Source organism: Oenanthe melanoleuca, chromosome 14 (assembly GCF_029582105.1).
Source record: "Oenanthe melanoleuca isolate GR-GAL-2019-014 chromosome 14, OMel1.0, whole genome shotgun sequence".
In the NCBI taxonomy this organism is placed as follows: Eukaryota; Metazoa; Chordata; class Aves; order Passeriformes; family Muscicapidae; genus Oenanthe; species Oenanthe melanoleuca.
In genome coordinates, this window is record NC_079348.1 from 16,376,580 (window position 1) to 16,447,032 (window position 70,453).

Consider the following 70,453-nt stretch of genomic DNA (forward strand, 5'->3'; position numbering starts at 1 on the left):
CATCTCCTTCCCCAGCTCCGGGACCCCCTGCACCCCCTTATCCTGCTCCAACAACTCCCGGACCCCCATTCCCGGCAGGCCCAGGGCATCTCACCCCCAGGCCTCCCTTTCCTGGGAAACCCGACCTGGGCACGGGGCTCTCCGGCCGCTCTGGGATTGATGATCACCCACAGGAAAGGGAAAGAACAGGAGAAAGAGAGAGAAGGAGACTGGGAATCAGGGCTCGCAGTTGCAGCACCCAGTCCTGCTCCGCCGGGGCTGGGAGCCGCAGCCGCAGGAAAAAATGGATCCGCGGATGGCGGTGCTTGCCCCGCTTTGAGCCGAAGCCGGCGGGTTGCAGGGAGAGTTGGAGCGCAGGCCCCGGGAGCTGAGCACAGCCCGGCCCAGGGGTCCCGCAGTGCGCGGCAGAGGGTCCTGGGGGATCCCGGGAGGGGATCCAGGGGAATTCCCTGGAATTGCCCCGTGCCCTCCTCCCGCGCTCCCCCGGGCACTTTGGCTTTTGCCTTCCTCAGCCTGCTGCAATGCCGAGATCTGCCCGGCGACCGACGACGCCTCTGCAGACTCGGGCTGCCATTGGCTGGGAGGAAAGAGCGGCGCCAATGGCGGGGCCGGAGGCTGCTCAGGGGCGGGCCCGGAGCTGGGGGCGGGGCCGTAGAGGAGCAGCGCCATGGCTCCAGCGGCCGAACTGGGGCGCTCCTGGGGCCCCGGGGGGCGGCCAGAGCTGAGGAGGACCCCTGGCACCTGGACTCTTTCATCGCCCATTCCAGAGCACGGAGGAGCCCCTACACCCCCATTTCCGGGCGCCTTGATCCCCCCGAACCCCCATTCCCGGGCATGCGTTCCACCCTGCACCCCCTTATCCGGCGCCAGTAACTCCGGCACCCCTGTCTCGGCCATCCCGCCTCTCCGAGCCCGCAGAGTCCCCTTCTGCTTGACTCAGAGACCCCCTGCACCCCTATTCCTGCCTTTCCCAGCACTCAGCCCCTCCTTTCCTCAACACTGAGGACACCCTTGACCCCTATTCCCAGCCATCCTGGCTTTCCCCGCCCTGTGCTGGAGGTGGGGACACCGGGGACCCTTGGAGCTCCCTATGCTGGATACAGGGAACCCCTGCTGCAGGAGGTTTCCGCCTGTGACCTCCTGTCCGACGGGAGTCGTCCGCGGATCCCATGGGCTCGGCAAGGACGGCCGGGAATTCCTCTCCTTCCAGCTGCGATCCGGGACATTCGTGGTGGCCGCCGGCGCTGCCCAGGTCACTAAGAGGTGCTGGGAAACTGAGGAGATCGAGGCTGAGAAATTCACAGATGACCTGGGGAACACCTGCCACGAATGTCTCTGGAAATATGACAGAGATGAAACCAGAAGGGGAAGAAACCCATGGAAGTTCCCTCCTGGAGTGCTCTGCCTGGGGTGTTCTGTGCAGTGTGGTACACAGTGAGAAACACTCCTAGGCTGTCACTCATCACAGTTCTCAGGGTTTTGGGTGAGATGCTTGCAGCAGATCCAGCGGTGAGGGGAGTTCAAGGGGGTCCCTTGGCACGTGGGATCCCCTGGGGAACCGCAAACCCCCCGGGATCCGCTGCCGGAATCAACCGGAATGGTGTTGCACTTTCAAGTGGAGTTTCAGTAGGGCCTTCTAATTGACGGCTCTTTAAAGTGGCGATGGTAGAGACAATAGGTAACAAAGGGATGGATCTTAAAAGGTATTTAAAGGGGTGTTCCCGAAGCAGCAGCGGTGTGCTCTTGGCAGCATGCCAAGCCCCCAGCCATTTTAACCCTTTGCTTTATGTATGTCTCCTATTGTCTTTTTATTAAACCTTTTCATTCTCCCAAAACAGTGAATCATGTTTTTCACACCATGGGTCTCCCTTGTCCATGGTCCCAACATCTCCAGGCTGCCGGGGTTCCCCCAATCCGGGCTCCACGTTCCAGGGTGCCGGGGATCCCCCTTATGGGGCCGTTGGCCCCAGCAGGCCGCAGAGGGTTCCCCAGCTCCGGTGCCGCCCTTCTCCGCTGTGCAAAGCCCCAGCCCCGCCGGGTCCCGGGCGATCGCCACGCGGCTCCGGGCTGACAATGCAGCGCCTGAGCCGGGCAGCCCAGCCCCCAGCGAGGGAGGGTCCCACGCATCCAACGGCCCAGCGCCGGGGCTGTGCCACCCCAACAGCGGCGGCCCCAAAACTCTGCCGGCTCGGAGCCGCCGAGCGGGCGCCCAGCCCTTGGCCCCAGGCAGAGAGCTCTGCCCGGGGGCTCCCGGGGAAAGGCGGCGGCGCTCAGCAGCGGCCCTAGCCCGCCCAGCCCGCGGCAATTGCCCCGCACCGGGACAAAATCCTGCCCCAAAGGAGCCGCTTGCAACACCCGCCTGCGGCTCCTCTGAGCCCCAAAGATCCCGGCAGCTGCCCCGCGCTCGCCGGCCACTGCCGGTTCCGAAACCAGCCACAGTATTCACTTCATGCAATCTCTGCTATCTCTGCTTACATGTGCAAAAACAGCTGCTGCTGCTCAGACAATCCTAGCTCAGACTGAACGGTTCCCACCCAAAATGCCGCATTCAGTTCTCACACACCATTAAGTAATCCAAGAGCAAAACAGACAGCTGATTACAGAATCTTGCAAAACCACATCCAAGAACATTTTGGGATAAAACCACAAATACGAACAGAAGGTGAGAAATCCAACAACATTAGAAAACAAGCTTTGAGCACTGAGATTAGAAGAGCTCAGGCAATGCACTGGATTGGAATGAGCCCTCTCTTTCTGACATGTGAGCAATGCCATCCAATTTCCCAAACCAAGGAAATGGGGAGCACTGGCAGCACTGGCTTCACACACAGCAATGACACACAACAGGGCAGGGCAAGCAGCTGCCAAAATTCTAAGTTCCACTTACAATTAAGAAGTTTTGTTTTGAGTTCTACTATAACCACAATTAATATAGAGTCCAAAAGACTAAAAATACCTGCAATAATTATAATAATAACACTAATAACTGTAATATTATTAGTCATAATAGATATAATAGAAATAATAAGAGTTAATAACGTTAATAAAAACCCTTGCAAATGTATACTAGGTTTGCATGGCCAGGCTTTGGTACAAGGGAGGCTCTAGGAGCACCTTCTGTGAGAGGCTGCTGGAAGCAGCTGCTCCTCCATGTCCTGCAGAGTCAGCCCCAGCCAGCTCCAGGATGGACCAGAGCTGGCCAAGGCTGGGCCAGTTGGAAATGGTGGTAACACCTTTGGGATAACAGATTGAAGAAAATTGGTAATCGTGTAGTTGTAACTGTGGCCAGGGAAGGGCACGGTAAGAACATGAGAGAGGAACAAGTGTGCACACAGCCAGGGCAGGGCAGGAGGAGGGGCAGGAGCTGCTTCAGGGGCTGGAGCTGATTGCCCTGACATTCCATGGTCCAGTCCGTGCTGAGGCAGCTGGGCCCCTGCAGCCCATGGAGGGCACGGAGTGCAGAGATGCACCTGCAGCGCCTGGAGGAGCCCGTGCTGGAGCAGGGGGATGCCTAAACAGAGGCTGGGACCCCATGAGAAACCTGTGCTGGATCAGGGACCTGGCAGGGACCTGCAAACCCGTGGAGAGAGGAGCCCACGCTGGAGCAGGACCCTGGCAGGACTTGTGAGCCCATGCAAGTGTGACCCACGCTGCAGCAGTTTGTGAAGAACTGCTGTCTGTGAGATGAACTCACCTTGGAGAAATTCATGGAGAAGCCTCTGTGGGAGGGACCCCTTGGGGCAGCAGGGGAATGACTCCTCCCCCCGAGCAGCAGGAGAAACAACACATGAACTGAGCAGAACCCCCATTCACTGCATTCACTGGGGCAGGAGGTAGGGCTGGGAAGGAGAGAGGGATGGGCAGAAGATGTTTTTAAATCTATCTTTTACATCTCACTACCCTGCTCTGATTTGGAGAGGAAGAAATTAAATTAATTTCTCCAATTATGAACCTGTTTTTTCCATGATGGCATTTACTGAGTGATTTGTCCCAGTCCTTATCACAACTCATGAAACCTTCATTCTGTTTTCTCTGTCTCCTGTCCATCTCTGGAGAGAAGTGAGAGAGCATCTTTGCTGGGTGTCTGGAATCCAGCCAGGGTCAACTGACAACACTTCCTTTCTCTCATCCTTTCTTTCTTTGCAGAGGTCACAGTGAAGAGGTTGAGTGGGGCTTTGATGGAGGAACTGAAGGTGTTGTGGAGCAGCGGGGACAGGAGCCCCAGGGATGTGGGACAGGCATGAGAGGGGCCCAGGCAACTAGCAGGGGGCAAAGCCTGTCCCCCTGGCCCAGCAGCAGCCCCGTGCCCTGCCCAAGGCACTCCCACCAGGGGCTGGGCCCAGAGACCCCAGTCCCGGGGGTGGCGTTTCTGCCCCGACCCCCGTCCAGCGCAGCCTGCCCCAAGTGCGCAGTGACCACTGGCACGGCTGCACTGACAGCGTGACCTGCTGGGGACATTGAGAACTGCCCCACTGTGACACTGCCCTTGGGATGTCACAGGCACCAAACAAATCACAGCCAGCCCCGCTCCTTGTGATGTCACAGGCACCAGAGCACATCACAGCCCCGCTCCTTGTGATGTCTCAGCCCCTATGAGTGTCCCAAGTGTGGGAAGAGCTTCTCACAGAGCTGTTGCCTGGCGACCTGGTTCAAGTCCAGCATGGTGGCCTGTTGGAGAAGATGAAACTGAGGAATCTTGCAAATATGAATGCTCAGATTCTGGGAATTGTTGGGGAAGGTAAAACAGGAAAGCCCTAGTTACTGAATTACCATAAACACAATAGGATGGCTCACCGAAGCTAATCCACTCTTAATTAAACAATGCTTTTGGCCAGAGGGCAAGGCCAAAAGACACAAAAGACTGACCCGCACCCAAAGATTAGATCTTAGAGTTTAGAATGTCACATGCTATGCTAATGTAACAATTCCTAAAGGCTGGATGTAAATGCTATAGAATTAGTATTTTGTATTAGATTGGTTCTTAGGGATTAGAATATTCATGATGGAAGTGGATTTATTGTGTTACAAACGGGAAGTCACTCCTCTTCTCTTCTCTTCTCTTCTCTTCTCTTCTCTTCTCTTCTCTTCTCTTCTCTTCTCTTCTCTTCTCTTCTCTTCTCTTCTCTTCTCTTCTCTTCTCTTCTCTTCTCTTCTCTTCTCTTCTCTTCTCTTCTCTTCTCTTCTCTTCTCTTCTCTTCTCTTCTCTTCTCTTCTCTTCTCTTCTCTCTTTCTCTTCCTATCTTTACTCCTTGCTCTTCTTCTCCCACTCCTCCTCTCCTCTCCCTCTCCCTTTACCCCAATACCCTTTTATCCCATTACTCTTCTCCTCTTCTTCCTCTCTTTTCTCTTTTCTTTTCCTCTTCTCTTCCCCTCTTTACCTTCTTTACTCTCTCTCTATACCCTCCTTCTTCTCTCTTTCTCTCCCCCTTTTTATCTCTTTAATCTGCACGTGGCTGTGCCGAGCAGCTCCTAGCAGACTCCCTTATAATAAACTGCAACTGTAGCTTTTAGCATTTACAGAGCGTCTGAGTCTTGTCCCTCGCGTCCACCCTGATACAAAGAGTCCAGGAGTCTCCCGCAGAGTGGCTCCCAACGTCATTTAAAGAGCCAGCTCACCTGTTGTTGATTGCGGGACGTTTTTTCCTGGACGGTAATTATTAAACCTACTTTTACCTACTTTCCTCGCTTGCCGTGAGCACAGCTTTGCGTTGGTTCAGCAACGTAGTGGGCTGGAGCTCTTAAAATATTCTTACTGTCGAGAAAGCCGTGGAGTAAGGGGAGCCAAGCTTTGCACGGACTTTCTGACAGCCCTCGAGCACACAGTTACTGCCGGTCAGTACTGCCTGGAGCTCTCTGAGGGAGCCGCCGCGGCACTCCCCGCCGTGGCATCGAGTACAGCCACACGCTGTGTGGCGGTGTGTGAGTTGTAACTCAGTGGAGGGAGGTCCCGAGTCCGCTACGCCGTTGCACAGCGACACATACAGCGGTGCTCTGAAAGGGGACCGGAAATACAGTGTCTTCCACCCAGCAAGGACGCCTGGCCAGTGCTTTTGTGGGACCCCGGAAATTACGCACTGTATCAGCGGCAAACCGAGGTTAGTAGTTAAAAGTTAATATAAAAGTTAGTAGTTAAAAGTTAATATAAAAGTTAATAATGGGACAGACTCATTCCGCTCACTAGAGAGACCTGTATAAGCAGTTGAAACATTTATTAAGTTCTCATCACCATGACCTGCCTAAGCACGAGTTAAAAAATCTTTTGGAGTGGACTTTACTTAATTTTCCTCATGCAGACCGTTCCGTAGTTTTTACCGCAGATTTTTGGGAGAAAGTAGGGGTTAAACTTTTTAACCGCATTTCCCGCCGAGATATGGCTGTAGCAGAACTAGTCCCGGCATGTCGCGCGTTGCTTGAGTTGTTTGTGGACAAGTCCTCAGCAGCCACCTCCCCTCATGCCCCCGCGGTTCCCCCCTCCGTTTCTACAACCCTGGTCCCCGCGGCACCGGTTCCCCTACTACCCCGAGTCCCGGCCGCAGCGCCTCCAACCCATGTGGTCCCGGGACCCGCTCCCCCAGTCCATCCAGCTTCCCCGGACCTCGCAGCCTCTCCTGCTGCTCCCGCCGCCCCAGTGGGCACCATCCCCCACGCCCCCGGGGCCCCTCCCCCCGCGGTTTCCGTAACCCCGGGCCCCGCAGCGCCGGTCTCCCTGCTTCCCCAAACTCCTGCCGCCAGGCTTCCGACCCACGTGGCCCCCGCCCCTCCTCCCCCTCCCTCCGCTCCCGTATCCCCAAACTCCGTCCCCGTAAACCCACCGGCCGCGTCCGCACCCAATCTTGCTAATCTCCCTCCCGTCCCCGTAACTACGACCGTTCCTGTCTCTCATGCTTCCTCAGTAACCCCAAATCCCGCTCCTCCTCTCGCAATCTGCACTTTCTCCACCCCCGGTCCTGGCCCGTCCCCGTCCCTTACCCCTGCTCTCCCCGCCCCCGCTCCTGTCACGGCTTTGGCCCCGCCCGTTGGCTCCGCCCCTGCACGCCCACCCACCAACGTCATCGCCTCCTCCCCGCCCCTCGCTGTTGGCGTCACGCCAACCCCGCCCCCCTCCCTCGCTCCCGCGAGTCCCTCAGCCCCTCCCCCAATACCCGGCGCCGCCGCCATGACGCACGTGGCCGCGGCTCCCTTTGTTCCCACCCCGTTGCAGACACAGCAGTCTGCAAAATCCATAGTCCCTGCAGTTACGGCATCGGTGCAGTCCAGCGTCCTGACGGACCGGGCTGCGCCGCTCGGCTCCACACCGGCGCTGCCGGCAGCAGCACAGATGCTCCCCGTTCCCAACCCGGAAGCCGCCTGGTGCGGAGTGAGCCCGCCGTCGGAGCTGGCCAGCGCCGATGCACCGCTGCCTGCGCGCAGCTCCACGGATGCGCGGAGCACAATGTCAGCGCTGACCGCGGTCCCGGAGTGCCGAGATGTGCCTGTCGGTCCCACGCCAGCGCTGCAGGCTCCAGCCAGCCCAGTCCCCGGGCAGGCGGTGGGAGACGCTCAGCCTGGAGCTCCCCCACCTCCTGTGCCGCCTCAAGCCACTGCGTTCCTGCCTCACTTCTGCCCGGCGACCATCGCAGCTCACCCCCTGAACTCCCGGTGCTCGGCAGCGCCCCACCCCCAGTCGGCAGCGTTCACCGACAAGCCGCCGCCCACCCAACCCTCCGTCCGACATATGGCCGCAGCCGCGCCGCCGTTCAGCTGCTCTTCTGTGTCAGCAGTGCAAACTACGTTCCCTATGCACCTCCCCGCCTGCGCCCCGCCTCCGCCTCCTGCCCTGGTCCCGTCGCACACGGCTCCGCCGCCTGCGACCTGCATGGCACTGCCGGCCGCCACCATGCAGCCAAGTCCGCCGGTGGAAGCCCTGATGCAGCATCCTGCCCCAGTTCAACTGCTGCCACCCGTTGCAGCCCCAATCCTGCCTCCCGTTTTAGTCCCATTGAATGCAACTCCGCAGCCCGTGCCCACCAGTGCAACTCAGTCCTTCCCAGCCCCTCCTAATCCACAGCACCCCACCAGAGCCGTCAGCAAGCAGCCCGCCACAATCACAGACGCCATGCCTGTCCACATAACACTGGACACGAACACCACCCATGCCCACAACTTGCCAGCGCCTCCTGCATCTGCGCTGTCCCCGTCTCTCCTATGTCCCAAAGCGTCCCTTCAGCAGTACCCCTCCGCAGCCCGCTGTCCAGTACTCTATATGCCTACCGCACCAAAGCCAGATCCACCGCCGGACTTATCCAGTTCAGCCCTGTTATCGCAACCTGGCACACATATTATGCAAAACAGAGGGGGAATTGATGGCATTGCACCCCCCAGTTTTGGTTAAAAACTCAAAAACACCTCAAGAAAAAATTTGAATTTTATCATTTTCGCAAATGCATGCTAATTTTCTTCCTTTGTTTTAGTTTTTATTGAAACCTTATCTGTAAATCAACCTAAGATAAATGCCTGAGTTGCTTTAGCCAAATCCGCAAGCTATGATATCATCTGTCTATTTAACACATATAAAAATTTTCACAAATTTGCTGCATAAATTTATAAAAACATTTTGCAGAATTTAAAAAATTTAGCTGACCAAATTATAAAAAGTTACTACCTAGCTAAACAGTTTGTTCAAAGTTAAGGCTTTGCCTCTTGGCTAAAGAAACTCTGTTTAACTCTAAAATAAGTTTGTGTATTCTAGTAGTATTAATTTTAGTTTTAATATTTGTACCCTGCAAATACTAATCAAAGCAATATCCAATGCATTAATTGTTGAACAAAACAGGGGAGATGTTGGAGAAGATGAAACTGAGGAATCTTGCAAATATGAATGCTCAAATATGAATGATTGTTGGGGAAGGTAAAACAGGAAAGCCCTAGTTACTGAATTACCATAAACACAATAGGATGGCTCACCGAAGCTAATCCACTCTTAATTAAACAATGCTTTTGGCCAGAGGGCAAGGCCAAAAGACACAAAAGACTGACCCGCACCCAAAGATTAGATCTTAGAGTTTAGAATGTCACATGCTATGCTAATGTAACATTTCCTATAGGCTGGATGTAAATGCTATAGAATTAGTATTTTGTATTAGATTGGTTCTTAGGGATTAGAATATTCATGATGGAAGTGGATTTATTGTGTTACAAACGGGAAGTCACTCCTCTTCTCTTCTCTTCTCTTCTCTTCTCTTCTCTTCTCTTCTCTTCTCTTCTCTTCTCTTCTCTTCTCTTCTCTTCTCTTCTCTTCTCTTCTCTTCTCTTCTCTTCTCTTCTCTCTTTCTCTTCCTATCTTTACTCCTTGCTCTTCTTCTCCCACTCCTCCTCTCCTCTCCCTCTCCCTTTACCCCAATACCCTTTTATCCCATTACTCTTCTCCTCTTCTTCCTCTCTTTTCTCTTTTCTTTTCCTCTTCTCTTCCCCTCTTTACCTTCTTTACTCTCTCTCTATACCCTCCTTCTTCTCTCTTTCTCTCCCCCTTTTTATCTCTTTAATCTGCACGTGGCTGTGCCGAGCAGCTCCTAGCAGACTCCCTTATAATAAACCGCAACTGTAGCTTTTAGCATTTACAGAGCGTCTGAGTCTTGTCCCTCGCGTCCACCCTGATACAAAGAGTCCAGGAGTCTCCTGCCGTGGCCCTAACTCTGGGTCACTCGGTCCATCAGCTCCGGGACACCAATGTGGTGGACAGCAAATGGCGTTTATTGAGGGGTTACAGGGGTTACCCCTGCCCCATTAGCACTAGTCTCCAACCTTGTTCCCACTCCCCTAGTTCATTTCTGATTACAACCTGTGGGCCTTTCTCTAGTGCTTCAGTGGCCCAGTGTCTCTGGGCAGGACTGTTTGTTTCATCCTCCCTAGGGAACTGGTTTAACGCTAGCAGCGCGGTTGCCAGCATGCGCGCCTGGTCACTTGAGGGAATGGCATTGGTGAAGCCCTCTGTCTTTGCCAGGACTTCCAGTTTAGTTTTTAGAGTCTGATTTGCTCTTTCAACGATGGCTTGTCCGGTGCTGTTGTACAGGATGCCGTGTACTAAGGTGATGTTCCATTTCGAGACGAATGCTTGGACTGTCTTCGAGGTGAAATTTGTGCCATTGTCTGTTTTGATCTGTTTTGGGACTCCAAGCCATGCCATGGCTGTCAGCCAATGTTGGATGGTGGCTTTGGAATCTGTCTTGGAATGCTGTGTGGCCACGATTATATCACTGTATGTATCCACGGTAACTGCGAGCCACACTCGGGGTTTTAATAGCTGGCATTGGGTAAAGTCTGTTTGCCATACTTCCGAGGCTTTGAGGCCTCTGGGGTTGACGCCACTTGACCACAGTGGTGATTTCTGACAGTGAGGGCACGTGGCAACGACGTGCTTTGCGTCTGCAGTAGAAATCCCGCACTTCTTTGCAAGTGCTTTAGCTCCAATGTGAAGGGATTCATGCAACTGACGAGCTTCTTGCAGAGTCCATATGCCTTTTGCGGCTGCGTCAGCCTTGTCATTGCCAATCTGGTAGAACCCTTTGACCGGGTCGTGGCTGTTGACGTGGTTAACTGATACGGTGCCTTTCCGTGAATAGAGTGCTTCTTCTAGCATCACTGCCACCGTGGACACTGACACACCTGGTCCAGACATTGCTAGGCAGAGCTTGGCCACAAATATGGAGTCAGTCACAATGCTGAGGTGTTCTTCTGGGAACAGTCCACATGCTAGCACTACGGCTGCTGCTTCTAATTGCTGGACTGAAAGCGAGGGGTCAGTTGCCTTGACACACTGCCATTGCTCTCCTGACTGCCATACTGCTGCTGCAGTGGAGGTCAGCGATGATGCGTCAGTGAAGATGGTTGGTCCTGCCTGCGATTATCTTTGGAGGGAGGTCGATGTCAACGATGGTGAGCAGCCGAGTCCAAGGGGGTTTTGCAGCATAGCGAATCTCTCCTCCGAAGCCTGCAAGGGCCATGGCCAGGTATTCGGATATTGTTGTTGACTGTGCGGAGAGTTGCTTGCGGAAGGGCAAGTAAATCTTTGCCGGTTCCATGCTCAGATACCTTAGGGCGAGTTTCCTGCCTTTCATGATGAGGCTGCCGAGGCACTCAACTCCCGGGGAGAAGGCTCGTGATGGTTTCCCCAAGACCACCCATTGTATTGGCTGGGCTTTGTCGGGGGGTCCTTGGGCTAGGGCCCCCACTCCCCCCTGTTTTGTGAAGTGGACGTACAGATCGACCGGTGCACTAGCGTCCCATCTGGCGAGGGTGCTCACAGACATCTGATGCTCGATAAAGTCGAGCGATCTTATTGCTTCTGGTGTTAGGGTCTTCTGCTCCCATGAGTTTTTCCCTTTCAAGAGGTCGTGTAGAGGGTCCATGACCTCCGGAGGAATTAGGACAATGTTGCGGAGCCACTGCAATGACCCTACTAGCTGCTGCACATTGTGGAGCGTCTTGATATCTCGGCGGATTTTTATTTGGGGAGGGGTTACGTAGGAGCTTGTGATTCCCACTCCGAGGAAAGTTACACACGGTCCCTTTTTTATTTTTGCACTGGCTATTTCGAAACCGCTCGTCTTTAAGGTTTCGGAGATGGTCGATATCAGCTGGTCTACTTGGCTTGGTGATGGTGCAGCGATCAGGATATCGTCCATATACTGCAGGATAGTTACAGTTGGATGGCTCTGCCGGACTGGTGCTAGCACTCGGTCGACTGTGATCTGGCAGATGGTAGGGGAGTTGATCATCCCTTGAGGTAGCATTTTCCAGTGGAAGCGTAGGTTAGGTCGTTGGCTGTTTGGAAAGACAATGGAAAAGGCGAACCGCTCCTTGTCGTCCTTGTGCAGGGGAATAGAAAAGAAGCAGTCTTTGATGTCGAGCACTGCACAGGGCTGCCCTCTTGGTATCATCGAGTTCATGGGCAGCAGTGTTTGTACCGGGCCCATCGTCTGGATTTTCTTGTTTACCTCTCGCAGGTCATGCAGGAGACGAAAGCCTTCACCGGACCGTTTAGGTATTACAAAGATCGGGGTGTTCCATGGGCTCGTGGAGGGTTCTATATGATTCTTGTGCAGTTCACGGCCAACTAGCTCAAGGAGACCAGTCATTCGAGGCTTGGATAAGGGCCACTGTTCAATATACACCGGATTGATTGATTTCCAAGTTAGTTTGATGGGCAGTGACGGGTACACGACAGTGGCCCTTAGAATAAATTTGTCATCCTGAAGTCCAGCAGGGCTAAGGCATCTCTCCCCAACAAGGGTGGGCAATCCGACATGACGTATACCATGAGGGTGATAGTCCTTCCTGGTCCTCTCTCGGTGCAGAGTGTTATTGCTATTGGCTGGGTGCTTTTGCGGGCTCGGGACTGCCCTCCAACTCCGCTCACCATGGGGGCTTCTTCTAGCTTCCATGGTAGAGGCCAGTGTATATCTGGGATGACGGTGACGTCTGATCCTGTGTCTACCCAAAAGGGGAGGCAGATGGCCGTGCCGTCAGAGCTGTTGTGGAGACGACACTCTGCCCACACGATCAGCGGGTGCCTACCCACCTTCACTGCAAAGACCACCCACAGGTCTCGCTCATATGCTTTCATGGCCAAGGCCACCCAGGGGCCTCGTCCTCAGGGTGCAGTCCTTGATATTCCTGAGGTGCAGGTGGGTTTGACTGAGCTGTTTGCTGGGCGACAAAGTTGGCCATTTCTTGAGGGGGTAATGGGCGTGGAAGCCCCATTCCCCATTGAGGGTTGCTGTAACTGGGCCGCTTGGCGTTCCAGGAGGGAGAGGGCTGGGTGCGGCCCGGCTGCCCCCTCCCCTTCCCGTTTCCCTGGGGCTTGGATCTGCATTCTTTAGCAAGATGCCCCTTCTTTCCACAAGCCCAGCATGGTCCTCTGATTTTCCCCTGGCGTGGTGAAGCAGCTGTTGGTGGGTGTCCTGACTGGGGACAGTTTACTGCCACGTGACCTGCCTGGCCACACTTGAAGCATGCCATCACGCTGGTTATTGCAGTGCGAACAGCTGCTTGAATGGGAGCGAGGTGTTCTTCCTTTGCTACATGTCTGATCATGGTTGCGATATTAGACCCAGGTGGCAGTGATCTTAAAATGTCTCTGGTGGCTGAATTGCACTGCTGGCGCAGGCAGTCTGCTAGCACAGGTCCTTTTGCTTCTGAGGGCAATGCTGAGCAGTCTAATGCTGCCTGGAGACGGTCCACAAACTGAGTGAAGCTTTCACTCTCGCTCTGCTTGATAGTGGACCATGGTGATGGTCTGGCTATTGCTTTAGAGGTAGTATGGATGGCTTCTCGGGCAGCACGGGTGGTAGTCATAACCTCATGGGCTCGCAGGCCCTCTGCCTGTGCTTGTGGGGTGATCATAGCTGGATCTCTGCCCATCAGCCTCTGTATGCTGGAGCCATGCAAAGGATGGTCTTCCCCAGTTACTAAGGCTAGCTGCTTGGCACAATTATCCTCCCATTCTTGTTTAAAAACGATCATCCCCGCCCCGTCAAAGATTAATCTGCAAGTCTGTTTAATATCAAAAGGGAGCATATCATCGTCTCCAAAAATGCTATCAATAAGTGTAGAAACCATGGCAGAATTGATTCCTTTGTCAGCAACCGCTTTCACGATAGCCTGCACATCCTTCGGGTTTACCAGGGAATACATTCTCTGGTTTCCACCAGCACCGCCCACTCTGACCGGGAATACCAACTTGGCAGACGGAGCCCACTCTGCGCATGCTATTTTTATCTTACACCAGTCTGTATGGGGGGTTTGATTTGTGTCTGATGTCCCCCTAACCCATGCCGGAGGGTTGTGGTTAGTTGCCCTGTAAGCCGCGGCACCCTTTTTGTAAACTTCCCAGTCGGTATCCGATTCAGTGTCTGACCACCCCTCTGTCCAGCTATCCGAGCTGGAGTCACAGTCGCTGCCGGAAGCCGACTGACTGGACGTTTCTGGGCTGCTGAGCCTTTTTCTTGGGCTCCGCCCCTGTCCCGTTCCCTGGGGGCCGGGCTGTTCCCTCCCCCAGTGCTTCCCCCACCTCCTGCTGGGGGAGGTCCTTGCCTTATAAGGATCTAATTTACAAAGAGCTCTGTGATTGGTCTGACGCTCGTTCCCGGGGGCCGCCCCTCTGCCCCGCTCCTCCGTGCTTGCGCCGTTCAGAATGCCCGTGGCTTCCCCGCCTCCCGCATCATTGTGCAATGCTCGACCACGCAGCTCAGCGCCATTTTCAAAACCGTATGGAGGCGGCTCGCTCTTTTCCGCCGCCTGCATCTCCGATATAATGGCAGCATTTCACGCCTCGTCCGCTAATCCTTGCCACAACTCCCGCGCACTCTGTCCCCCCTCTCCCGGTGAAGGTGGGTCCCAATCCGGGGACTGCAAGTGGGGGGTCTGGGGTTCCCGCGTCCACTCGCTCGCCCGATTCAAACCCCTCCGCGGTTTGTGTCGCCGCCCCAATCCCCAATTGTGGCGTGGCAAACAGACATGCTCGGGCAGCTTGCCAGGCTTGCTGTTCCTGCCGGGTGGTTTGCAGCGCCCGCATTACCTTTCCCCACGCTTTAGGCGCTTTTCCTGACCCTGAGGTCATGGTGTCTTCTGCCAAAGCTTTTGTGCATTTATCCCATATCTCCGGATGGAGAATGTCTACCGGGCCGTCTATAGCCCCAAGCTTAATAAGTCTCGGCACTGCAAGACAGAAATCCTTAAGCTTACAATCCAAACCCCACTGCGCGTGGATCTCACTTATGACCTTCGCGACTTGTTCCATATTCCTTGCGGGTCCGGGGACGTCTCCCCTCACTGCACTCGCCAGCGGTGCAGTTGCTGGGTCTTGGTCAGGCGAACCCCGAAATCCGGGCAATTGGTTCCCGATGTTATCCCGAGGTTTCGGCACCAGATGTTGCCTGGCGACCTGGTTCAAGTCCAGCATGGTGGCCCTAACTCTGGGTCACTCGGTCCATCAGCTCCGGGACACCAATGTGGTGGACAGCAAATGGCGTTTATTGAGGGGTTACAGAGGGTTTTAAGGACAGGTGTGCTTGGGTCATTTCCTCTAGTTCACATCTGGCAAGGGGCGGCCAGGTACAGAGCTGAGGTCAGACCACAAGGTGGAGGGGAAGGGGGCCCCTGGCTGCCCGTACATCCCGAGAATCTTCTGTTCGCAATATCCCTATCTCTCTACACAGAGCTCTCATTGCCCAGATACCAACAGAGGCACCACTGAGGGAGGGAGTTTATATCTTAATTTTCAAGAGATGCTGCTCCCTTCCTCAGCAGACACCTGTCTTTCAAACCAAGACACTGCACTGCTCCAGCTCCATCCCCCATGGCAGGATCCATCCTGGATGATCCTCAGTGACCCCTGGTGGGCAGAGTCCCGCTGAACCCTGGTGCCGCTGATCCGTTTTGGGAAGACACCTGGCTGGGGCCTCCACATCCTCCTGGCTCCCCGTGGCCTGGATTTTCTTTGCATTTCTCCTTCTTAAACACTCAAAACTGGGGCAGAAATAAAGATGTTGAACTAAGGCGTGCTTGGAAAAGTGGGGGGATCTTTCAGGGGATGTCAGGGACACTGGGTTTGAGGGAATTGAGGGCTCCTGGGAGGGACTTGAGGATTGCTCAGGGCTTTGGGCAGCCCAGGCTCAGCGGCTCCAGCTGCACTGGGAGACCCTGGCAGAGGTTCTGGGGCAGCTGATCAAGGACCCCCTGCCCTGACACTGTCCCAGTTTTGCCCAATCCCATTCCCTGCTGTCCCCTCTCCAGGATCCCCCTGTCCCCATGGTCACCCCCCTTGCCCCCAGCCCTTTCCCTTTTCACCCCTCTCCTGCTTCTGTCCTGTTCACATCCTAATCCAGATCCCATTCCTGATCTCATTCCCTGTCCCGTATCCTCTGCCCATATATATTGCTGTTCCCATATTCCCAGTCCCATACTCCCTGTCCTGTTCCTCGTCTTGTATTCCCAGTCCCACTCCAATTCCCATATTTCCATTTCTATATTTCCAGTCCTGTTTCCATATTCCCATTCCAAATCCTGTTCCCGTATTCCCATTTCTGATCTCAATCCTATCTTCTTAATCTCCATCCCATATTCTCTCTCCAATTGCTATTTCCATATTCCCTGTCCTGTTTCCATATTCCCTTTCCCTGTTCCTTTTTTCACTCCCGTTCCCGTGTATTTGTCCCTGTCTCCCTTCCCAGTCCCTGTCCCCATTCCTGGTTTTTGGAGTGGTGAACACAGAAGCCTCTCTGAATCCCTCCAAGAGAGAAGAGAATGCAAGAAATAAATTTCAAACCTTTCAAGAAATTTAAATACATTAAGCCACACCAACATCAAATAGAGGTCTAACCTTGACTTTAAGAAGAAGAATTATTAAGTGGCATAGATATGAAGTTTAAAACTTAGTTTGAAGTAAGTAAAAATCTGTTTTAAGTGCCTTAAAAGTAAAAGCCTTACAAGTCAGTATGAAAAACAAGCTGCAATGAGAGCTCAAAAGCACAAATCTACACAGAATAAAAATATAGTAAGATTTCTTATTCTCTTCAGATAGAAGAGATAGGCCATATGCACAAGTTAGACGCAATCTTTTGTTTTACAGAGCCAGAATTCTAATAAGTTTAGGAGAAATGCTTCAGGGTAGTGATTTTAGCTCATTGGAAAATTTGTAAATAAAAATCCGTGTATTGGAGCGAGACCTCTCTCTCGCTCCTCTCTCATCGCTATCTCTTCCTCCACCACCATCATCATCACCACTACCACCATGTGAAGGAAGAAGAAGAGGAAGATGAAGAAGAAAAGAACAGAGGAAGAAAGGCCAGGGAGCATCTGCCTCTGGAGACTCTGCACCAGGCAACAGCTTCGACCTCTTGCACCAGAGAGCTACTCCCGCTTCCATCGGGACTTTATGGCAGAAAGATTTAACAGGGACTTTAGAGCCTTGGGCTCTTTGCCTTTGGAGCATGATGTGCCTTCACAAAAAACAACTTTACAGCAACCAGCAACTGCTCTGCTCTTTGAAGATCTAAAGCCATAACCAATCCCCACAGCTGGTCCCATTACCGGTGCTATTCCTGGGGGCCGCCTCTGCCCCGGGGGCCTGAGGACTCCACAGCTCGGGCTGCCTGTGCCACACGAACCCTTCAGCCCTGCTGCTGCCCTTGGCCAGCTGAAGAGAGCACAAGGCTTTGGGCATTGCTCACAGCCCCCAGCTGGCCACAGCAGCCCATCCTGCCAGCAGCCCTGTGCCTCAGAGCCCTCCCTCATGCTGGGGCCATGCAGGGGCCATGGGCCTGCACCAGGCACCTGTTCTTGCCACAGGAGCAAGGCTGCAGCTCCAGCCTTTGGGCCCTGGGCCGCAGCAGCCCAGGGGAGGCCCAGCTGCAGAGCTCCCAGCCCCGATGTGATTCACTGCAGCACTGCTGAACACTGATCCCCATCCCAGATTCTCTCTCCACTTGCTGCTTCCACATTCCCTGTCCTGCTCCCATATTCCCATCCCTGGTCCCATTCCTTGTCCCTGTCCACATTCCCGTTCCCATTCCCCGTCCCCGTCCCCATTCCCAGTTCTCCTCGTCCCTGTCATGTATTCTGACTCTGGGCCCCGTAGTCCCGGTCCCTGCTCCCACTCCAGGTCTGGAATTCCTGCACTCAGTCCTCATTCCCTCCCCACTCACAATCCCGGTCCCTTTCCCCATTCCCGTTACCTGTCCAGTATTCCCGGTCCCATTCTCGGTATTGGTGCCAATCCCAAAATCCCGGTCCCTTTCCCAATTCTCTGTCCCATAGTCACAGTCTCTGTCCCCATTATCGCTCCCATTCCCGGTCTCTGTCCCCATTCCAGTTTCTAGTGCTGATTCCCGGTGCCGGTTCTCCGTTCCTCTCATGAATTCCTGCTCCCAGTAAAGGTCTCGGTCCCATAATATCGATCTCTGTCCCTATTCCAGTTCCCACAGTTTCGCTCCCTGCTCCCATTCCGGATCCCTGTCCCCATTCCCATTCCCTGTCCCCATTCCAGGTCCCCATTCCCGGTCCCTGTCCCCTCTCACCGGACGTCGCCGCTATCGCTCCATTCCCCCTCATGGCGCTCACGTGACCACAGAAAGCCCGCGCTACTCCCACCCACCAATCCAAGCGCGCGATCGCTTCTGGATTTGCATAACCGCGCCTTCGGGTCTGGCCCCACCCATCGCCAACGCCCCGAGGCGCTTTTTGCTCCCAGTTGCCTCCCAGTGCTCCCACTAAGAGCAGCACTGGCAGGGAAAGTGCTCCCAGTTTGTTCCTGGGGCTGTCAATGTGGCTCCCACTGTCTCTACCTGTCATTCCCAGGACTCCCAGTATCATTCTCAGAGCCGCGCGGACTGCACCGCCTCTGCAATCCCCCAGGTCAGAGTGCAGCTCGTTTTGGGTGTTGGCACCTGCCTGGGCCGGGCTGGGAGCGGAGGAGGAGAGGGAGGAAGAGAAGGAGCAGGAGGAAGAGGAGTGACAAAGGAGGAGCAGAAGGAGGAGCAGGAGAAGGAAAAGAAAGAGGAGGAGCGTTTTTGGAACCACACGCTTCCTCCACCCACCCGCTCAGGCCAGTTTCCCCAGCTATGGCAGCATCGCCCCCACAAAAACACACAGGTGAGGTGGGAGGGGGAGCTCGCCCTAAATCTTTCACGGGGAACAGTATTTTTTTCGGCGGGGCAGGGGTTGTTTGGATCTTGCAGGAGCCCAAAGCCGAGCCGGAAATGCCCCTGCAGGGATCTTGGCGACTCCCACGTGGCTATCGCCCGGTACCGGCGGGGAGGGGGCGATATCGGCTCTGGGGATCCCCGGCATAGCCGGGGAGGGGAACACCAGAACCCCGGAGCAGGGAGAGCCACAGAGGGGTGATCCTGGACCCGGGGAACCCCCGGCAGCCTGGAGGGGTGCGGGAGGTTGGTGATGAGCGGGCTCCGGACCCCCGAAGCTGAAAGGGGCGCTGACTTCTCCAGCTGCCCTTCTCTCTGCCCCTTGGGCAGAGGGACCATCAAAGCCAACGCGCTCAGCCCTTGTTTTCCCCGCCAAACCAGGATTTCCCAAACCTCGGCACCAAAGGGGAGGAGGAGGACGCCGTGAAGAAGAGGAAGATGGCCCGGGAGCCCCAGGCAGGTGAGGAAGAAGTCAGTGCCCCTTTCCCCCTGTGTCCTGCTCCATCTTCCAGCACAGCACGGCCCCGGCTGCAGCACAGCCCCGCTGCCGACGCCCTCCTGCTGGGGGCGCGCTGGGGAGGTCTCCTTGCCCTTCCCTTTGGCATGGAGGCAAATCCCATCCTCTCCTTGTCCTTCCTCCCCCAGACAAGGAGCTGAGCACGGACACAAGGGAGGACAAATCCCTGCAGTAGAACCTCGGGCAAGAGGCCGTTTGCAGTGGCTCCACAGCGCAGGAATCCAAGGGGGAGGAAAAGCCCCGCAGATCCCGCACCAGGAGGGGCTGCAAACGCACAGCCCGGGGATCCCAGCAGGAAAGACCCAGCCTGAGAGGGGGGTGCTCAGAGCTCAGGGTCCATGAGCAGCATCGTCATGGGGAGAAACTCCACAAGTGCTTGGAATGTGGGAAGAGATACAGCAAGAGATCCTCCCTGAACGGCCTTATGAGCGCAGGGAGTGTGGTAAGAGATTCAACCAGAGCTCAACCCTGAATGTCCACCAGAGGTTCCACACAGGGGGAGAGGCCCTACGAATGTGATAAATGCAGGATGAGGTTTCACACCAGCTCCAGTCTTCTCCTGCACGATCACATTCACACAGAACAGAGACCTTACAATTGTGAGGAGTTTGGGAAAGCTTCAGCCAGAGCTCACACCTTACTGTCCCCTAGAGGAGCCACACTTGGGAGAGGCCCTATGAGTGTGATAAATGCTGGAAGAGATTTCAGAGCAGCTCTGAGCTTCTCAAGCACTATCACATCCACATGGATGAGTGGCTCTTCTCCTGCAATGACTGTGGGAAGGGCTTCAACCACAAGTCCACCCTCATCATCCACCAGCGCATCCACACTGGAGAGAGGCCCCATGAGTGTCCTGAGTGTGGGAAGAGCTTCTCAATTAGCTCTAACTTGATCCAGCACCATGGAGGCACGACTGAGGGAAGCCCTGTAAGTGCCCCAAATGTGAGAAGACCTTCATGCACTGCTCCAGCTCCATCCCCCATGGCAGGATCCATCCTGGATGATCCCCAGTGACCCCCAGTGGGCAGAGCCCCGCTGATCCCTGGTGCTGCTGATCCGTGTTGGGAAGACACATGGCTGGGGGCTCCACATCCTCCTGGCTCCCAGTGGCCTGGATTTTCTTTGCATTTCTCTTTGTCCTTCCCAAACACCCAACACCAGGGTAAAAATAAAGATGTTGAACTAAGACGTAGTTGGGGACATGGGGTTATCTTCCAGGGAATGTGGGGGACGCTGGGTTTGAGGGAATCGAGGGTCCCTGGGTGGGACTTGGGGGTTGCTCAGGGCTTTGGGCAGCCCAGGCTCAGTGACTCCAGCTCGACTGGGATACCCTGGTGGAGGTTCTGATCAAGGACCCCCTACCCTACCACTGTCCCCATGTCACCCCTCCTGGCTCCCGCTGTCCCCTGTCCAGGATCCCCCTCTCCCCGCTGTCAGTCCCTTTACTCCCAGCCCATTCCCGTGTCACCCCACTCCTGCTTGGATCCCATTCCCGCTCTCATTCCCTGTCCCGTATTCTCTGCCTGGTTGCCGTTCCCATATTCCCAACCCCATATTCACTGTCCTAATCCTGTTCCTGTATTCCTGTTCTCATATTCCCATTCCATATCCTGTTCCCATATTCCCATTTCTGTTCCCTGTCGCACTTTCTTAATCTCCATCCCATGTTCTCTCTCCAATTGCTATGTCCATATTCCCTGTCCTCATCCCATTATTCCCATTTTGGTTCCTGTTCTCATTCCTGTTCCCACGTCCCTATCCCTGTTCTCCTTCCCAGTCCCTATTCCCTGTCCCTGTCCCCATTGCCCATCCCATTCATGGTCCCTGGCCCCTTTTCCAGTCCCTGTCCCCATTCCCAGCTGTTTGGAGTGTGTAACACAGAAGCTTCTCTGAGTCCCTCAATACTTCATAGAGCTTCTAATAAATGTGCATTCTCATTTAAAAGATGTATTTTATTCAATTTCTCTTTAGAGCAGAGGTGATTGCAGCATTCTGTGATTGATATTGATCCATGGTCTCTCCTCAGAAGGCCTGGCCTGCTCAGAGAAGCTGTGCCTTGAGGTCTGACCCAATGTCAACAACCTTGCTTCACATTCCCCAGCCCCATCCTGTCTCTCCTCACTCACCTGAGACCTGCTTTGCTTGGAGAATTGCCTGCACACAGGCAAAGAAGGGATTATTTTTTTATTTTTTTTTTTTTTAAGCGGTCTAAACCAGTTTTGATTGCACCAAAGTTTCCCCATTGAAGACAGGCACCCTCAAGTGTGTGCCAAGCCCAAGGCACCACTGAGACCCCTGCAGAGCTGCCCTGGGCCAGCTGGGAGGGCGGATCATCGTCCCAACCTGCACTGGGCCATTGCAAGGGACTGTGGCCATGGACACTGCACTGACCCCACTGCTGGGTTTGGGTGCCAAGGCAATGCTCATCAGTCCAAGTTTCCTTGGAAACCACTCTAAGGACCCATTTCTGCAGTCAGGCTCCATGGCCACTTGCATGCAGAGCTGTTGTGTCCTCGGCTGCCCCGGCACCCTCAGGACAAAGCAGTGCCAGGGCTGTTCCAGGTACAATTGCACTGACGCTCCTTGATGCAGTCAGGGGCCATGGCAACAGCCACAGAGGACCTTCCTTCGTTTGGTGCCAGGCAACCAAGGCCTGGAGCCATTGTGATGGCTGCTTGGCATGGAAACCTGCCCTGGGCCCCTTGCTCAGGGCTGGTGTCACTGCCCAGAGCCACAGGGGATCCCTTGCTGGGGGCTTGTGCCGTGGCCACCTGCCCTGTGCCGCGCTGGCTGCTCAGGTGCAGTGGGAGCAGCAGCAAAGCCCAGGGCCAGGGCCAAAGGCCAGGTCAGCCAGACAGAAAGGTCAGCTGGGCACTGTTTCCATGGCAGCCATCCCTGGGACAGCACACCTGGTCACCTGTGGTGGCACTTGCCATGGAAACCCCTTGCAGGGGCTGATGCCACAGCCGCTGGCACTGAGACACTGCTGGGCTCGGTGCTGAGCACAGGGCTGAGCACACAGAGATGGTTTTGTTCTTGCTGAGCCTGCACAGAGCCAGGGCCTTTCCTGCCCCTCGGCCAGACACTATGGGGAGGGGCTGGGGCTGCAGGGGAGGTTGGGAGGGGACAAAGCCAGGACAGGTGACCCCAACTGGCCCCAGGGATATCCCAGGCAATGGCACATCGTGGTCAGTGTCTAAAGTGGGAAGAAGAAGGCAGAAAGGTGGGGACATTTGGAGGGATGTTGTTTGCCTTCCCAGTAAACACTCAGTTTCACCAGTGGGCAGGATCAGCACCAAAGACACATACTCCAACTGAAGGAATTGTGTCACTTATATAATGCAAAACTGCAAAGAATCACACAAGGAGAAGCTCAATAAAGCACATAATCGTTAGCAAAGAATTACAAAAGGAGCTGCTCAGCAATGCACCCAATCATCACTACCAAAGATTGTCCACAGTGATTTAGAAAATCCATCCCCAGTTACCCCCAGACTTTGCCATCACCCAGGTGCACACATCAGCTGGGGGAAGCTGTCACAGGCATGGGCTGCAGTGCCACTCCTGGACACTGGGAATTCCTGCAGGTGCCTCCAGCCACAGCTGAGGCTTCCAACCCTGCTGTGAGAGGGCCCAGCTCTGACAGTGCTGAATAAACAAACTGACAGCACTTCTAGTGCAGGAACAGCTGGTTTCATCCTCCTCTGGGCTCCTCCCAAAGCCTGGCCAGGGCTCAAGGAGGAACCAAGGGAGTTGGCTTTGACCAAACACCCCCAAACAAGGCCAGATGTTGGATTTCACAGCCTTGTTCAGCTTCTAAATACAGAAAGGTCAATCCGTTTTTCACTAATGAGTGCACACATCTATCAGAGTGCTAATAACCATGCATATTTCGTTAATGAGTGGATACAAAGATAGCATTTGGCTGGAAGGTTCATCCAGAGATCACCTTTGCCTCAGGGCCTGTTGTTCAGCCCTCAGTCAGGGCCTCTTATCCAGGCTTTGGTACTTCAGGAATGTGATTTAGGGCTGGGCTTGACAGTGCTGGATGAACACCAGGACTGGGTGAGCTCAGAGGTCTTTCCCAAAAGAAAGGATTCTATAATTCCAGGATTCCACCTGCTGCATTCAGCTAGGTCCATGTTAGCAGCATTACTTTGGTCCAAAAGTCCCCTCTTGGTCAGCTCTTGTGGCCTAAGGCTTCAGCTCTTCCAGCTCCTGGTGCTAAGCTGTTCATGCTGGACCAGACGACTCGGAGAGAAGAACACAGTTCATCCAATTCCTTCTGGGACACTGAGAGGGGAGGGTGTGGAACCAGCAGCATTGTTTGGTGTGGCCTCCTCCCTCCCCTACACACCTTCCAGCACTTTGAACCAGCCAAGAGCTTTCTCCAAGGGTGCAGTGAAGCAGCTCTTCCTGCTCCCAGGTCTGGCTCTTCCCAGTCTCTGACCCTGACTGGTTTTGTCCCTCTTGCTGTGCCCTCTGTTCCCCCTGTGCTCGACAGATCAAGGGCTCCAGCCCTTCCTTTCTCTGCCCTAGGAGCTGCCTGCTCACAGCAGCTTTTCCACCTGGAAGCTCCACATGGACAGGGAGTCCCCACCTCTGTTCCCAGCACAACCTCCAGGAGCCCAGGGCTGCCATCTCGAGTCCCTGCTGGCACTGGGGGCTCCCGGGTGCCACCACTGCACACGGGAGGGAAGAGTTGCAGGGGCTGTGCTGGAAGTCAGGTCCATGTGCTGCTGCTGCTGCTGCTGCTGCGGGGGTCATTTGTCCAGCCCTGCCCAGAATCAGGGATCAGATCCAGGCACTGCTGCTGCTCCCTTGGGATCAGCCACAGTTTGGGTATTGCTGTCAGTGCCAGCAGAAGCGGTGGCTGGAGCAGTGGGTGCTGACAGTGCCCCAAGCCCCGGGGCCAGAGGGGTCCCTGGGCTGAGGGCTGGGAGGGAGCTGCCCCTTGTTCTCCCTCTGCCCCACACAGAGCTGGGCCGGGCACAAGTGGGGCAGCACAGCAAACAGGGAGCCTGCGAGTCTCCTCCAGCCCTGTCTGCTCAGAGTTTGGCCCTTGGAGCAGCAGATGGACAAAGGCAGCTGCTCCTGGTCCCTCTGTGTGTCCCTGTGCTCAGCAGTGCTGCTCCATCAGTCTGTGCCCAGCACCAGGGAAAAGCCTCAGCCCTGCAGGGCCAGGAGCTGCTGGGCTCTGCCTGAGCAGCTCAGCCAGTGGGAAGGAGCTGCTCCACACGGGAACCAGGAGCCAAGGACACTCTTTTTTATGCCATGTTTTCTGGTTTAAGGAAAAACCACAGAAAAAATGTGAAAGATAAAAACAAAATGAAGGTGTTACTGAAAAATAGTTCATAGCTATGGATAAAGGGGTAAGTGATTTTTTTAAAACAAGAACTAAGTTATTTACTTTGTAAATGTGCTGATGGCATGGGTTCATCTCACTGACCTCAGAAGACTTTTTAAAACAATTTTGGGGTTTATTTCCACTATTGTTATTTTAAATTGTGGCTGAAGCAAGAGGAAATTGCTTTGTGCCCTGCCACCTCCAAGCACTACTGGGAATCTAAATTCTAAATCTAAATGTCAAATCCCAAATCTTTTAGAAGATGCCCTTCTTTCTCACCCTTTAAATGAGGTGCACATTTCCTTTGAAATTGTGAGTGATTTTGTTGCCCGATCCGAAGAAAACACAAACAACCGAAGTCGTTTATGCGGTGCTTTATTGAGGGCCCGGGAGCCTGTGGACTAGCGTCCAAAGACAGAGCCCCATCTCACGGAAAATTTACAGGGTTTTTATATGTTTCTTTACATGATTTCTTCATCGTAACAGATTCTTGCTTCATTTTCGATACCTGGTACCATAATCTTTCTGACATTTAAATTTCTGCCAAAAGGTACATTCTTTAGATAAATGGATACACTCCTTAAGATAAGTAATTATTTCTTAACTACACTGCTTACATTTCGAAATTGGCTGTAAGAGTTCATCTACAGGTTAAATGCGGCCTATCAAGCCTTAGCATAACTACTACTAATGTCAACTAATGTTAACTATTAAGGTTTACTACTATCTTAATATGGTTTATTTAATCAAATGGCAACATTTCCCCCCTTTTGAGCATTCTTCAGTCTTCTGCAAGGATGCTCAACTCTCAGTTATTTTCGGGTCTTTCAAATGCAGGATTTTCTTGCCCGATAACAACTTCATACTTTGGAGGAGGCAGGTGCATCTCGTCAGTTCTTGTCAAGGCTTTTATCACTCTTCTGGTGCGTTTTGTTTCCTTTTCGATGACTCCTAAAACACACTTATACACTAGCCAAATAATTAGTAATAGAACTGCAAACAACAGAATGTACTGTATTACAGACGAAACCCAACCAGAAACCTGAAGTCCTAAAGATTCAAAAATTTCTCCGATCCAATTATGTTGTGCTTCCTTTTCAATGTCTTTTGTTTTGGATTCAACTGTTTCTAATTGAGAAATATCCTTTTCCACTTCAATGGTCATGTTTGGAATATGGATGCAGCAATGGTCAATTTTTGTTTTTAGATACTGACACACACCATGCTCTTTTAACAAGAGCATATCCAATGCCATTCTATTCTGCAAAGTCATTCGGGATGTGGCTTGCAATTGCAAATTCATATCTTTGAATCCTTTTTTAGTAGCTGCTGCTAATCTCTCAGTCTGCCCTAGCAGTTTGTACAGCATTTCTCTATTCCTATAGGTGGCTACAGGTGCAAATAGTGATTCTAAAGCCCACCCAAATTTAACTCCACCATCTGGTTCATGCCATTCATTTTCTAACTCAGTGAATGCATCTACTTCTCTTCTCTTCCGGCTAGATTGTAATTTTGATTGCTTCCACAGAGGACAAAGGGTGGGAACTCCTAGAGTAATTTGTGTCACAGGGCCATCTATAGGTATATGTGTGGTCCATTGTCCATGTCCCATTACCCAAACCAAATTTCCTGGACTTCTAATTGTAGTATCCCTACAACTTACAGCTCTTTTAATTCCGCTTCTGCTTAGTGCGGCTACTCTTCCTACAATTGTATGATTGATTTTCCTACATTCACATCCCCACTTGAGTAGTACTCTAAGAGGAGCTAGACTGATCTGACTTTCTGGGGTATCACATGTAATAACCTTAGTACAATTCCAATTTTCTTTAGTTTCTTTAATTTCTCTTGTAGAGGTTTCTGTCTTATAGACTTCCACCAGGGTCTGGTTTTTACTTCCTGTCCATTGTATACACCAGTTCACTGCTCCAATATAGCTGTAATGTTCCAATAAGCTCGGACCCCATACGGCTTTCCAATCATCCCAAATTACATGTTGTTGACTTATATTTTGACACGTAACTTCTTGGTAAGGTTGCTTTGTTTTAACTTTTACATCTCTAGCAGCATACAGTGCTGCATGCCATACATTTTCCTTTTTGACGGTAACTATTTCTCTTTCCTTCCTTTCAATGTGACATACGGTAGATGTGTTTTCTACCGTTTTAGGTAGTAATGGAATGGGAATTATTCCCCATGGAATTGGTTCTCCTGCCGCTTGTGGAAGTGGCAAGCATGCTGTAATTCGGGATACGTTTTGCACCATTCCAAAATCTCTAATTAACCCTACTACTAAATTTTCTTGTTCGCGACTTTGATGTACAGCTGCTTCTATATCTCTCAGCTCTCTGCGCTTCTTTTCTACTAGGGATACCATATGAGTGGGCCTGGTTCTTTGTCCAGCTTTTACTATTCTTATTCCATAATCAGCATCAAGTTCACATATCACTAAACACAAGTATTTTCCTTCAGTAAAGCCAATTTGTGGGTTACTAATATTCAACCATCCCATACCTTTTCCAGATTCTTCCCACCAGCTAATTCCTTGGTCTATTCTGTCCCATGACTTCTGAGTGTTTTCTTTCCACCATTTAACTTGCAATGTCTGATTACATTTTTGTTTTAACACAAATGAACAATTCACCTTCAAAGGAAGTCCATCCCACATACCTTGTACAGTCCAGGAGGGTTTCACCTCTACGGATTCCTGGGATGGAATGTCCTTTCTCAATTTCCAGGATACTATTCTCAATTTAATTTGCTTATAATCAAAGCTTTTTCGGGATTTTACAATGCACATGTAATTTTCCATATCCTCTTGCCTGACTTGCTTCAGTAGTAATGTGGTATTTCCTTTCTGTGCATCCTTATCCCAAACCGTGACAATATTTGCTTCTGGATAATCAGCACCTTTCTTCCAGGTTGCCTGTACATTCCGGACTTCAGTTTTCTGGTCATTGGTTATATAACAGGTCAGGTTCACATCCATTCCGTCCATAACACCAACCACTGGTTCAGTAACTGCAACTACAACAGAACCATTAACAAGAATTGGTTTCGTTATTACCAGCAACAATATAATCAGAAACGCTACTTTCCGCGAATAATCATCCGTGTTGGAGAGACTAACTGAGTCTCCCATTGTGCGGGGACTTTCTTGACCCGAGTGTAATGGATCCATGAGTCGATTCCTTCGACCTTTACTGCCGTGTAGGTTGTCAGGATCACTTGGCGTGGGCCGTCCCATGCTTCTTTCAAGGGGTGGGTGGACCAGTTCTTCACATATACTCGGTCTCCCGGTTGAATGTCATGCACTGGATTTTCCAGTGGCATAGGTCGGTTCCACTGCAGAGCTCCCCTTAAGGCATTAAGAGTTTTGTTTAATGACATGACATAACCAAATATTGTCTGATCACCCTGCACATGCAAGTCCCCTTTCAACACATTAGCATGGTATGGTTTCCCATATAGGATTTCATATGGGCTAACTCCCAATCGCTCCCTGGGTTTGATTCTGATTCTGAGCAATGCTAATGGCAAAGCCTGTGGCCACTGTATTTTTGCCTCTTGGCAAATTTTCTTGACTTGTCCCTTAATCGTTTGATTCATCCGCTCTACCTGGCCACTGGATTGAGGTCGCCACGGGGTGTGTAAGTCCCAAGATATATCTAGCATCCTAGCCACTTCTTGTACTATTCCTGCTATAAAGTGTGGGCCTCTATCTGATGACAATCCCAACGGCACCCCAAATCTCGGAATGATTTCTTTCAACAGTGTTTTGACTACTTCCTTTGCTTGATTTGTTCGACAAGGAAAGGCTTCAGGCCAGCCTGAAAAAGTGCATACATACACCAAAAGATACTTAAAGTTCTGTGCTTTCGGTAATTCTGAAAAATCTACTTGCCAATAATCTCCTGGTTCTGGTCCCACTTGTATTTTTCCTAGCTGAATTTGTTTCCTAACTATTGGATTATTCTTCAAACAAGTTGGACACATGGCATTCACCCGTTTGGCCAATGTTAACATCTGGTTAGAAATTACTTCTCTTTTTAGAAATTTTACTAATGCTTCTGCTCCCCAATGACATTTGTTATGTTCCATTTCCAGAATCGTTTTCATAATTCTGGCAGGCACCACCACCTGTCCTGTCCCAGTCACATACCATCCAGTCATATTCTTTTGAGCAAGTAACAACGATGCCAATTTCTCATCCTCTAGAGAATACTTTGGTTCTTGGGTTAAAAACGGAGTTGCTGGACTCACCTTGGTAGGTATCAGAGCCATCTGAGTCCATACCTTTCTTGCCACCTCACGAGCTGTGTAGTCTGCAAATCGGTTTCCTTCAAATATCTTCCCATCTTCCTTCTGGTGTCCTCTTACATGCATTACAGCAACTTTTTCGGGTCGATGTACTGCATCTAGCAAGGCTAGGATTTCATTCTTGTATTTGATAGCGACCCCTTGAGAGTTTAACAGTCCTCGTTCTTTCCACAAAGCACCATGAATATGCACAACTCCAAAGGCATATTTAGAATCAGTCCAAATATTTACCTTCTTTCCCCAGCTCAGGATTAAAGCTCTAGTAAGTCCAATAATTTCAGCTCGCTGGGCAGAGGTTCCAGGAGTTAGGGCTTTTGCTTCTACCACCGTCTTAACAGTCACCACAGCATACCCTGCATACCTGGTTCCGTTTTCTACGAAGCTGGATCCATCAGTAAACAGCTCCCAGTCTGGGTTTTCCATCGGGGTATCTCGCAAGTCAATCCGACTGGCATGCACCTGTTCGATAACTTCCATGCAATCATGTGCTAATTCCCCTTCTTCCTGCTTACTGCGGAGAAACTCTGCTGGATTGATATGATTAGTTGTTTTCAATTCTACATCATCCTGTTCTCTCAGGATTGCTTGGTATTGCAACATTCTACTAGATGACAACCAGTGACCCCCCTTTTGTTCCAGGACTGCCAGTACCATGTGAGGTACAAACACCTCTATCTTCCTTCCCAGAGTCAATTTTCTGGCCTCCTGAATGAGGATCACTGTGGCCGTAACTGCCCGCAAGCATGACGGCCAACCAGCACTAACAGTGTCCAATTGTTTTGAGAAATAGCCTACTGGACGTTTCCAGGATCCAAGTCTTTGGGTCAGCACCCCCAATGCCAATTTTTGTCTCTCATTTACATATAATTGGAAGTCTTTATTTAAATCTGGGAGGCCCAGTGCTGGAGCCTCCCTAAGGGCTTGTTTTAAATCTTCAAATGCTTTCTTCCTCTGTCGGTTCCAGTTTAATTGTGATTCTTTCAGGGCCTCGTATAATGGTTTGGCTAGGAGTCCAAAATTTAAAATCCACAGTCTGCACCACCCCACCATTCCCAAAAAGGATCTCAATTCCTGATGATTTCTTGGGAGGGGTATGGCACAAATAGCTTCTATTCGATTGACTCCCAGTCTTCTTTGGCCTTGAACAATTTCACATCCCAGGTAAATTACACTTTCCTTTACCAGTTGTGCTTTTTCCCTTGACACTCGGTACCCAGCCTGACCCAGCATGTTTAGCAAGGCAATGGTTAGCTTAAGACATACCTCCTTTTCTTCTGTTGCCAGAAATATATCGTCCACATATTGGAGAATGACGTAAGAGAAAGGTGACTCTCTTACCTCAGCAATCTTCCATTCCTCCAATTCCTTTGCCAGCTGGTTTCCAAATATTGTTGGGCTGTTTTTAAATCCTTGTGGCAAGCGGGACCATGTAAGTTGTCTTTTCCTTCCAGTGTCAGGGCTTTCCCATTCAAAGGCAAAATATTTTCTACTCTCCAGTGCCAAAGGGATGCAGAAGAAAGCATCTTTTAAATCAATAACAGAAAACCATTTAAACTTTTCTGACACAGATGTTAACAAAGTATAAGGGTTGGCAACCACCGGGTGAATGTCTTTTACTATGTTATTAATTGCCCTTAGATCCTGCACTAACCGATACTTACCATTTGGTTTCTTAACTGGAAAAATAGGAGTGTTAAATTCTGACTCACATTCCTGCAAAATCCCTTGTGCCAAAAACTGGGTTATCAAAGGAGCAACACCCTTCTTAGCTTCTAATTTAATTGGGTATTGTTTTATTCTAACTGGTTGAGATCCTTCTTTTAATTCTACTACCACTGGCTGGGCAGCCTTTGATTTTCCAGGGTTCCCCGTCTCCCATACCCAAGGTACTACAGCTTGATCCACCTCGATGGGGATAGGAGAGGGATCAATTTCCTTTATTACAAATAATTTGGCAATTTCTTCTCCCGGAACTTCTAATTTTACCCTTCCGTTCTCAAATATAATTCTGACGTTTAGTAACGATAATAGATCCCTGCCCAGCAATGGCTTGGGGCAATTAGGCATATACAAAAACTGATGGTCTAATTCCTTCCCTCCGAATTTCAAATTTAGTGGTTGTAAGAAGGGTCTTTCTTCCAAATGTCCTGTGGCCCCTACTACCTGTATGGTAGTATTGCTAATAGGTCCCAATCTTTTATTTAAAACTGAATGCATTGCCCCTGTATCTACTACAAATTCTTGCTCTTCCCCATCTATGTCTATTCTAACCTTCAAATCCTGCTCTAGTCAGCTCTGATTTTGATAATTTCCCAAAACAAAAGCCTGAGCGACCCCTTCTGGATTCGCGGGGTATCCAGCAGAATTGCCTGTTTGTTCTCCTCCCGACATTCCTCCCAGTCCAGCTTTTACTGGACATTCATTCTTCCAGTGCCCAATTTGGCGACAGAACGCACACTGATTGGGAGCAATCCCTCCTTGCTGGGGACCGGTAAAGGCCATTCCCCTTCCTCCAAATCCAGCATTTTGGAATCCTGCCCTTCCACGTCCAAAACCACGACCGCGCCCAAAACCACCTCTGCCTCTTCCCCTACCACCGGCTTGCTGCATTATAGCTAACATATTTGCCTGCTGTTTCTTGGCAGTTTCTTTTTCTCTATTATTATAAACTTTCCAAGCCACTTCCAACATTTTATCCAAATCTCGAGTATCATGTCCCTCTAATTTCTGCAGTTTCTTACGTATGTCTTCCTGTGTCTGACCTAAAAAGATTAGAGCAAGCTGCAGTTTTCCTGCTTCACTGTCAATCTCCAAGTCAGTGAAGCGTCTAGCAGTTTCCTTAAGTCGCTCTAAAAATGCCGAAGGCGATTCATTCTTATCTTGTCTAACTGAATACAATTTTGACCAATTTAATGTTTTAGGCATTCCAGTTCTGATTCCCTCTACTAACAACTCCTGATACTCCCTAATAGATTCTTTTCCTTCACTCCGGTTTGGATCCCATCCCGGATCATCACTCGGTACCAAGTCATTCACAGTTCCTCCAGCTAAATGCAGTCTAATCATTTCTCGAGCACGCTCTCTCATTGCCCGCAACACCATCTCCTTTTCAGTGGAATCCATTAAGGTATCTAACAAAACCTGCATGTCATTCCAATCTGGATTCTGGGTTTTAATAATCATTTTAACCACCCGTGCCACTCTTTCAGGATTCTCACGGTAACTGCCTGCTGACTGCTTCCAAATCACCAAATCTCCTGGGGAGAAAGGCACTTTCACGAGCACTCTCTCTCCTCGGGGTCCCATAGCTTCCCTTAAGGGGGCAATAAGCTGGGATTCCCCATAATTCTTACGTCCCTGCCTGGTTCGTGCCGCAAGTGGGGTATTTCGCTGATTTTGGGAAGAAACAGGGGAAGGGGTTGAAGGACACATAACAACCTTTTTAGCATTCCCTGGTACTACTGTTATGTTTGCCACCTCCTCCTCCTCCTCCTCCTCCGCACTGCTTTCTGGTAACGGTGGATACAAAGAGGAATGGGGTGAGACACAGGGGAGGGGTGAAACAGCAGGAGGGGGTGAGACAGCAGGAGGGGGTGAAGCGGAAGGCGCACCGGGTGACACCATTAAAGACAAATCCTCTTCTGGTCGAGAGGTTAAGGCCAAGCACTTAACACATTTAGATTTCTCTTTACAACCCCCGCACTCAAATTCTTTCATCTCCAATACCATTATTCCACATTCAGCCTGCCACTCCTTTTTACGGCGCAACAAATAAAACAAGTCCAAATACTGTACTTCATCCCATTTTTCATTTTCCTTCAAATACTGCATTAATGAATTCAGGGTATTATAATCCAGAGTACCATTTTCCGGCCATGATGGCCCCTCTCGCTCATATTCTGGCCACCAATGATTACAATAATCAATCATCTTATCCTTACTCATCTCCTGGAAAAACCCTTCACTTTTCCACCTTTTCAATAAACATCCTAACGGAGTATTTTCAGGTACACCCTTAGTGAACCGAACCACAGACTTAAATACCTTGAGTGGCATTTTGAACCGGTTTTTACTTACAACTGTATAACAACTCGACAACCGATCGCAACAACCAATATGCAGCAACGTACAAAACAATAATAACCACAATCAATATTGTCAGTTTAACAGAATCAATCATACCACATACTCACACAACAGAAATAAACACCAGACCAATACCAGACCAATCCAACTTGCCACTTCTCGACGCCGCGAGGGGCAAGTGCCGGACCTGCGCAGCTTTCGCCGCGTCTGACAGCCGGCGCCTAGGCTTACCAGACCAACCAGACGTCTTTAGCCCAACCCGGCGAGGATTGCTGCCTCGTCTTATGGGCAGGCACCCAAACCAGAACCAGAAAATAAAGCACCTTCGGGCTTACCTTTCGCAGTCGTCCGCCAGGCGCAGGGGTCGGGCACGAACCGATGACTCCCCGAGAATCACTCGGTGCCGGCGTGGAGTGGATCAGAACGCGAACCGCCCCAGCCACCTCCGGAGTCCTGCCGCGGTCGCCAGAAAACTGTTGCCCGATCCGAAGAAAACACAAACAACCGAAGTCGTTTATGCGGTGCTTTATTGAGGGCCCGGGAGCCTGTGGACTAGCGTCCAAAGACAGAGCCCCATCTCACGGAAAATTTACAGGGTTTTTATATGTTTCTTTACATGATTTCTTCATCGTAACAGATTCTTGCTTCATTTTCGATACCTGGTACCATAATCTTTCTGACATTTAAATTTCTGCCAAAAGGTACATTCTTTAGATAAATGGATACACTCCTTAAGATAAGTAATTATTTCTTAACTACACTGCTTACATTTCGAAATTGGCTGTAAGAGTTCATCTACAGGTTAAATGCGGCCTATCAAGCCTTAGCATAACTACTACTAATGTCAACTAATGTTAACTATTAAGGTTTACTACTATCTTAATATGGTTTATTTAATCAAATGGCAACAATTTCCTAAAGATGGAAATTCCCACTTACAGCTTTTTGCCCTGGTTTGGAAGTGCAGAAGGGCAATTCTCCATCCATCAGCTCCAGGCTGCACTGCCTTAGGAACACGCCCTCTTGCCAGGTTTTGCCCACTCTTTGGCACTTCTAGAGGAGAAAGAAAGTGCAACTGCACAATTCCAGCCAAGAAGGAATGAAGAGTGGGACAGACAAAACATCCTGTGGAGATCCAGGAGTTCAGCTAGGACCATGGAGAGTTTGGGTTCTTGCCAATTGGGTGTGTGTCCCTAACTGCAATCTCTTGGCCTGCAGGAGAGTCTCCCACACCTGCAAAAGCAGAAAGCTCAGGCGGTGTGCTCAGAACGGGCTCATCAGATACAAAGCTGTCAGAGCCCTGTGAGGGCAGAGCCCTGTGCCCAGGACTGAGCCCAGCAGAGCCCTGGCACAGCCCAGAGCTGCCTCAGCATCCACAGAGCCCAGCTGCAAGGAGAGAAACCAGAAACCGCCCATCAGCTGAAGGCTCCTGTCCCCCTTGTCCCAACCCCTGCAGAGCCCAGGCCATGCTGGCTGTGCCCAGAGCTGGGAACAAACCTCCCAGTCACTGCTGCCCCTGGGAGCAGAGCAGGAGGGCAGTACGTGTGCCCAGCCTGCAGCCAGCCATGGCACATCCAGCCCCTCAGCAGCCGCCCAGAGCCAAAAAGCAGCTTGGCAGCCCACTGAAGAGGTCCTTGCATTCCCCCCAGCAAAGGGGGGAACCTTTGGTGCCTGGCCAGGCCGTGCCATGCCCAGATCTGGGAGCATCCCCCTGCCTGGGGACTCACCTGCAAATTGGGCGTGGAGTGTCTTTGAAGAAGGTGCCAGAATCAAAGTCGATCATCTCCAGCTGCCAGTGGCCAGGTCAGGAAGAGGTTGTCATCCTTGAGGTTGTCCTTGCAGCAGCTCCACTTGGTACAGCTTCTCCAGGGGCTGCTTCTCCTTCCCTGGGGGCCAGACCAAGCTGTCTGTGCTCTGCCCAGGGATTCAGCCATCACTGAAGCAGGACAAGTAAAACCAGGCTGGACAGTGGCTGCCAGTGCTTGTAAGACCAGCTTGACCATCCAGAACAGATGTTCCCATCTGATGGCCCCTGCTCCATGGTACAGGCAGGGAAAAAAAGTCTGGGTTTCTTTGCTTCTTATCACCAAGAGATGTGTGGAGCTGTTTGATCCAGGCTCCTGGATCAAACGGTGCCTGTGAATCTCTCCCATCTTCTAGGGCAGATGAACATCCTGCAGCCAAGGGTCATAGAACAGATCTTCCACAGATGGCCTGTCCAAGGAGCGCATGGATAAACACCAACTGATAATATCTTGGCACTCTGGGGAGAGAAACCAGCAATCACCAGTCAGTTGGAGAAGGATCCTGTTTGCTTTGCCCCACTGTTCCTGTGCCCAGGTTCTGCTGGATGTGCTCAGATCTGGGCCTAAACTTTCCAGTCAATTCCCTGTTTTGGAGGAGAGCAGGAGAGCAGGACATGTGCCACCTCCTCAGCAGCTGCCAGAGCAGGATGGTCACGAGCCCACTGCTGTCTCCCAGCACTGGTATTCCCTGTGCCCAGAGATGAGGATCCACCTTGAGAGAGCCCTTGTGGGAACTTGAGCTGGCCCCAGATGATGTCCCGGCCCTTCTTGAACGGGTGCTTCCCGCAGACCATCTGGTACAGCAGGATGCCCAGGGACCAGATCGTTGCTGCCTCGCCGTGGTAGCATTTGAGGTGGGTCCATTCTGGGGGGCTGTAGGACGGTGTTCCTATGGAATACAGATGGAGTTCATCAGGGGGATGCTGCTTCTCCCAGAGCCTGGCCCCAGCACCCCTGGGCATGAGGGGGCTGCACCAGTGGCACAGGGGGTGACCCGCTGCCTCCTCACCAGCACCTGGGACTTGTGTACAAAACTGGGGCTGGAAAAGAAGCCACTGGTGTTGGGAGAGGGCAGCAGAAGCCCTGGGAAGGCCCAACCATGACACACAGAAGAAAAACCCACCCAGCAGTGGGAAACACCCACTCTCCTCCCTGCCTGTACTGCCCCCAAAACACATCTATAAGCCAAGGGAAACAGGGGCAGCAAAGAAGTCCAAGCCCTTCCTCACCTGATCACCAAACTGAGCGGTGCCAGGTCTGACCCCCCTCTCTGCCACCCCCATGGGGTTTGTGTTGGGCTGGCTGCCCCAGCTCCAGCCACGGCTGAATGTGTGGTGGATGCGCTTGGCAGGGCGGGCAGCTGGCCCCCCTCTGACCCCCACCCAAAAGCAACTTGGCTGCAGAAGCAATGCCATGGCCTGCAGCAAAGGGGGGAATCCCTGGCACCACAGCCGGGCTGGGCCATGATATTCCCAGGAGCATCGCCCAGGCTCGGCTCACCTGCAAACTGGGTGTAGACTGTGTCCTGAAGGAAGGTGCCACAGCCAAAGTCAATCAGTTTAAGCTGCCCGCTGGCCAGGTCGATGAGGATGTTGCCCGGTTTGATGTCCCTGTGCAGGACCCCGCAGCTGCTGCAGTGCCGCACGGCCTCCAGCACCTGGCGGAACAGCCCCCGCGCCTCCTCCTCCGGCAGGAACCCCCGGGCCACGATGAAATCAGAGAGGTCCTGACATCGCTCCGGACGCTCCAGAACCAACAAGAAGCAGCTGGGCAGCTCAAACCACTCCAGCAGCTGAATGACTCCACGGAAGCCAGTGGACACCTTGTCCAGCAGCACGATCTCCAGGGGCGCACGGGCGCCGTTGGGCTGCGCGAGGAGCACGATGCCGTCAGCGGGGCGAGGCCGTGCCAGGGCTCTGGGACTCCTCAGCTAGCCCGGGATGCTCTGCACGCCCCGCTCACCCCACGCCCGCTCTCCCTGCCGGGCCTCGGCTCCTCGCCGCCCGGCACGCCCCGGCTCCTGCCGCTGGCCCCGCTCACTCACCAGCTCGCCCCAGTGCTGGATGCGATCCCGCGGCACTTGGCATTTGATGGCCACCTGCGAGCAAAGGGGCAGCAGCGGGCTGAGCTCGCCGCTTGCCCCGCCGCGCCCCGCTCCCTTCCTCTTCCTCCTCCTCTTCCTCCTCCTTCTCCGCCCGCCGCCGGCCCCGCCACTCACCGGGGCGCCGTCCGCGAGCCGGGTCCCCGAGAAGACGCTGCCAAAGCCGCCGCTGCCCAGCAGCGAACACAGCCGGTACCGCTCCTGCAAGGCCTCCTGCGCCTTCCCTGCGGGCGACACGCGGCCGTCAGCGCTCGGCCCGGGGCCAGACACGGCCCCCGAGCGCCCCGCGAGCGACCCGGGCCGGGCATCCCCACCCATCCCGAGCCCCGGCGGCTCGGGGTCGGCGGCCGCGCTGCCGAGCGGCGCAGCTCGGGCCGGGGAAGCCGCGGCGGGGGCGGCGGAAGCGGCCGCGCCGCGTGTGTCCTCCGCGGGCCCCGGGAGGGGCCGGGGCCGGGGCCGGGGCCGGGGCCGGGCTCGGGCTCGGGCCAGGCGGAGCCAAAGGGCGGCGATGCCGCCCCAGCCCCAGGCACTGATGCCCGCCCAGCAGCGCCACCGCCAGTACGGCCAGAGCCGGGCGGAGGCGAGACCGCGGCGGGACGGGCGGGGGCGGGGACGCGGACGGGGCAGCCTCGCCCGGGGCCGGGGGCGGCCCGGGGGCATGGCCTGGTCCGGAACGGGAAGAGGGGGAGAGCAGCGGGGGGTCCGGGGAAGGGAGAGCGGGGAAGAGGGTGCGGGACAGCGAGAGAGGGAGAGGAGGAACAAGAGAGAGGTGGAGAGGGTCTGTAGACTCGCTGCTGCTGCCGCTGCTGCCGCTGCTGCCGCTGCAACTGAAGCGCCGGGGCCGTTTGTCCGCGTGTCCGTGTGTCCGTTCCCCGCTCGCCCCACTCGCCCCATGGCCGAGCCCCGCGCGCCCCGGGGGCAGCCCCTGGGTCTGTCCCAACACTGCAACTTTGCCCTGTTGAGCCAAGGCCCAGAGTCCTGACTCCTGCACGGGGACACAGGAATCCCCTCGGTCGCTGCTGTGCATTGGCCCTGCTGAGGCTCAGACACTGCCGGGGCTCATTCCCTGGCTGGAGGATTCCTGCCCGAGCCAAGCTCTGCACTTATGTCTCCAGCATTGCTTTCCAACAAAACCAGGAGAAGGCAAACTGTGTGTAGCTCGTGGTATTTTAGAGTGCCTAAAACTCACAAGTCATCTGTAATAAATAAGAGGCCTTTTGTTCGCCTGACAGACTTTAGACCTTGGAGGAATATCACCAAGATTTGTGAGGTCAGAATGGGGGTTGTTCTGCTTTGATCCTCTGACAGACAGACCTTGAAAAAGATATCGCTAGAACTTGTTAATAGCTTTGCTTTGCTTGATAGGCCTTAAAGTAAAAAGCCAGAATGTGTTTTGCTTTGCTTGCATAATTACATATTGTTTTAAGTGCCAAGAAAGGAGTCAGTGGCTGAGGAAGACTACTCGCCCTCATCCCCCGACCACCAGAAGGCAGAAAAAGACCCCCTAGCAACTGGAGGAGCATGCGCAGAATTACTAAAGGAGGAGCACATCACCCAAAAACCTAACAGCTTAAAAGGAACAGACTAAGGGGGGGTGGGCGCAGCAGGTGGTGGAGTGGAGACTCCCCTGCTGTCCAGCGCGCTGAATTTGCTTTTGCTTTCTGTAACCAATAAATCTTTAAATTGTTATTTGATCTTATATGGCCCATTGCGCTCATTTATAACAAATTTGGTGCCGTACTCGGATCGAGATTTTGGAGGGGCTCTCTGCCTGCAGGGAGGCGCGCCCCACCATTTTGGTGGCCCCAGGGACGGGAGTCCTATCCCAACCTCGACCGACGAACCTAAAATTAAGAAAGCAAAAGCAAAGGTAGGAGGGCCCAATTGACCCCTTAAATTTTGTGCACAAAGTCCGGACGAAGACGCAGGACGCGTAAGTATAAGGGATCCGTTCGGGCGGGGTCGGGATCCCGGAGTACAACGTGTGGTGTGTGTGTGAGAGGGGGACTGGCAGCCAGATTCCCCAAGCGAGTGCGGACCCTTAGTAGTGCGGTTCCCATCGGCCCGCGAGGGCGTGGGCCACGAAACAGGGGAAGCGAAAGTGATTTTTGGTGTGAGTGAAGGTACTCCGGAGGAAATGGGGCAGGGGAAGAGTAAACCTCCTGCAAGTGTTAAACTCCCACCCATACCTAGAGATAGTCCCTTAGGATTTTTACTAGAAAATTGGGACCATTTCCCTGGAATGGAAGGGAAGGATAAGGCAAAAATGATATATTACTGTGTAGAAGTTTGGGGTGGGAAGGAGATTTCAGGAAACGTGTTCTGGCCAATATTTGGGTCAACAGAGGATTGGATAAAACAGAGATTAAATATTTGGGTAAATACAAAAAAACCTGTTTGTTTAGAGGAAAGTCAGAAACGGCAAGTTAGAAGGATGGTACGAGAAAGTAGGGAACAGGGTCAGAGAGAGACACAGAGGCGGCCAGTAAGAGAGCTTAAGGAGTCTAGGAATTCAAGGGAGAGACAGGACATTAAGGTGTGTTTTTATTGTGGGAAAAAAGGACATTTCAAGAAAGAGTGTAGGGTCGGGATTCGGGATGAAAAGGAGTTCAAGACAGATTAGAGGGGTCAGGGGCTCTATCTCTTGGGGACACGGAAACATCATAAGGAGCCCTTGATAAAACTGAAGGTGGGTCCCCATGGCCAGGAAATAGTTTTTCTGGTTGACACAGGAGCTGAAATATCAAGTATTCAGTTCTTGCCAAAAGGATGTAGTCTATCTAAAGAGACTGCCACGGTAGTAGGAGCAAAGGAAGAACCCTTTGAGGTGGGGGTTATTAGAAGGGTGACAGTTGAATCAGAATCAAGAATCGGGTTGGGAGACTTTTTGTTAGTATTAGAATCTGAATATAATCTATTGGGGAGAGACATGATTATAGAACTAGGAATTAGGATAGAAGTAGTAAAAAAGAAACTGCAAATTAAACTTTGTCCTCTCAGAGTGGAGGACAAAGAAAAGATAAACCCTGAAGTATGGTATAATCCAGGAAACGTGGGGCAGCTAAAAATAGCCCCATTTTCGGTGATTATTAGAAATCCGGACGTCCCGGTAAAAATAAAGCAATATCCCATATCCCCTGAGGGTCGATGGGGATTAAAACCTGAGGTAGATAGATTGTTGAGCAAGGGGCTGCTAGAACCATGCATGTCACCCTTCAACACACCGATACTCCCTGTGCGCAAATCAGATGGCACTTATCGGTTAGTGCACGACTTAAGGGAAATTAATAAACGCACAGTGGCTCGGTTCCCCGTGGTGGCAAATCCATATACACTTTTAAGTAAATTGGGGCCTAATAACTTATGGTATAGTGTCATAGATTTAAAGGATGCCTTTTGGGCTTGCCCTTTCGATGAGGCAAGCCGGGATTACTTTGCATTTGAATGGGAGGACCCCGATACAGGGAGGAGGCAACAGTTGAGGTGGACCGTGTTACCCCAGGGGTTCACAGAATCTCCAAATTTGTTTGGACAGGCATTGGAACAAATTTTGCAAGATTACCAAACAGGACCGGGAGTAACCCTGATACAATATGTAGATGATCTGCTTCTGGCAGGGGAACATGAGGAGGATGTAAGGAAAGAAAGTATAAGGCTGTTGAATTTTCTGGGACTTAAGGGGTTAAAAGTTTCTAAGACTAAACTTCAGTTTGTAGAGGAGGAGGTAAAATATTTGGGGCACTATTTAAAGAAGGGAGAGAAAAGAATAGACCCTGAAAGGATCCAAGCAATTATGTCACTACCTATTCCAAAAAAAAAACAAGAGACAAGTTCGTCAAATTTTAGGACCTACCGGGTACTGCAGGCAGTGGATTGAAAATTATAGCAGTAAAGCTAGATTTTTTTACCATAAATTAACACAGGAAGGGCTAATGAAATGGAGTCAAGAAGACACAGAGAAACTTCAGGAATTAAAGGAAAATTTGGTCTATGTCCCGGTCTTAAGTCTCCCGGATGTGAGGAGACCATTTTTCTTATTTGTAAACATAGAAGAGGGTATTGCATTTGGGGTACTTACCCAGGATTGGGCAGGGAAAAAGAAGCCCGTTGCATATTTATCAAAAATTTTAGATCCTGTGAGTAGGGGCTGGCCAACCTGTTTACAAATAGTGGCCGGATGTGCCCTATTGGTGGAAGAAGCTAGAAAAATTACTTTTAATGGTAATCTCAAAGTAATGTCCCCTCACAACATCCGGAGTGTATTACAGCAAAAAGCAGAAAAATGGATTTCGGATGCTAGGCTTTTAAAGTATGAAGGAATTTTGGTAGAGGCACCCAATTTGACGTTAGAAACCACTGCACTACAGAACCCGGCCGCATTTTTATATGGGGGACCGGAGCATGAGTTTTTGACCCATGACTGTATAGCTACAATAGAGGAGCAGACGAAGATTAGACCAGATTTAGAAGAAGAGGAATTAGAAAGTGGTGAAAGACTTTTCGTGGATGGATCCTCCAGGGTAATAGAAGGGAAAAGAAAATCAGGGTATGCAATAGTGCAGGGTCCGAACCTACAGGTGGTAGAGTCGGGTGCATTAGATAGATCATGGTCTGCCCAGGCATGTGAATTATATGCAATATTAAGGGCCTTGAAACTTCTTGAGGGGAAGGAGGGGACAATATATACTGATTCTAAATATGGATTTGGAGTAGTCCATACATTTGGAAAGCTATGGGAAGAAAGGGGCCTTATTAACTCACAGGGGAAGGATTTGATACACCAGAAACTTATAGTTGAGATACTAAAAGCTCTGAGAGGGCCGACAAGGTTAGCAGTGGTTCATTTAAAGGGACACCAACAAGGAATAGATTTAAAAAGCAGGGGGAATAACACTGCAGATCAGGAGGCAAAACGGGCAGCCCTAAAGGAAATGGTCCTAAAAGAAAAAGGGGGGCAAAGGGGAAAAGATGAAGTCAAGGACGGTGAAAACACTGACACAATTTTTATGAATGAGGAGAAAGAGAGACTTAGAAGAATGGGTGTTACAGAGGAAGCAGGAAAGTGGATATTAGCAGACAGCCGGGAAGTGCTACCAAAGGCAATAGCTCAGAGGGTATTGTATAAGTTACATCAGAAAACTCATTGGGGAGCCCAGAGGCTGGTGGATCACTTTGCCACTAGGTACATGAGCATCAGGCTCCACGATATAGCTAAACATATCACAAAGGGATGTCCTACCTGTTTGCGGGTAAATCGAAGTAACCTCAGAAAATTACCCTATGGAGGAAGGCCTCTAGCAAAACAACCCTTTGCAAATATTCAAGTGGATTTTACTGAATTGCCAAAGGTGGGGAGGATTAAATATCTTTTAGTGGTAGTAGATCATCTTACTCATTATGTGGAAGCCTTCCCGACATCAAGGGAAACTGCACGAACAGTAGTAGAAGCCCTGCTGGAGGAGATAGTCACCAGGTATGGTGTACCAGAAACAATAGACTCTGATAAGGGGCCGCACTTTACATCAAAGGTAACTCAGGAGCTGGCAGCAGCATTAGGAATAAAATGGGAACAACATACTCCTTGGCCCCCTCAAAGTTCAGGCCGGGTAGAAAGGATGAATGAAGAAATAAAAAAAAAAACAACTTACTAAATTGGTACTAGAAACAAAATTATCATGGGTTAAATGCATTCCCCTAGCCTTGCTGAATATTCGGACTCAACCCCGGGCGGATTTGGGAATTTCCCCATTCGAGATGTTATATGGCATGCCCTATAGTTTAAAAAAGGCACAGACAAACCCAAATGTTAGTGAACAATACACTAACGAGTATTTAATAGCTTTGATGAAATTTAAAAAAACAGTTATGGGAAAAAGGAATGTTGGTTCAGAGACCACCATTAGATCTTGTATTACATCAGGTTCAGCCCGGGGACTGGGTACTGATCCGAAGTTGGAAGGAAAATCCGATAACACCCAAGTGGGAAGGACCTTACCAGGTGTTGCTTACAACAGACACAGCAGTACGCACTGTGGAAAAAGGGTGGACTCACGCAAGCCGAATCAAGGGACCAGTAGATCCGTCTAAATTCACCAACGACCCCGAGTGGGAAGTGAAGGGCACACCTGGGAGCCTGAAACTGACACTTAAGAAGCGAGTAAGCTCTAATTAAAAAGACAGGCTACATTATTCCCACCCCACCACAGGTATGAGACTTTTTCCACATGAGAGATAGACTGTGGGATCCAACATACTATTCCTTCCTGGCAGAGCTCCGAGCAACAGGAGCACCAGTGGGGGGGGGGGGAAGATCTGCTGAATGCAGCAGTGAAAATAAGATGTAATGCTGAAAATTGCTGGGGAAATTGTAACCCTTTTGTATGCTTTATTTGTTTAGTTTGTAAGGAGGAGTGGTGGACCCATTGCAGCAACAGTTACCCTCCAAGGGGAGTGTGTAAAAATTGTTATTCGGACCAAAGGCTACTCACCTCTCAGGTCCTGGCTACCAAAGTGGCTGCCAGAGAACTTTTAAGAGGGTCTGAAGAGTGGTGGAAAATTTTTACAAAGGGGATAAACCCCCAGTTCTATTGTTATCACTCTAATGAACCTGCCCCATTTGTGGCCAGGATAGTAGCCGCCCTGTGCAGACGGTGGGTACCTGAACTCAGTTGCTATACCCCTCAAATTAAGAACCGCAAGTGGTATAAATACATAAAACGTATCAAAAAGCATGGGTCAAACACCCCTCCTGAAGAATACTCCTGCTGCTGAGAAGATGGAACTCCCCATAGCTCGTGGCAACCGAGTTGATGGGCAAGGCAGAGGAGATGAAAGCAGTGGAGGGGGGAGCCCGAGAAAAAGGGGAAAACGAAGAACAGGTACCCAGAGCCGTCGAAAGTCCAAGGGAAAAGAAAAGTCTGAGGTAAATTAGAAGGAAAATAAAAAAAGCAGTTGTGGAAAATGGGGAAGCTACCACCTCCAATTAGGAATCTTATATATAATGCTTTTGAGATCTGCGCTTGCAAGCCATGAACCCTTTAAATGGTCGCTAATACAATGGGAAGGTCAGAAGGAAATTCAAACACAAATTACTTCGGGAGGTCCTAGCTTTAACATAACCCTGGATGACCTACTTGATAGGACGGGTTCTAGCCCCTATAGTATATTCTACATGTGTCCAGCATCTAACCCAGGGAGGTCATACTGTAACTACCCCGGAAAATTTTACTGTGGATATTGGGGCTGTGAAACAATTTCCCTGGGATGGTCGGTTCAAATCCAAGATAAATACTTAAGGGTTGAAAGAGGTCCACATGGATGTAAAAAGCCCTGGACAGATCCGTCAGGGGTGGTGACTTATATCGGTACTTGCAAATGGGTCTATCTTAACGTCACGCAACCCCAAGACCCAGGATGGGTAGTAGGAAAATTCTGGGGAGTTAGAATATAGAAACCCGGGAAAGACCGGGGGGGGGGCATATTGTTATAAAGAAGGAAATTGTACCCCACGATCCTCAACCTGTTGGACCGAATCCTGCAATAACAGACTCAGAAGCCACAATAATAAATCAAGGTGATTTAGACAGCATGACCCCAGAAAATTTCACGGAGGCTAATAATAAATCACAGTTAATGGAGACCACGGTCGTGACACAACCAAGTAGAGGGGCCCTATGGAAGATCCTACAAGCCACCTTTAGGGTGTTAAATGGCACATACCCCAATTTAACTAAAGAGTGCTGGTTGTGCTACAGTATTAATCCACCCTTTTATGAAGCCTTAGGTTCTGTAGCAAAGTCTAGAAGAATAAATGGGACCAATCCTTCCTTGTGCCTTTAGAAAAGGGGAAAAGAAAGCACCCCAGGGGTATCGGTGGCTCAGGTAACTGGGAAGGGGAGGTGTATAGGCAACATACCTCGGGATAAAGACCACCTTTGCGGGGTAAAAATTACTGTAACCGACTCCTGCAAACCGGCCCAGTGGTTGATCCCTGCTGCAAACACCAAGTGGGTTTGTAACACATTAGGGGTAACCCCGTGTATATCAATATCTAATTTCAATGAAACATCCGAATACTGCATTCAGGTCATGGTAGTCCCCCGGATTGTGTACCACCCAAAAGACTATGTGTATGCTCATCAATTCACCCCAAAACACCACTTAGAGAAACGAGAACCGTTTACAGCCCTCACAGTTGCTATATTGCTAAGTATAGGAAGTGCTGGGGTGGGAACAGGAGTGGCTTCCTTAGTGAACCAACAGCAAGGATTTAAGGATCTTAGAATTTCAGTAGATGAAGATTTAAGTAAAATAGAGAAGGCAATAGACGGTCTCGTAAAATCAGTAAGATCTCTTTCAGAAGTTGTATTGCAGAATAGACGGGGATTAGACCTGTTGTTTTTACAGCAAGGGGGACTGTGTGTGGCTTTGCGAGAGGAGTGTTGCACCTATGCAGACCACACTGGGATAGTAACTGACACCATGGCTGAGCTCCGAAAACAACTGGAGCAGCGTAAGAGAGAAAAGGAGGCCCAGCAAAATTGGTATGAGTCTTGGTTTAAATATTCACCCTGGCTAACGACCCTCTTGTCAAGCATAGCTGCACCAGTGATTTTAATAATTTTAGGGCTTGCTTTCGGCCCCTGTATTTTCAACAAAATAATTAGCATTGTAAAAAGCAGGTTAGAAGCCGCTCACCTCATGTTAATACGAGCAAAATATGAAGCCTTAAATGGGGAAGAGGAAAAAGATTACCTGGAGTTAAGTAAGAGGGAATTACAAAGATTTAGCGAACAAAAGTAATAATATAGAAAAAGGGGGGACTTGTAATAAATAAAAGGCCTTTTGTTCGCCTGACAGACTTTAGACCTTGGAGGAATATCACCAAGATTTGTGAGGTCAGAATGGGGGTTGTTCTGCTTTGATCCTCTGACAGACAGACCTTGAAAAAGATATCGCTAGAACTTGTTAATAGCTTTGCTTTGCTTGATAGGCCTTAAAGTAAAAAGCCAGAATGTGTTTTGCTTTGCTTGCATAATTACATATTGTTTTAAGTGCCAAGAAAGGAGTCAGTGGCTGAGGAAGACTACTCGCCCTCATCCCCCGACCACCAGAAGGCAGAAAAAGACCCCCTAGCAACTGGAGGAGCATGCGCAGAATTACTAAAGGAGGAGCACGTCACCCAAAAACCTAACAGCTTAAAAGGAACAGACTAAGGGGGGGTGGGCGCAGCAGGTGGTGGAGTGGAGACTCCCCTGCTGTCCAGCGCGCTGAATTTGCTTTTGCTTTCTGTAACCAATAAATCTTTAAATTGTTATTTGATCTTATATGGCCCATTGCGCTCATTTATAACATCATCGATCTTAGAGGTGAGATCCATTTGGGATTAATGGCATGGAGAAGCAGTGCAACACTAAAACACTAGAAAAGGGCAGCATAGAAATAAACATAGGAAAACATCTTGGATTGTGTTTTTCCATTTTCATTTCACTTCTGGAAAGCTGTTTCAGTTTTCCAGAATCTTCTGCACAGTCCTGTCTGCTCTTTTCAAGAGCCTTGCATGGAGAGCGAGGTCGAGCTTCTGTCACAAGTTGTGCCACTAACTGCAGCTTCTCTTGGCTTTCCACACTGTTTGTGCAGCGCGAGTTCTGCAGCAAAACAGGACAAATGTTTGGAGAGCTTGACAAATCATCCTTTTTTTTCCATGTGGACTAGGGAGTTGTGCTATTGGTAAGGTTTCCATTGTGATTGTTCCAAGCTTGGAAAACAAAAGGTGGTACCAGGAATTGTTAGGGAATGCAACCCTGACTGAACTCAGAGAAAGAATCTCCAGAGCCTGCAGCCAGAAATGGAGAGTTGTGTGATAATCATTCCCACATCTCCACGGACACCTGGAACGTGACCTAGACCATGAAAATGGGCTGACAGATGTAGTTTGTTTCTGTGTTCAGTTTAGATCATTCTACATCTCTTGCACTGGTATAAATCAAGAGCACAATCTGTTCATGGTAAGCACTAGACCAAGCTGGACCTCCCAGAGTAGATGACAAAAAGAATCTAAGAAGGGGAAATGCAGGTGAACTTTGTGAATTTTGTCTGTGTCCTGGGTTGGTGTTTTGACTGACTCCTCACTCTGCCTCCCCCTTGGCCATGAAGCTGTCTGCTCCCGGGGGAGGGGCCGCCTGGTCTCGGCTCTGTGGACTGGCCTTGGTTTTTTTTTCTTCTTGCCGTGGCTCGCTTGGCTCTGGCTGCTGCTGCTTGTGGCTTTTCGCTGCTGTGGTAGTAGTTTGTTGCCTGGTTTGTTAGTTAGCTGGGTTTTTTTTTTTGTTTTGCTTGATTTTTTGGCTTTATATTGCTTGAATTATTTGTTTTAGCTCGCTGTTGTTTAAGGCTTGCTGCCTGTTTTTTCTTTCCTTTCTCTCTCTCTCTCTCTCCCTCTCCCTTCCCCCCCCCCTCACCTCCCGAGGATCAGCACCAGCTCGCTCTGGAGGAACCCTGCGGCCTGCCTCTGGACACCGGCCAGAGAAGCATCTCGTCCTTCTGGTGAAGATCGAATCGTCCACGTCTCTCTTTCTCTCTCGGTGAAAATTTTTTTGTCATCTGGATCTGTGCTGGGAAGTGTTTCTCTTGTATGTGTTAATAAATAGGTTTTTTCCACTTTTCCCCCTGAGTGAAATATTTTTTTCTTAAGTCCAGTGGGATAAAGAATTGGGGGTTTATTTCCTGGGGAGCTCTTCTGGGGGTTTTTCCCCTAAGTTTGTCCAAACTAGGACATTTCTTATTTGGTGGCCTGTACGGGAAAGAGAAAGTAGAAAAAACTTTAATAACATCTTGTTTTTAATTTGCCTGTATTGATATCAGTATGTTTTTTGAAGCTTTAGTGGACACTGGAGCACAGTGTGCTATATTTCCATCAGGATGTATCGGAGAAGAGACCGTTTCTATTGCTGGTGTAACAGGTGGATCACAGGACTTTACCATAGTGGAAGCGGAAGTGAGTCTAACCGGAAGAGAGTGGAAGAGATACCCGATTGTGACTGGCCCAGAGGCCCCGTGTATTTTGGGAATAGATTTCCTTCGAAGCGGATATTTTAAGGACCCAAAAGGCTTCAAGTGGGCATTTGGGATAGCAGCTGTGATGGCGGAGAGAATCCGGCAATTGAACACCCTGCCCGGACTATGTGAGAATCCAATTGCCGTGGGACTCCTGAGGGTAGATGAGCAGAGGGTACCGATTGCCACTTCGATAGTACATCGCCGGCAATATAGGACAACTCGGGATGCTGTGATCCCGATCCATAAGATGATCCGGGAGCTGGAGCACCAAGGGGTGGTGAGCAAAACCCACTCACCCTTCAACAGCCCCATCTGGCCTGTGCGCAAGTCTGACGGAGAATGGAGATTGACTGTGGACTACCGTGCATTGAATGAAGTCACCCCACCATTGAGCGCTGCCGTGCCGGACATGCTGGAGCTCCAGTACGAGCTGGAGTCCAAGGCAGCAAGGTGGTATGCCACCATTGACATTGCCAATGCGTTTTTCTCCATTCCTTTGGCAGCAGAATGCAGGCCGCAGTTTGCTTTCACCTGGAGGGGCGTGCAGTACACCTGGAACCGACTGCCCCAGGGGTGGAAGCACAGTCCCACCATCTGCCATGGGCTGATCCAGGCTGCACTGCAAAAAGGTGAGGCTCCAGAACATTTGCAGTACATCGATGACATCATTGTGTGGGGAAACACAGCAGAAGAAGTGTTTGAGAAAGGAGAGGAAATTATCCGAATTCTCCTGGAAGCCGGTTTTGCCATCAAGAAGAATAAAGTTAAGGGACCTGCTCGTGAGATCCAGTTCCTAGGAGTGAAGTGGCAAGATGGAAGACGTCAGATTCCTACTGACGTTATTAATAAAATCACAGCTATGTCTCCACCTACTAACAAGAAGGAGACACAAGCTTTCTTGGGTGCTATAGGCTTTTGGAGAATGCACATCCCCGAGTACAGTCAGATTGTGAGCCCTCTTTACCAGGTTACTCGGAAGAAGAATGATTTTCATTGGGGCCCAGAACAACAACAAGCCTTCATCCAGATTAAACAAGAGATCGCCCATGCAGTAGCTCTTGGCCCCGTCAGGACGGGGCCAGATGTGAAGAATGTGCTGTACTCTGCAGCTGGAAACCACGGTCTGTCTTGGAGTCTGTGGCAGAAGGTGTCAGGTGAGACCCGAGGCCGACCCCTGGGATTCTGGAGCAGAAGTTACAGAGGGTCTGAAGGTAATTATACCCCGACAGAAAAGGAAATCCTGGCTGCTTGTGAGGGAGTCCAAGCTGCTTCAGAGGTGATTGGCACAGAAGCACAACTCTTTCTGGCACCCCGGTTGCCAGTGCTGGGGTGGATGTTCAGTGGGAAGGTTCCCTCCATCCACCATGCCACCAGTGCCACATGGAGCAAGTGAATTGCCCTCATTACGCAGCGCGCCCGGATCGGGAAATTAAATCGCCCAGGGATCTTAGAAATAATTACCAACTGGCCAGAGGGAGAAAGTTTTGGTGTGACAGACGAGGAACAAGAACCGGTGACCCGGGCTGAAGAAGCACCACCTTACAACCAGCTACCGGCAGAGGAAATCCGTTATGCCCTGTTCACCGACGGTTCCTGTCGCATTGTAGGGACAAATCGGAAATGGAAAGCAGCTGTATGGAGCCCTACACGACGGGTTGCAGAGGCTACTGAAGGAGAAGGAGGGTCTAGTCAATTCGCTGAACTCAAAGCTGTCCAACTGGCTTTGAATATATTGCCGAAAGAGAAAGGTGGCCAAAGCTCTATCTTTACACTGATTCCTGGATGGTAGCCAACGCTTTGTGGGGATGGCTGCAGAGATGGAAGGAGACGAACTGGCAGCGCAGAGGAAGACCAATCTGGGCTGCAGAAGAGTGGAAAGACATAGCTACTCGGTTAGACAAGCTACCCGTGAAGGTTCGCCATGTGGACGCCCATGTCCCCAGAAGTAGAGCTAATGAAGAACAGCGAAATAACCATCAAGTAGATCAAGCAGCAAGAATAGGGGGGTTGGAAATAGATTTAGATTGGAAACATAAGGGAGAGTTGTTCCTGGCTCGATGGGCCCATGATGCCTCAGGCCATCATGGGAGGGATGCCACCTAAAAGTGGGCACGAGACCGAGGGGTGGATCTTGCCATGGACAGCATTACTCAAGTTATTCATGATTGTGACACTTGCGCTGCCATCAAGCAGGCCAAGTGGGTGAAGCCCCTCTGGTATGGAGGACGGTGGTCCAAGTACAGGTATGGGGAGGTTTGGCAGATTGATTACATCGCACTGCCTCAGACCCGCCAGGGCAAACGTTATGTGCTGACCATGGTGGAAGCCACCACCGGATGGTTGGAGACTTACCCTGTATCTCACGCCACTGCCCGCAACACCATCCTGGGCCTGGAAAAACAGGTCCTTTGGAGGCATGGTACTCCTGAGAGGATCGAGTCAGACAATGGGACTCATTTTAAGAATAACCTTGTCAACACCTGGGCTAGGGAACACGGTATTGAGTGGGTGTACCACATCCCTTACCATGCACCAGCTGCAGGTAAAGTGGAGAGGTACAATGGATTGTTAAAGACCACCTTAAAGGCATTGGGTGGGGGATCCTTTAAGAATTGGGAGCAGCATTTGGCAAAGGCCACTTGGTTAGTCAACACTCGAGGTTCCACCAACCGAGCAGGTCCTGCCCAATCTAAGTGCCTTAATACAGTAGATGGAGACAAAGTCCCAGTGGCCCATGTCAGAGGATTGCTAGGGAAGACAGTATGGATTAATCCTGCCTCGAGTACAGGAAAACCCATTCGGGGGATTGCCTTTGCTCAAGGACCTGGATGTACTTGGTGGATAATGCAGAAAGATGGAACAACCCGTTGTGTACCTCAGGGAGATCTGACTGTGGGATGAGACAGAAGGAATATGTAAATGTTGAAGGTTTGAGCAAGTCAGAGGAAGTGTTCATATTGTGTTTAATGAGTGTATATCCCAATCGTGGGTCAATGATCACGATATGGGATAAGGGGTGGAATGTCCTGGGTTGGTGTTTTGACTGACTCCTCACCCTGCCCCCCCCTTGGCCATGAAGCTGTCTGCTCCCGGGGGAGGGGCCGCCTGGTCTCGGCTCTGTGGACTGGCCTTGGTTTTTTTTCTTCTTGCCGTGGCTCGCTTGGCTCTGGCTGCTGCTGCTTGTGGCTTTTCGCTGCTGTGGTAGTAGTTTGTTGCCTGGTTTGTTAGTTAGCTGGTTTTTTTTTTGTTTTGCTTGATTTTTTGGCTTTATATTGCTTGAATTATTTGTTTTAGCTCGCTATTGTTTAAGGCTTGCTGCCTGTTTTGTCTTTCCTTTCTCTCTCTCCCCCTCTCCCTTCCCCCCTCCCCTCACCTCCCGAGGATCAGCACCAGCTCGCTCTGGAGGAACCCTGCGGCCTGCCTCTGGACACCGGCCAGAGAAGCATCTCGTCCTTCTGGTGAAGATCGAATCGTCCACGTCTCTCTTTCTCTCTCGGTGAAAATTTTTTTGTCATCTGGATCTGTGCTGGGAAGTGTTTCTCTTGTATGTGTTAATAAATAGGTTTTTTCCACTTTTCCCCCTGAGTGAAATATTTGTTTCTTAAGTCCAGTGGGATAAAGAATTGGGGGTTTATTTCCTGGGGAGCTCTTCTGGGGTTTTTTTCCCCTAAGTTTGTCCAAACTAGGACAGTCAGTAAGAAGGGTAATTTTTTTCTAATAATTTCTAGTCTATTCCCTCTGCTTTTAACCTTCTTATAAGGCCATTGGAATCCCAGATTCCTCATCAAAGGAGAACCCTGAGCTTGTGGAACTGTGTGTCCCTGTTCCTCTGCAGGGACACTCAGGGTGAGACAGGAAGCAATTTTGAAGCAATTGTATTAAAGCAATACAGTTATTAAGTAGAGATTGGTGTCATTCCCCAAACCAACAACCTTTGGCTCAGCGTGGAGCAGTGACCTTGAGGGGTGTCCCCACTCCAGGGAGGAAGGCCCACACCGCCCAAGGAGGGAAATGTCAGGACACACTGCCGTTACAATCTGGGATGGGGCTTTTCCCGTCTGAAGTGCTGCCCTGTCAGTCAGATGTGCCCAGGCTGTGCCAGCTCAGCAGCTCTGCAGAACTTCTCAGTGCTGGCATTTGGTTGTTCCTTTCTCTGGGGATTTTCCCAGCTCTGCCACAGCTTCAGCTCCCTCTCAGGATGTTGATCTTTGGGATATAGGACTCAGGCTGGTTTCAGCATTATTCACCCCAAAAGCAGTGTGACCCCCTCCTTCATTTCCCACAGGGGGCTTTGCAAACAGAGCCTTGTTGGAGTTGTTTGAGCCCATTCCAGGCAGAGCCTCCTGCTCCAGCAGGAACTGCCTTTCCTGTGCCGTGGTGTCCTGGGTTGGTGTTGTGTCTGCTCCTCTCCCTGCCCCACCTCGCTGTCTGCACGGCCGCCGGTGCCGCTCCTCCCCCGCCCGGGGGCGGGGGGGCCCGGGCTGTGCTGCTTGGCTTTCCTGGCTGCCGGGGCCACTGCTGCTTGCTGCCCCAGCTTGCTTGCTACCCCGGCTGCTGCTGTTGCCCTGCTGCTTTCTACCCCAGCTTGCTGTTGCCCCCGCTGCCGCTGCCCTGCTGCTGCTGCCCCGGCTGCTGCTTTCCCCCTTCCTTCTCCCCCTCATCTCGAAGATCTGTACCGGCTCCGGACGGGATCTGAACATCAGAGACTACCTCTGGAGCCTGCCAAAGAAGCTTTTTCGCCCTTCCTAGCAGTGACTGTCTCTCACTTTGGTGAAAACGTTTTTGTCAACTGAGATTGTACTTTCCTTGTGCTGGGGAGTGTTTTGTTTTTTTTTGTGTTCGTTAATAAATAGGTTTTTTCCACTTTACCTCTGAGGAAATTCTTCCTGAACCCGTAGGTGGGAGGGGAGGAGTTTTTGGGGGGTTTGTTTTTTGGGGAGCTCCTTTGGAGATTTTTCCCTAATTTGTCCTAAACCGGGACACATGGCCAGGCCAGGTCCTGCTGCAGGAAAAGCCCAAGCACAGGGAAGGGCTTGGGCACAAGTGCAGAGTGCCGTGGTGGGACCTGTGCCATGGAGAGCCTGAGACAGCAAAGGCACCTTGGCAGCAGCAGCTGCTTCCAGGGCATGGCCAGAAGCCTCCCTTGGCAAGCCGGCCTGGTGGCCACCACTGCAGAGCTGCTGCTTCAGGGGTCATTTCTGGCTGGGCTCTGCAAAGCCACTTGTGCTACAGGAACCAGGAAGCAATTGGCCCCAGCACCCTAGGGACAAGATATTAATGACAAAACTGTTCATTCCTGCAGAGACAGACAGGGACAGAGGAAAGGGAAGAGCTCAGGGACATTGTCACGAGTGGGAGTCATGATGGTTCGTTCGACCTCAGGGTGCAAAAGACAAAAGGCAAAAGACTCAGGTTTGTTTAGCAGAAAGCAGTAATGCAGTTTATTGTGTACTAACAATCAAGTTTTGCAATAGAGAGTGAAGGAGAGAGAGAGAGATGAAGTAAAAAGGAGAGAGAGAGAGAGGGATGAGATATAGCTACCAACAGACGGGACGCATCCTCATGGTCGTCCGACGAGATGCGTCTTCAATCCGTTGGGGAGAAAAAGATCTCAGAGTCTTTAAGAAAGTCACTTTTTATAGTCCTTTTCCAAAGCGAGTGGCCTCTGGCCAAAAGGTGGGGAGATTTATGGACTATTGTATGTGGAGATCGTAACCCCGTTACGCAGGTGCGGGGACAGGGTGCGATAACCAGTACCCTGCAGCGTACCATGACAAGCACCAGGCACAGCTACAAACAGTCCTTGGCCCACAAGCATCCACCTCGGCCAGGCCAGAGCTCCTGTTCAGGGCAAGTGGTGCAATCTCAGGTCCCAGTCTTTGATGATGGTCATGAGGCAGATCAGATAAAACTTCAGACCAACTCTTGCAGACCCACCTCACGCCATTGCTGCTGGAAGAAAAGCTGGTCCCAATGTCCTCAGCCTTCTCCAATGGCATGGCCCATCCACGCCACAGCTGGTTCCAAGCACTTCCTGATCCACACTGGACACCACTTAGAACACTTCCTTTAGAGAAACAAACAACAAATTAATAAAAATAGATTACAGACAAAAACGGGAAACAAGAAAAAAGGTAAAAAATCTTGTCTCTGTCAGGGGCTTGATGAAGGCCGAACCCTACATGCCAGGGAAAAATCCACCCACAGGTGAGGGAATCCCATGCTTTCTCCCTTCCCCCTGCACTGCCCCCAAAAGTAATAGTAATAGATCCCAAAGCAAACAATGGCAGTGGAGCAGCCCAAGCCCTTCCTTGCCTGCAAAGCAAAGCAGCCGTGCACAGGTTCTGGAGTCCCACCTCTGCTCTCACCATGGGGTTTGTTTGTGTCGGGCTGGCTGCCCCAGCCCCAGCCCCAGCCCCAGCCCGGCGCACAGTGGGTGCTGGGGGCAGGAGCTGACTCCCATTTCTTACCCACCCCAGCCCATCCTCCCAGCCCTGCCAAAAAGCACCTTGGCAGCCAACTGAAGAATCAGATTTATCCTCCCAGCAAAGGGGGAACCTTTGGTTCCCAGCCAGGCTGTGCAATGCCCAAATCTGGGAGGATTCCCCTGGGTCTGGACTCATCTGCAAATTCGCTGTGCAGCCTGGCTTTGAAGAAGGTGCCAGAATCCAAGTCCATTATTTTCAGCTTGCCAGCGGCCAGGTGGAGGAAGACGTTCTCATCCTTAATGTCCTCACTGTCTCCAGCAGCAGCAGCCTCACCCAGTACAGCTTCTCCTTCCCCTTCCCTGTGGGTGAGACCAGGCTGTCGGTGTTCTGCCCAGGGCCCCAGCTGTCAATGAACCAGGACAAGCCAAACCAGCTCAGATGGTAGCCACCAGTGCTGGGCAGAGCAGCTCAGCTCCAGCACAAGGGCTGCATGTTCCCATCTGATGACCCCTGTGCAGTGACACAAGCAGGAAAAAAAAAATCTGGGGTTCTTTGCTTCTGATTGCCAAGGCATGTGTGGAGCTGTAACTTACCAGGAGCCTGCATCAAAGTGTGCCTGTGGCTCTCTCCCTTCTTCTATGGCAGATGAAGATCCTGCATCCAGGGACCCCAGAACAGGTCTTCTAACGAGGGCCATTCCAATGAGTACATGGATAAACACCACCTGATCAGATCTTGGCACTCTGGGGAGGGAAATCAGAAACCAGTGGTCAGTTAGAGAAGGCTCCAGCCCCCTTTGTTCTACCGTTCCTATGCCCAGGCCATGCTGCATGTGCTCAGAGCTGGGCCTAAACCTTCCCATCAGCTCTTTGTTTTGGAGGAGAGCAGGAGAGCAGGACATGTGCCACCCCCTCAGCAGCTGCCAGATCAGATTGCTCACAAGCCTGCTGATGTCTCCTAGCACTGGTATTCCCCATGCCCAGAGATGAGGATCCACCTTGAGAGAGCTGTTGTGGCAGCGAGAGCTGCTTGTCCTAGCTGATGTTCCCCTCCTGAAAGGGCGCTCCCCACAGAACATCTGGTGCAGCAGGATGCCCAGGGACCAGATGGTAGCTGGCTTGCCATAGTGCCAGCCAAAGTGGGTCCATTCCGGGGGGGGCTGTAGGACGATGTTCCTATGGAATACAGATGGAGTTCATCAGGGGGATACTGCTGCTCCCAGAGCCTGGCCCCAGCACCCCTGGGCATGGCAGGGCTACCCCAGTGGCACAGGGGGTGACCTGCTGCCCTCTTGCCAGCACCTGGGACTTGTGTACAAACTTGGAGTTGGAAAAGAATCCATGGTGCTGGAAGAGGCCAGCGGAAGCCCTGAGAGGGCCCAACCATGACACACAAAACAAGAACCCACCCACTGGTGGGGAAAACCACTCTTTTCCCTGCTTGCATGGCCACAAAAAATGTTAATAAGGCAAGGCAAACAAGGGGACACGAGCAGTTCAAGCCCTTCCTTGCCTGCACTCCAAACTGGACAGGGCATGGGGTTAGACCTGCCCCCCTCTCTGCTACCCCCATGGGGTTTTGTCTGCCTGGCTGCCCAGCTCCAGCCTCAGCCCAGGGCAGAGTGGGTGCTGAAGGCTGTCAGCAGAGCTGGAAGCTGGCCCCTCTCACACTCCCACCCAAATCAACTTGGCTCAAGCATTAATCCCATCCCAGCCAAAATTGGGGGAAGCCCTGGTGCTACACCCAGGCTGAGCCATGAGGCTGAGCATCCCTTAGGAGGGCTCACCTACAAACTGGGTCTAGGCTGTCTTGGAGGAAGGTGCCACAGCAAAAGTCGATCAATTTTGCCTGCCCAGTGGCCAGGTCGAGCGGGATGTTCTCTGGTTTGATGTCTCTGTGTAGGACCCCGCAGCTGCTGCAGTGCCCCACGGCCTCCAGCACCTGGCGGAACAGCTCCCACGCCACTCCTTGGACAGCAACCCCTGTGCTCAAATTGAATGCTGAAGGTCCTTTCACCGCTCCGGGCGCTCCAGTACCATCACGATGTTATTGGAGAGCTTAAGCCACTCCAGCAGCTGGACGACACCAGGGAAGCCAGTGGACACCTTGTCCAGCAGCATGATCTCCAGTGGTGCTCGGTGCCATTGGGCTGGGGGAGAACCACGATGCTGTCAGCGGGGCTGATATCGGGAAGCCCACGATGCCCTGCTGGCCCCACACCAGCTTTCCCTCAAGGTTCCCGGCGGCTCCCACCCTGCCGGGCCTCGGCTCATACCCGCCCGGCACGCCCCAGTTTCTCCCCCTGGCCCCGCTCACTCACCAGCTCGCCCCAGTGCTGGACGTGGTTTCGTGGCACCTTTTTGATGGCCACCTGCAAGCCAAGGGCAGCAGCGGTCTGAGCTCGCTGCCCGCCCTGCCGAACCCCATCCTCCTTCTCCTCCTCCTCCTCCTCCTCCTCCTCTTGTGCCTGCCGCCGGCCCCGCCACGCACCGGGCACTCTCCGAGAGCCGCGTCGCCGCCCAGACGCTGCCAAAGCCGCCACGCCCCAGCAGCAAACCCAGCCGGTTCCGCTCCTTCAGGCCCTGCTGCGCCTTCCCTGTCGGCGCTCGGCCCGGGGCCAGGAACGGCCCCCGAGCGCCCCTCAGCCGCCCCGGGCCGGGCAGCCCCAGGCGTTCGCTCTTTGGAACGGGACAGCGGCGGCTCGGGGCCGGCGGCCGCGCTGCCGAGCGGCGCAGCTCGGGCCGGGGGAGCCGTAGCCGAGGCGGAGGGAGCGGCCGCGCCGCGTGTGTCCTCCGCGGGCCCCGGGAGGAGCAGGAGCAGGAGCCGGAGCCGGGGTCGGGGCTGGGCTCAGGACAGGCGGAGCCAAAGGGAGGCGATACCCCGCCCCAGCCCCAGGCACTGATGCCCGCCCAGCAGTGCCACGGCTGAGGTGGCTGAGTGACTGGAATCACACTGGGATTGGCTGGGAGTGGCTGTGAACAACCGGAATCATGGTGATCTGGGAAGAACTGAGAGTAACTGACAGCATGCTGGTGGTTACTAGGTTATACTGGGAGAGACAGGGATTATACTGGAGGCTACTGGGATCATGCTGGCATTGACAGGGGCTATGGCCTCATATTGGGAGTGACTGGGACTATATTAGGGGTAACTGGGAGAACTGGGAACACACTGGATGAAAATGGTAAGACCTGGGAGGAACTGGGACTGTGCTGGGGGCAAGTTGCATCATAATAGCGAATGACTGAGAGAGACTGGGTTCATACTTGGAGTACTGAGGAAACTGGAACGACACCGAAGAAGCACCTGGCCTCACACTGGGAGCAGTCATTTCCGGCACCGGGACCCCCGAACTCCTTTCCGACCACCGCGCCCCTCCAGCCCCAGCATCCCCCGCCGGGGTCCCGGCAATCCCAGGGGTCCCTCCCCTCCTCTCGGGGGTCCCCGCTTTGGGGTTCTAGGGCTCTCCTCTCTCTGGGGTCCCGCTCAGGGAAAACCCGGCTCTCCCGGGGCTTCCCAAAACCGCTGTCCCCTCGCCGATGCCGCCGGCCCCGAGCGGTCCCCACGGGGCCCCGGAAGTGCTCGCAGGGCCCGGCCCGGGAAGCCAAACCCCCACGGCGGGGGGACCCGTATGCCCCCGCCCCCCGCCGGGGCTCTGCCCGCACCCACCGAGACCCCCAAAAACACCTCCCGAGTACCCCCGATGTCCCCCCGAGGGCCATCTGCGGCTCGGCTCTGGAGCCTGGCAAGCTCCAAACATCCCCCCCCAAAACACCCCAAACCCAGGGACCCACCCCAGGATATTTGGGGCGAGCTCCCCCTCCCCGGGCACCGGGGATGTGGGGCGATGGTCCCGGGGGGGCTGCGAGTTCAGGGAGCTTCGGGTTAGCGCGGCTGATTCGCTCCTTCTCTCCTCCTGCTTCTGCTGCCGCTTCCTCCCCCACTCCTCCCCCGTTCCGAACCCCGAACTGGGAGGGGATGGGTCAAGGAAAGGGCGGGAACTGGGAGAGAACGGGGGCGGGGCCAAGACAAGGGCAGGAACTGTGAGGGGAAAGGGGCGCAGCCAAGGGAAGGGCGGGAATTGTGAGGGAAAGGGACAGGGTCAGGGAAAGGGCGGGAACTGTGAGGGCAAAGGGGCGCAGCCAAGGGAAAGGGCGGGAACTGTGAGGGGAAAGGGGCGCAGCCAAGGGGAGGGCGGGAACTGTGAGGGGAAAGGGGCGCAGCCAAGGGAAAGGGCGGGAACTGTGAGGGAAAGGGGCGGGGTCAGGGAAAGGGCGGAAATTGTGAGGGGAAGGGGCGGGGCCAAAGGGCCACACGGTCCTAAAAGGGCCTGGTTTGGCCTAAAATCACCCGAAAGGGCCTCAAATGCAGCCTAAATCCATCAGATTTGGCCTAAAATCAGCCAAAGGGGCCTCAAATCCACACAAAAGGGATCTAAAATATTGAAAATGGACTTAACATTGTTATAAATGAGCGCAATGGGCCATAAAAGATCGAATAACAATTTAAAGATTTATTGGTTACAGAAAGCAAAAGCAAATTCAGCGCTGGGCAGCAGGGAGTCTCGCTCCATCAACTGCTGCCCCCCACCCCCTTAGTTTGTTTCTTTTATGCTGTTCAGTTTTCGGGTTACGTGCTCCTCCTCCAGTAGTTCAGCGCATGCTCCTCCAGTTGCTAGGGGGTCTTTTTCTGCCTTCTGGTGGTCGAGGGATGAGGGCGAGTAGTCTTCCTCAGCCACTGACTCCTTTCTTGGCACTTAAAACAATATGTGATTATGCAAGCAAAAGCAGAACACATTCTGGCTTTTTACTTTAAGGCCTATCAAGCAGAGCAAAACTATTAACAAGTTCTAGTGATATCTTTTTCAAGATCTGTCTGTCAGAGGATCAAAGCAGAACAATTAACATCCTGGCCTCATAAGTCTTGGCAACATTCCTTAAATGCCAGGGAGCGAACAAAAGGCTCGTTATTTATTACAAACATTGTCCAAATGGTGCCTAAAATCCAACCTAAAACTGCCCAGTTTATCCTAAAATCACCCAAACAGGCCTAAAATCTTTGGTATGGAGACCGAGACCAAAATGGGCTCCAGAACTGGCACTGGGACCAAGACTGAGGCCAGCACCAACACTGGGACCAGCACCGGGAGAATTCTGGGACTGGGACCGGCACAACTCCAGGACTGAGACTGAGACCGGCATCAGAACCAGCACCGAGACTGAGATTGGCACTATGAGCACTCTGGAACCAGCACCGGTACTAGCACTGGGACCAGAACCACTCTGAGGCTGTGACTGAGACCAAGACTGAAAACAGAACCAGCACCGAGACTGGTCCCATATAGGTCTGAGACTGAGACCAAGACCAGCACTGCTCTGGGATTGAGATCAACGCCAGGATCAGATTCAGCACCAGGAGTGCTCCAGGACTGCTCCAAGACTAGGACCGACACCGGGAGCGCTCTGGGACCTCTGCGTTCACTCCGGGGAGTTTTGGCTGCGCCCCCAAACGGGACTGGGAGGAACCCCTGGGTGGGGCGGGGCCCCATTGATTCACATTGTTCTGGTGCAGCCAGAACAGTCCATATGGTCCCAGTTTGTACAACCCCAGTCCATGTGTTCCCAGTTTGTACAATCCCAGTCTGGAAGGCCCTGATCCATCTGGTCCCAGTCTGTGCAGTCCCAGTCTGGAGAATCCCAGTCCATGTAATCCCAGCCCCCATGATCCCAGTCTGGATAGTCCTGCATGGATCACACTGCCAGGGTCTGGAATTCTAGTTCCCAGCCAGGAAAAGTTTTGGTTCTCCAATTTGAGGTTTCCCAACCAAGGCACCTATTTATATCATGGCTTTATCACCCCGATCTTGTTCCTAATCCCTATCTTGTTCCTGTTCCCCTTCCCAAACTTGTTCCCATTCCCAATCCTGTTCCCAATCCCTAACTCGTTCCTGTTCCTGATCCCATTCTCAATCTTCTTACTGTTCCCATTCTCACTCCTGTTCCTGATCCCAATCCCGTTCCTATTCCCATTCCAATCTCAATCCCATTACTGGTCCTGATCCTTATCTCGTTCCCATTCCCAATCTTCATCCCAATCCCGTTCCCATTCCCAATTCTGTTCCCGTTCCCATTCCCATTTCTGATCCCTATCTCATTTGCAATCTCGATACCTTTCCCAATCCTGATTCCGTTCCCATTCCCAAACTCGATTCCATTCCCAATCCCTATTTCATTTCCCTTCCCAATCCCGTTCCCATTCCCGATCCTGATCCCGTTCCCATTCCCAATCCTGATCCTGTTCCCAATCCCATTCCTGTTCCCGATCTCACCGCTGTTTCCAGGGAATCGTTTTGATCTCAGCCTTCACCCCAAACTGAGTGGGTCAAAACCCCCCAGTCCCCAAACGTTGGGGTTTAAAGTATTTGGGGTGTCCAACACCTCTGATCCTAAAATTTGGGATTCAGCCCCCCTGATCCCCAAATTCTGAGGTCAAAAACCCCCAAAACCCAAGCCCTGGGGTGTCAAACGCCCCCAGATCACAAATTTTAGGAACACCTCAGCCCCTAACTGCTTTCTCTGGGGTTAAATCCTCCAAACCCCCAAAATTTGGTGTCAAACCTCCCCAAACCCCAAATCCTGAGGTGTAAAACACCCTTGACTCCAAGTTTTAGGATCAAATCCCCCCAGACCCCAAACTTTGGGGTTAAACCCCCCCAATTCCCAACCTCTGAGGTTTGAAATATTTGGGGTGTCCAACCCCTATGATCCCAAAATTTGGGTTAAATGCCCCTGATCCCCAAATTCTAGGGTCAAACCCTCTGATCCCAAACCCTGGGGTGTCAACCCCCCCACAGACTTTAGGATCAAACCTCTTCCTTCCCCAAACTTTGGGGTCAAATCCACCAAACCCCAAACTCCCCCCCAAAACCACTCCAGCCCTGGGGGGCACAGCTGGGTTAATTTAGGGTCGATTTAAGGTTGATTTGGGATTCATTTGGGGTGGGGGCAGCTCCCAGTGCAATGTCTGCAGAGACCCTGCGTACGATGCTGGGAAAAACCCCAAAAATCCCAGTGGAACCCCAAAAACACCTGCGGAAACCTAAAAAGGGGATTTGGGGTGGGAAAAGGAGATTTTGGGATGGAAAAGGAAATTTGGAGGGAGGAAAGGGGATTTGGGGTGGGGATTGAGGATTTTGGGTGGGAAAAACGATTTGGGGTAGACAGGAAAGGACTTTGGGTGGAAGAAGGGGATTTGGGGTGGGAAAAGGAGATTTTGGGGTGGGAAAAGGGATTTGGGATGCACAAAAGATTTGGGCTGTGAAAAGGCAAAATAAATGTGTAGGAAATCTGAACTCCCCTAAAACTGGCCCCTGGAATCTTATCCCTTAGAACAAAGAAATTCCTAAGGACAGGGGCCCTCTTTCCTATCTCAGCTTCCGTTATCTTTTAAGATTTCTATTGTTTCTTAAAGTGTTGTAATAATTGGTTCTTTTCTTACTTAGAATTTAAAGATAATTGGTTACTTTAAAATGTGTGAATCCTATTGAACAAAAAGTCAATCCTCCAGAAACCTATAAATACCGTTTTATTGTTTAATGTAATTAGACTGTTGTTAGCAATTCCCTTCGAAGACAATAAACTGTCTCCAGAACCATTACAACATGGTCTCAAGCTTTCTTCCGTTGCTAGCGAATAGCTGCAAGCTCTGCTGCTAAAGTTCTGAGCTGTCCGTACTCTAAGTAGCTGCTTGAAGGGGGGCTGGAAGGCTCCAGCACCCTCAAAATACAGCTACATTTTGGCATCCTGAACAGTTTTGAGACCACCTCAACAACTGACGAGCGGCATTCTTTGTTCCACCTTCTGAGCGCTGAAACCCGCCCAGCGTTGCTGCTCTTTGTTTTAAAAAGAGTAGCCACAACCGGACCATCCAGCAACCCCAACGACAGAATCGGGATTGGACATCTCTAGCAGCTGCCAGCAGCCGACCCACATCCTTCGGCTGAGATTTGGTGAGCACTCAGCCTCCTTTAAAGCGCGCTTTCTCTTATGTGGTCAAATTGGGATTTTTGGGGTTTCTTTTGTTTTTTTTCTCTTTTTCTGCTGGACAGTTTCGGTTCCATGGGGAAACGGCTCACGAAACCCCCCCTATCCCCCATGGAAGAAAGCTTTTATTCCCAGATATTAACCCTTTTATCTAATAATAATTTTAAACTTTAAAAAAACCCTCTTTCTAAGCGTGCTTTAAAATCTTTCGTTAAATTCATATTTTCTCATTTCCCCAATACTAACTCTGACTCTATAGCATCGGGGGACTTTTGGAACAATATCGGCATTTTAATCTATTTCTTACAAACACAGCAAGACTTTACGGTTACGCGTTTTTTACCTTTAATTCAAGAAATCATAAGAGCTACCCGCAATACCTTTTCCCCGCTTTTTCCTCCCCAAAATCTCCGTGTGGTAAAAAGTCTTAGTTGAAAACCATAAAACTAAAGTTGCTAGAAGAGTTAAAAAGATTGTTACTCACCTTATTGTGCTATCCACATTGTTACTCACCTTATTGTGTTATCCACTTGTTCGTTTGTTCTTTAATCAAGTTGCTATGTTCTTTTCCCCAGCTGAATGTGTAATCCTTATGTAATTGAAACCCCGGTTTATTGTATTTCCCTATCCCGGTTACCTCCCATTTCCGCCCTTTCCCCTACCCACTTCCGCCCTTTCCCTTACCTCATTTCCGGCCTGCTGCTGCCTGCCTGCCTGCCTGTCAAGTCAGCAACACCCCCATATGTAAATCTTCAGCAGTTTCCCAGTTACCACCATTACCGGAAGTTGTTGCTCAAGAGAAAATCCATGAAACTAGTCAACCAACACCAAACCCAAGTCTACCGATCACCTCAACTAATGAGCTAAGTCACCTGCAATGTGCCCTTTGTAACTGTTAAATCACCATGACCTAAGGAGCAGCTGAAAAGAGTAACTTCCCCTAAACCAAGGAGCCACTTCCAGACATGCTCGTGGCGTGGGAATTCCCAGCTCTGCCTTCGGACAGAGCCGCACGAAGACCTCCTCTCAGCATTGGACTGGCAGCAGCAGGCGTCTGGCCTCCCTGCGACCCCCATTAGTAAAAGAGCTGTTATTCAATAAAGGCCTCGGCCCTGCTTTATTTACAACGCTCCGCAAAACCCATGTTCCAATCCTGGCGGGACGCCGCCGACATCCACGGCCGGCCTCTTCTCTGTCCTGTGCACCGCGCTCCAAGCAGACGCCCCACTCTCCTTCCCGGCGGCATGCCGCAGCCGCCGCAGGCACCGAGCCTGTCCCCCCCTCCCCTTTTTCGCAGCGCACGCGTGGCTCTAAGTCACAGGCAGCAGCCACCCCAACTCCCCCACCCTCCCCCGTGCCCCGCGGTTTTGGGGAGTCCCTTCCCGCGCACACAGCCAGCCTTTCCTCCACGCAAAATCACTCCAATCCGTTTCCCCCTGCCTCGTTCGCCTCCCTGCACCCCTGTTCTGAGCCCTCCCACGCGTCCGGGGAAGCCTCAATCCCTGCCTCACCCCTTTTGCCCATGCAGCCAATTCCCTTGCAAGCCCCGCCGCCGCCGCCGCTGCCGTCAGTGCCTCTCGTCCCAGCGTTGGCTCCCGAGCACCCCTCCTCCCTTGCGAACCCCGTTTCTCTCACGCATGCTTTTCCTCCACCCACTTTGCAGACCCCCGGTCAAAGCTTTCCCGCTTTGCTTTCCCCGTGTAGTCCTGCGACTCACCCTTCTCCCCATCCCCTCCCTTCGGCTGTCCCTTTGTCTGTTTCCAATGCACCTTTCCCCGCAGCACACACCTCGCCCCATCCCCCACTCCCCACCCCTGTAGTGGCCCCCTGCAATCCCTCACTCCCTACGGTTGCTACGGACACCGCATTCCTCCAGCATTGCGACACACCCCACCCCCTGCCGCCCACCCCCTCCCATGCCATCCGCTCCACTAACCCCCAACTGTTTCCATTTCTAGTGCGCCACTGCCACTGTGTGGCGAAACTGTGTCATGCACGCAGCCAAGTTATCCCCAACCCCTGGCAACTGCTCCACCCCTCCCCCATGCCTCCCAGCCCGGTGTTTCCCTGCCCACATCCCAATCCTTTGCCAATACCCTCCCTTCTCATTCTAAAAAAATGCCACAGAAGACGTAGATACTCTACCTCTTCTGATGACACAGACTCTTATAATTCTGAAAATGAACAAGATCCATGGAATAATGTTAAGCTATTGGCCACTCAAAATGGTGATTGGCAAATGGCTCAAAAGATTTCTGCCTTTCCGGTAACATATAAGCCAGGCCACAGGGGAGGTGCCACAAACACTGCTCAGTAGGAAGCATTTTATGCAAAACAATTAACTGAATTGTCCAAGATCGCAAAGGAACATATTAGAAATACCCAAATTTTTAGAAATTTTTTAGAAGCAACTTTTTCGGCGTATGTTCTGGAACCACATGATTTAAAAAATTTAGCACAATGCCTCCTCACACCTGCTGAATATATGTTATTTGAACGACATTGGCGTAAAACCCTGAAAACATTATCTGATAATTATGCAAATGATACAAATCGCCCAAATTTCACTGTAGAACAATTAGCTGGGGAAGGCAATTTATCAAAGCCTTCAGACCAGGCAAACGCTTTGCCCAGAGACACATTGCAAGACACAGCAAATGCTGCCAAAACATCCTTGCTTCTTACACCAGATGATTCCACATCTACCATGCATTTTTCAAACATTAAACAAAAAATAGATGAAAGTTTTATCAAATTTGTGGACAGACTGAAAGATGCTCTTGAAAAACAAATTGGGAGCACAGAGGCACGGAAAGAACTGTTATGCAAACTTGCTATGAGCAATGCAAATGAACAATGTAAAACTATTCTAAGGTCCTTGCCTCTGGACACAGAACCCACCATTGAACAGATGGTGGAAACCTGCACACGTCACATGTCCACTGAGAACACAGTAGCCCAGGCAGTGGCCAAAGGCATTGCTGACGGAGTCACAGGAGCCTTTGCAGCAGTGGCCTCCAAGGAAAATGCCAGATGCTTCTACTGTGGGGAACCTGGACATTTCATTAAAAATTGCCCAGAAAAGCCACAAATTCAACAACATCCCAACAATCATCCCAGGCCCCAAAAACAGCAAAAGCACCCACAGAATCAAAAAAACTGCCAGTGCAGCGTGGGAATGGCACCGCGCCAGGATAACAAATCAAAGGACATCACTACCCCAGTGCCTCCTATGAAAATCAATCAAATTCCAGAACGTATCAAGATGGTCCAACACACCCCCAGATATCGTTGGGAACCAAACGCGGACTGGTAAATTCCTTGCCTTTCAACTTTACAGATAGCAAATTTTACCGTGTTCCTACAGGCAAATGTGGGCCACCAGGTGGCCCTTGGGACATTTTCTTTTTTGGTGATACTGTACACAGTCCAAAGCAAATTTCTGTTTTACCAGAAATTCAAACTGTTCAATCTGGGCAAGAAATTCTTGTTCAGCTTCGCTGCACAGACACGTCTTTTTTCCTTCCGCAGGGCACACCAATTGCACAAGCCCTCCTGCTTCCACAAAACTACAATGAACAGCTTCCCCTCAACCCTACTGTATTGTGGGTGCAAATCATGGGATCCCAGAAACCCGTCATTGAATGCAACATCCTCTGCAAAGCTGAGAGGATCCTCCGACCGGGAATGATTGACACTGGAGCTGATGTCACCATCATCACTCGCTCAGAATGGCCGTCCCAATGGGAACTACAACCAATCGCCAGAATGATTTCTGGAATTGGTGGTGTCACCGTGTCCATGCAAAGCAGAAGCAATGTTGTCATTGAAGGCCCTGAAGGCAAGTTGGCAACTGTCCGCCCGTTCATCGTCAGAGCCCCCATCACCCTCTGGGGTAGGGATGTCCTATCCCAATGGGGAGCCTCCCTTCGGATCCAATGCCGGGATTTCTGACTGGGGCCACTGGAACGTGCGCGCTTCCCCCGACCCCTCAGCTCACGTGGAAAACTGACACCCCTATTTGGGTCGAGCAGTGGCCCCTTTCAAAAGTCAAACTGTGCGCATTGAATGCACTGGTGGAAGAGCAACTCGCCAAAGGCCACATCGTTGAAACCACAAGCCCCTGGAACACACCTGTCTTCATCCTGCAAAAACCTGGAACAAACAGATCGAGGCTTCTCCAAGACCTTCGCAAAATCAACAACGTCATTGAAGACATGGGACTTCTGCAACCTGGTTTGCCTTCACCATCCATGCTGCCTCGGAACTGGACACTCGCTGTCATTGACATCAAAGACTGTTTTTTCAGCATCCCACTGCATCCCGATGACGCCCCACGGTTTGCTTTCATCATTCCCTCTCTAAACAGAGAGGCTCCCCTCAAAAGGTACCACTGGCTTTTCCTTCCCCAAGGACTCAAAAACTCTCCAACCATATGCCAATGGTATGTGGCCCACGTTCTCTCTCCTGTTCGAAGCTCATTCCCAGATGCTATCATATACCACTATATGGATGATATTCTAGTTTGTGCCTCAAAAAAGACTTACTTAGACAAAGCTGTAAAAGCAACCATTAAAACCATTGAAAAAACAGGATTCGAAATTCGTGAAGACAAAGAACAATACACCAGCCCGTGGAATTACCTGGGACTTCAAATTCGTGAAAGAACCATCGTCCCCCAGCAGCTTTCCTTCAAACATGATCCACAAACTCTAAGAGACTTACATAGCCTGTGCAGATCCATCAACTGGGTACGCCCCCTCCTGGGAATCACAACAAAACAACTTGCTCCCCTGTTCAACCTTCTCCGTGGAAAAGAAGACCTCGATTCTCCATGCACCATCACGCCAGAAGCCCAACACGTCATCGTTAAGGTCCAAGAAGCCCTTTCCTCACGCCAAGCTCATCGGTTTGAACCTGATTTGCCTTTCCAGTTCGCCATCCTGGGACAAGCCCCTCACTTTCATGGACTAATTTTCCAATGGGACCCTGAACTTTCAGATCATTTGCTAATCATTGAATGGGTCTTCACAAGCAACCAACCCACCAAAACAATCACTACATTTCAAGAAATCATAGCACTTCTCATAAGAAAAGCTAGAACTCGCCTCCGCTCCCTTGCAGGGTGTTGAGTTCACGTGCATGTACCTGCCACTGACCACTGAAAATCTGAAGCATTTGCTCCAGACCAATGAAAGCCTCCAAATTGCTCTTGATAGCTATACTGGTCAAATTTCAAATGAATTACCACAGCACAAGCTTTTTAACAAAAATGTTGTTTTTCAGTTAGTTCCAAAATTAATTTTAAACAGGTCTCCTCTCAAAGCTCTAACTGTCTTCACTGATGGCTCAGGCTCCTCTCACAAGTCAGTCATGACTTGGAAAAACCCCAAAACCCAAAACTGGGAATCTGATATTCAAATAGTGGAGGGATCTCCATAAATTGCAGAGCTAGCAGCCATTGTTAGAGCCTTTGAAAAATTAAAAAATGAACCCTTTAATTTGGTCACAGACTCAGCTTATGTAGCCAGTATTGCTATGAGGGCAGAACACGCTTTTTTAAAAGATTCCCAATCCAAAGCTACACCAGTTAATTTCGACACTGACACATTTAATTTCTCATAGAAAACAACTTTACCACGTCATTCATGTAAGGTCACACACTGACCTCCCAGGTTTCATCACAGAAGGAAACAGAAGAGCAGATGCTCTAGCCATGTCCATAAGTACTGCAAATGTTCCTGACATTTTTGCACAGGCAAAGCTGTCACATGCATTTTTTCATCAAAATGTGCCCGCTCTCATGCGAATGTTTAAACTTCCAAAAGACCAAGCAAAAGCCATTGTAGCAACATGCCCAAGCTGTCAAACTTATCAAATACCCTCTATGGGTACAGGAGTCAATCCCAGAGGTCTGAACAGTTGCCAGCTATGGCAAACTGACGTGACCCACTTCACATCTTTTGGGAGGTCCAAATATGTGCACGTGTCAGTTGGCACGTTTTCTGGAGCAGTTTTTGCATCAGCACATGCAGGAGAAAAAGCCACTCATGCTATCAAGCATTTCCTCCTGGCTTTTGCCACGCTGGGAGTTCCACAAAAAATTAAAAGTGACAATGGACCCGCTTACAAATTTCACAGTTTAAAAACGTTTTTTAGTGACTGGGGAATTGAACATACTACTGGCATTGCTGCAAACCCCACAGGACAATCCATCATAGAAAGAACCCATCAAACCCTTAAAAGGGTTCTCAATCAGCAGCAAGGTGACACAAAAATTTTATCCCCAGTTGAAAGACTTTGCAAAGCTCTCTATGTTATCAATTTCCTAAATTGTACAGCTTCAGAACCAGATCCCCCAGTCCTTCGCCATTTTTCAAACTCCACCCAAGCCAAACTCACTGAAAAACCACCAGTGCTGGTAAAAGACCCAGAAACACACAAAATTTCTGGGCCCTTTCAATTAATTACCTGGGGAAGGGGATACGCTTGTGTATCTCTGCCATCTGGTCCAAAATGGTACCCAGCAAAAAACATAAAACCATATTTGGGCACTGCAAAACCAATCACCAGCAAAACTTCTCCTAAGTCCAACACAAAACCTCCTCAAAACCAAACCAGCTCTGCATGGAGACACAGGTGTCGCAGAGCACCCACATTTCAAATGAAAAATTCTCCTGTCACTCGACAGCGAACGAAACAGAAAACCAGCTGCCTCAGATAAGCATTAAGCTAAATTTAAATTGTTTTCTTTCTTAGTAGTTTTAGTTTAAAAATTATTAACCTTTGTTAAGAAAAATAAGTTTTTGTTTATTACTTTAGTTAAAACTTGCTACCATATACTTAATTTTTTTTTAGTTTAGTGTTAAAAGAAGGGGGGGAGGAAAAGAAAGGACAGAAACTCTATCCCTCTTTTTTTCAAAAAAAACAAATTTTGCTTGTATTTCCTATCAGAAGCCTCATCATTGCTCAAAGATGAAAATTTTCTTCGCTGGTGTTGTTTTCACTGCTGCCTGGATGTTCTTCAACATGCCACATGCCTCCGGCTGGATAAGTCCACAACCCAACCACAATGTTTGGGTGACCTTAGCAAAGACATTAAAACAAGATAACCTGTGTTTATCCCTAGGCAGCCTCGACAATCCACTCTCCACATGTTTATTGGGACTTCCATTTGCAGCAGATGAATGGCCCGTTCAAAATTCAGAACTCTTTCGCACCACAGGTAAGAAGCCCAACCCCGTGGACGCTTGGGATGATTGGACAAAAATTTTGCCAAATGCCCTTGAGGAACCCCAAGAATTAGATTTGCTGGGGTCCTCCAAAGCAACATACTGTGTCAAATTTTACTTTAAACACCCTAGGCAAAACATACATGAATTGGATTTCTACAAAAACACATAGAGAAAAGACATATCACCCATCAGCAAAGCATACAACTATCCAGATTGGTGTAATTACACCGCTCCCACAATTTCTGAGTCTTCTCTCGATCCCAAGAAATTGCCCCGGGGAAAGTTTCTCATCTGTGGTGATCGAGTTTGGGCCAGAATCCCCTCCCGTCTTCAGGGAGGACCCTGTAGCCTTGGCAAGCTTTCTACCCTCACCCCCAATATTACCTTGTTACATAATTGGAAACAAGAAAGAAAATCAAAACGTGAAAAAAGGTCTTACACTGAATTTGACAAAGATTGTGACCCCAAAGTGAACATTTGGAACAAACCCAAAAGAATTGCTGTCTCCCTGTTTTACCCATGGGTAGCAGCAGCAAAGGCCCTTGGTGATATTGATCATTTAGGGTGCTGGCTTAGTAAGCAGGCCAACGCTACGTCTGCTGCTCTGAGTGACCTTTTGAAAGATGAAGAGACCACAAGACATGCAGCCCTGCAAAATCGGGCAGCAATTAATTTCCTTCTGCTCTCTCACGGAAACAGGTGTGAAAATTTTGATGGAATGTGCTGCTTCAACCTTTCCTCCCGCTCCACATCCATTCAAGAAAACATCCAGAAGCTGAAAAACCTCGTGAAAGACCTGAAAACAGAAACCACTCCAGATTGGGTCAACAACCTTTTTAG

General features: G+C 51.1%; 2 protein-coding genes and 1 pseudogene across 2 annotated transcripts; all 3 read right to left on the bottom strand.

Annotated features, from left to right (window-relative positions):
• Positions 1-14,805: 14,805 nt before the first annotated feature.
• LOC130259431 (uncharacterized) lies at positions 14,806-34,733 on the bottom strand. Its single transcript, XM_056503690.1, has 5 exons — positions 34,675-34,733; positions 33,887-34,000; positions 26,157-27,899; positions 17,068-17,173; positions 14,806-14,912 (listed from the first exon to the last, which is right to left on the bottom strand). Exons 3-5 carry the CDS (start codon positions 27,786-27,788, stop codon positions 14,806-14,808), a joined length of 1,845 nt encoding a protein of 614 aa, XP_056359665.1. The 5' UTR covers positions 27,789-27,899; positions 33,887-34,000; positions 34,675-34,733.
• A 370-nt stretch (positions 34,734-35,103) lies between these two features.
• LOC130259432 (serine/threonine-protein kinase pim-1-like) lies at positions 35,104-37,747 on the bottom strand. Its single transcript, XM_056503691.1, has 5 exons — positions 36,971-37,747; positions 36,797-36,850; positions 36,253-36,619; positions 35,465-35,641; positions 35,104-35,210 (listed from the first exon to the last, which is right to left on the bottom strand). The coding sequence occupies exons 1-5, from the start codon at positions 37,745-37,747 to the stop codon at positions 35,104-35,106; spliced, it is 1,482 nt and encodes a 493-aa protein (XP_056359666.1).
• Positions 37,748-47,816: 10,069 nt separating this feature from the next.
• On the bottom strand, positions 47,817-57,667 carry LOC130259433 (serine/threonine-protein kinase pim-1-like; annotated as a pseudogene).
• Between the last annotated feature and the right edge of the window lie 12,786 nt (positions 57,668-70,453).

Excerpts from the sequence above, each read along its gene's own strand:
- LOC130259431 (XM_056503690.1), bottom strand. The coding sequence starts at position 27,788 with ATGGGACGGCCCACGCCAAGTGATCCTGACAACCTACACGGCAGTAAA. Across the intron at positions 17,174-26,156 it reads GTCCAGGAAATTTGGTTTGG|CTGGCCAAGGGCAGCAGCAG; the intron begins GTAATGGGACAT and ends TGCTCTCTTCAG. Across the intron at positions 14,913-17,067 it reads GGCCCCCAGGAATAGCACCG|GCAACATCTGGTGCCGAAAC; the intron begins GTAATGGGACCA and ends CCAGGTCGCCAG.
- LOC130259432 (XM_056503691.1), bottom strand. The coding sequence starts at position 37,747 with ATGGGGCGAGTGGGGCGAGCGGGGAACGGACACACGGACACGCGGACA. Across the intron at positions 36,620-36,796 it reads TCCAGCACTGGGGCGAGCTG|CCCAACGGCGCCCGTGCGCC; the intron begins GTGAGTGAGCGG and ends CTCCTCGCGCAG. Across the intron at positions 35,642-36,252 it reads AGTCTACACCCAGTTTGCAG|GAACACCGTCCTACAGCCCC; the intron begins GTGAGCCGAGCC and ends TGTATTCCATAG.